Below are 72,089 nucleotides of genomic sequence, written 5' to 3'. Positions count from 1 at the left end.
TAATTCCTAACTATAACCGGTGTGAAACCTATGGTTTTTTCAGTGAATTTCATAGGTTTTTTAAATGCTAATTCCTAACTATAACTGGTGTGAAACCTATGGTTTTTTCAGTGAATTTCATAGGTTTTGTTAATGCTAATTCCTAACTATAAGTTTCACTTTATAAATAAGACTGTTAGCACTCTAGTTGTTCTTTTTAACACTCTGGTACATTCTGTCATTGGGCTACAGTTGGGCTACATCTAGTTGAAATTTGGGCTACATTTACAATTTTTGGTCTCTGGTGGCCATCTTTGGGCTACATTGGGCTACTTTGGGCTACATTTGGGCTACATTTTGGCTCTAACATATATTAAGCCCAATGTAGCACAATACATATTTTTATAAAGTTAATTTTTTTACAAACCACTTCAGAATAGGGCTACCTGTCCCTACAATTATCCCATTTTTTTTTTTAATTTTTGGGGGGAGCGCTCCCAGAGCGCGCCCCGGAGTGCGCCCCGAAAAGCGTATTTCTGAAAAGCGCCCCCGGGCGCGCTCCGGGGAGCGTCTCGTGAGCGCCAATATCGCAAACGAAAACATGATTGTGACGTATCGCGTAGCCGCGACCGCGTGATACGCACGGCGTAAGCGCACCCGGAAGTACTCGAGCGAATACAATCGCACAACGTAAACTTCCGACGCGCTTACGCTGCGCGCCCCCGTGCGCGTAGCGTAAGCGCGTCGGGTCATGTGAGCAGAAAATAACACTTTTCATTAGTTCATAACAGTTTTAGTTTCATAATGATGAAGCCCCTGGTCTTGTGACCTGAAAATAACACTTCTCATTGGTTCAGGACAGTTTTTTTTTCTAAATGATGAAAGACCCCACCTTTTTTCCTTATTCTGACTTTGTCCTTTGACTGAGGAAGACCTGTTTGTTGCTCTCTCTACTTTTTTGCTCCAAATAATGGCTTCAGTAGTAGCATCAGCTGGTGCATCTGCCCCACCACCACCACCACAACCACCAAGAGGACCAGCTCCAAATTATATTGGTGGTCAAGAACAGGAGGAGGAGGAAGAGGAAGAGGAGGAGGGGAGAAGAAGATGGCTGCCAGAAGAAAATACACCTTACAAACCCAAACCACACATTGTATGGCAGTTTTTTTCAATCCCAGAGGGGCAAAAAAAGGTGAATGCACCCAAGGTGACTTGCCTCATCTGCAATGATGAACTTTCACGGGGCAACCCAAACAAAAAATATTCTTTTGGTAACTATACCATGATTCGGCACATGACCAGAAAGCACCCAAACAACTACTCTCGAGCAGAGTTCAGGGAACTGGCCAGTAACCTCCCCCAGTCATCAAGGACCCCCTCCCAAAGAAACCAACCCACCTCATCAGAACCAGAAACATCCGAGGGGATGCCTTGCATTCAGCCGAGATTTGCTGATTTTAAAATCACTTGTTCTGCATGTGGCAAGCTTATCGCCTATGGCGAAAAAAGCGTTAAGCTCATCGTCCTTGCAGGTGATAATCACAAGTGCCCCAAAAAGAAGTAATTTTTTGGGTTTTTTGTTTTTTTGCTCCAGTTGAGCCAGTTTCAATTCCCTTTTTTTGTTTCTCCCCCTAAAAAAATACAAAAAAAATATAAAACTGTTTTGAAAAGCCAAAAAAAGTTCAAAAAGTTCAAAAAACACAAAAAAAATATAAAACAACAAAAAGAAGAAAAAAAAAAGTTCTTTTTAGAACTACCTCCAATTTCTAAATAAAAACTTCATTTTTTTAAAAACTCTGTCATCTTTTTCCCTCATTTTACGCTCCCCGGTGCGCTACCTGGTGCGCGCACCGGGCGCTTCCCCCGCGCAAAACGAAAAAAATAAAAATATTTTAAATGCCCCGCGGGGCCCTTTTATAGCCCTCACATCAAACCTAGGGGGTCAAAGGGGTCTATCCCTGACGCCTTATGGTCAGTTCCCCCTTTGTTTTAGCCACCTCTTATGTCTCGATTTTACCGAGACACAAGATGGCGGCCGCTCTGGACTGTTTTGAATGTTTGCAGACACCCGAGAGCCAATCAGCTTTCCATGCGCACCTCGCGTCACGCGCCCGGAGCGCTCCCTGGTGCGCGCACCGCTGCGCTGCTATAGATATATATATTTTTTGTAACCTAAATTACTCAAAATCCACTGCAGCACATATCTTGAGACATAGCAAAGGCACATCAGGCTACCAATCCCTACAATTTTGCCAAATTTGGTGGAAATCCATTCAGCCGTTCGGGTTAAAAGTGAAATCGACCGCCCTATGGAAATTAACATGGGGAAAACATGTTTTGGGACCCCCCTTTTATCTCGGCCCCCGCTTGACGTATCCCCCCCAAACTTTCAAGGAAGGACCGGAGCTCGACGAGGCCATTTTCAGGAAATTTTCAGGCAGATTCGTCAACCGGTGCCAAAGTTATTCCAAATAGAATTTTGAGATTTAACATTGAAAAAAATCCTAACTATAACTACCTACTGGCGACCGCCAGTAGGTAATATATATATATCGAAACAAAACCCTTTCAGGCATAGAGTGCGCAATAAATTATGCAAAAAAGAAGGAGAGAACTTTGGGTAGTTCTCAAGTTTAGATGGCAGCCGCTCCTGTTAGAGCACTCTCAACAGCAGCAACACTCTAGATCTGCTCACCTCAAATGTCTGTTTTTATACCAAAATCTTTAAACATAGGATTAGTGCAGTGCCATCCACGCCGAGATAGAAAAGGACAAAGTCTTTTGACATTTCTACAGCAAAGTCTTTAAGCTTGGGACTAGCACAGTGCTGTCCTTGCCGAGCTGTAAAATGACAAAAGCCATTCATCACTCCAGGCACAGTATTACAGCTTTGAATTTGTAAAATACCAACTCAAGCCATCTTGAAATGAGTAAAGCAACCCCTGACACAGTGTTTCGCTCTAATTAGAGCTCTTCAGAGAGGTATAGTTTTGTCCAGACACAAGGGAGCACCCAGTATAAGTCAAAACAAAACCCTTTCAGGCATAGAGTGACTTATAAATTATGCAAAAAAGAAGGAGAGAACTCTGGGTCGTTCTTAAGTTTAGGTGGAAAGCAGCTCCTGTTAGAGCACTCTTAACACCAGCAACACTCTAGATCTGCTCACCTCAAATGTCTGTTTTTCTATCAAAGTCTTTAAGCATAGGATTAGCGCAGTGCCATCCATGCCGAGATAGAAAAGGACAAAGGGGCATATTATCAAGGGGGTTTATCTCCGCTTTTTTGGCTTTAAAAGCCAAGAAAGCGGAGATAAAATGATCTCCCTATTACCTAGCTGTCGCTTACACCAGTTAGTGACAGCTAGTAGGAGATAGCGACCATCTTTGTGCCATCCATGCCGAGATAGAAAAGGACAAAGGGGCATATTATCAAGGGGGTTTATTTCCGCTTTTTTGGCTTTAAAAGCCAAGAAAGCGGAGATAAAATGATCTCCCTATTACCTAGCTGTCGCTAACACCAGTTAGCGACAGCTAGTAGGAGATAGCGACCATCTTGGGCCCCACTTTGCATGTCAGTGATATTTATCACTAATGACATGCAAAGTGGGCGTGCCAAGATGTTAGCGACTGGAAACAGTCGCTAACATCGCTATCTCCTATTACCAACTTTTGGAGATATTTGCGCTGAGCGCGAATATCTCCAAAAGCTAACACCTGCCCTGAGGAGTTCTTAGCCATGTTATCCAATGGTAGGAGGATAACATGGCTAAGAGCATTAGCTCGGTAATGCCTGAATATCGCAGACATTTCAGCGATATTCATGCATTGCGGCCGATTTTTATCGCATTTGCGATAAACCTTGGTAATACAAAGGTTTATCTGCGATAAAAATCGCCGCAGGTCGGCAATACATTTTTGTCTCTAACCAAGCAATAGCGATAATTATCGCTATTGCTTGGTAATATGCCCCAAAGTCTTTTGCCATTTCTACAGCAAAGTCTTTAAGCATAGGACTAGCACAGTCCTATATCGTGATCAAGGAATACACATTTTTTTTTATCCAGAAGTAGACAGTCCTTAGTAATGGATTTTGTCAAATTAGTTTCATCTTTGGCCCAAATGGACCTCCATAACAACAATGGTCGCAGGGCAAACAAATCTGCCAGGTACAGTAATCCAACTTTCTGATGTATTACTTCAGATAACGCTGAGGAGGGTAAAGTTGAAAGACTTTAAAAAAAATTATTTTCTTCTTGCTGCAATACCTGGCTATAATTATGGCCCCACAAGCCTGCACTATATAGGGCAGTTGCAACAGACCTGGCCTTGTACATTGCTAACATTTCCTTAATAGGGTGTTTGCCTAATTTTGACGCAAATCTAAAAACCCTGTATGCACTCTTAGTCATCTTAGATCAAACATTGATTAATTCATGTGACCAATTCCCACTACCTGAAAAAGTTACTCCCAGGTAGCAAAATGTGTTAACAGTTTCTACAGGGGTACTATCAATATAAAAGGTTTTGCCTTTCTTTAATTTAGGGTCGCATACCATAGTATATGTAATTGTTTTGCTGATTTTTTTGACTGAGTAGCAGTTTTTTTTGTTGTTGTCTTTTTTTATAGAGTTTTATATAGCACTAACTAGACCAGAGACATTGGTTATCAGAGCGCTTTTCTTGAGCACAAGTTTAGTTACAGATGGACACATTTATTTTTGTTAAGCACAGGGAGATTAAGTGATTTGCCCAGTATCACAGGATGTTGAGCTTGGTTGCCGAGACTCGAGACCCGGTTCCTCAGCTACGAGGTCGACAGCTCTGGCCGTAAGGCCACATCCTCTCCCCTTTTTTCCTTGGGACAATAAAATCGCTGATTTTGTCAATCAATTGCTGCAGGCCTACAGGTGTACTAGAGAGCAACACAGCATCATCTGCATTTATTGGGCTACCAGAAATGTGTGGGGTATCAGCTTGAAACAATTGCAAAACTTTGCCCACCTCATTAATAAACAGTGAAAAAAGGAGTACGGGGAGAACACAGCCCTGGCAAATGCCTCGTTTCACATACAAATTGGGTGTGCAATCGCCCCGCTGCCCATATCGCACCTTACTTGATAACATCTCACAAAGCATTGCAAGGAAAAAGATAATTGGTTTAGGTGCGCCAAGATTAAGCAGAGTTGGCCAAAGAATTGAATGGTCAGCAAGATCCAATGCGCGGCTAAGGTCTGAAAATCTACATCTGAATCGCTACAAAAATAGAAAAGGCCCTGATCCAGTTCATCATAGACTCCTCGACCCTGAATTCTGCCATTTTTGCCCGCCATACACTGGGGTGCCATAAATCCTTCTGAGTCTTGGCATATTCTAACTCTCGATGATCAGTCAACAATGAAAACATGTTTATATATTTATTAGCCCACACCATCTCCTTAGTAACCATGGGAATATGTTGCGCCAAGTTTTCCCGCCTTGAGGGTACCGCGCCTTCCCCCATCATTGAGAGTGGTCTCTTACCGGCTTCCGCCGCACCTCCAGCCATGTCCGTCGACTTATTCTGGTTTTCGACCGCAACCACCTTCGCCACCTGTGGGGAAATGGAAGGCACGTTCGCTGTCCCAGCATCCCTTGTCTGCCTTAGCTGTTCTATAATCAGTCTAGCTTCTTCGGCCGGGTCTTCCACAGCCGCGGATGCCCCCGCTCCCTTCTTCAACCAGGGTAACACAGCCGCCAACTGAAGTGCTAGTTCGGGAGGCATTTGGTTGTCATCCAGCGGTGTGATAACCACAGGGATTGGCAATCCCCCATCTGGTGTGGGTACCGGGCTGGACGCTGGTGCTACTGGGGCAAGTGGGACCTCCATCGGGACTGGGGCCTTGCTAGGACCCGCTTTCCCCTTTTTCTTTTTCCCCTTATCCCCCCCTGGGGTAATGTTTGGCAAAGCAGGCCCTACGATCCTCTTAGGTCGCCCTGAGGGCCCCGCTTAGGCCTCAACTTGTTTCCTGAGGGCCGCTAAGCCGCGACCCAGCTGGTCTACTTTACCGAACTTCCTGTCCATCGCCGACACTTGGTTCACCAGTGTGCGCAGCATTCGTTCCATCTCGGAACTCTTTCCAGTCTTCTTACCAGGCATGTCCGTGTTCTGTTTTATCTCTGCCTGTTCTCCCGTAGTGACTTGGACTCCAGCTACGTCTTGATGACTGAAACGGAAAAAACAACGATTACACGTTCAAAAAACTGCAGCTTGTTCCCTTGAGGGCTCACGAGCGACGAGTGGTGCAGCCTTCAGAGCGTCCGCATCGGACCCCCTGTGACCCGCAGCCTTACGACTCGGGCACAGGGGGAGACCCCTGGGTCTCCCCAACACAGGCATGTATGGTGCGGAAGGCACCAATGCGTACCCACTGTAGGGGGCGCACTTGTCTGCAACGTACCCATTCAGTCAATGGGAGCCCATGTATGCGTCGTACGATCGGCTCCCATTGACTTCTATGGGAGTCCAACCGAACCGAGTTCGAAAACATACGGCCACATCGTACTCGCTCGGTCGGACTGCAGGAGTCCTGATCGGTCAGAAAACACCCAGGATCCAGCTCAGTCGGAGTGCTTTCCATCCCAGACCGGAATCGGCCCCTTAGTGTCCTAGATACTTCGTAATCTGGTGGATTAAAAATACTTAGCAAATAGGATACCCAAGCTTCACATATAACATGGGATAGTAATTCTGGGAATACATCACACTTTAAAAATTGAGAATTCACAATTTCCCAAAACAGTTTAGCAGTTTAGCAGTATCCTATGCTGACTCCTGTAATTCCTTTTTCCTAACCTCAAGGACAGTTTTGTAATTAAACCATACCTATTTTTTTCTGGTAGGGAGAGGTCATTCTAGTGTTAATTTTAATCAAATTAGTTATCAAGCTAATCGCCTCACCATATTTTGTGACAGTTTCATGCAAATGTTTAGTGGGGTCTACTCCCTCACATTTAATACGAACCTCATTTGGTTTAAAAGGGGCAATATTAGTTATAGTACTTGGGTGGCTGCAACATTTCTGCCCCAAAGGAGGACTGGCATTATGATACAGTTGCTAGCTGGGCAACCCTTGGAGTAGAACACATATTGCTAGCACTAGAGGAAATTAGCACATGATTGATGGTAGATGCAGCATTTCTACCCATGAAAGTTGGTATTAGGTCACCATGAAATCGCAAGCGCTCTGTAGCAATTCTAAGTCATACTTAGCAAACATTGAGTTCAGGGCTCCACCATAGTCATTGTGTGGGAAATGTATATAATCATCCACCTCTTAATTTTTAACCTCACATACCTGTATAGCCGACAATGACCATATTTGAATATTAAAATCCTTGACCCAAATAAGTACAATATTGTTGTTAATAGGACTTAATAGGGTATCTAGCCCCTTTTCCAGCTCTAGAACAAATTTACTACAGGTTGTATCCAACACATTATTATAATAATTAACCACAACCACATCCCTGCCACCTTTAGAATGCAACCATATACTTTGAATATGCACTCCAATTGTGACAACTCTCTTTACAATTTTGGGTAAGTTATTTAAAACAAGAATCAAGAGCCCCCATTTCGCTCTTCCAGCTAGAGATGGTACTGCCTGTAACCAAAGTGAAGAAAATCCTGCTATATAAATAGGATCGGTACACCAAGTTTCTTGTAAACAAATTATTTCAAGTTCATTAATAAAATCATACCATCCTAGGGAGTCACATTCACTTGTTAGACCAGGTATATTCCAAGTTGCAATTTTATATCCATTATCTATTTAGAGCCCTAGGTTAACAGAGGTGCACACTCTCACAATCCTCATGTTCATTAATAGCGGCTACAATGGCACACTTGGCATATGGTGGGTCATTGCCATATCTTTATAGGGCATCAACATCTAAATACACCCCATGATGATCGACCTTTCCCATCTATAGGGATTATTGTCTTAGCTCTAAGAGAATGGTCAAATTCATGTCAATCATTTTCCTGCAGGGTGCTCAGAACTTGGTATCTATTTGAGATAGGCAATACGTATCTAGGCTGGGTGTCTAAATCTGGGGTCATACGTAAACTACTAGTCCCGCCCTTCACGTATTGTGTTCGCCTTAGGTGCCTATAAAAGAAGCCAAGAGGTTGTAGTGACACATTCTGATCCAACCTAATCAGTGGAATTGCCTTAACTGGGGTATCAATAATTATACATTCTCCTTTGAGATTTTTCTGTAAAGTGCCAATCCAGCTCACTCTTCGCGTCAATAGTATCTGGTCAGCTCCTGACACCGGATACCCACAGTTCTTATCCAGCCAATGTACCACTCTATTTCTTGGGTGTCATAGGTTTCCTTTTGACCCAGTTGCAAGGGGGGACATTATCTGAGACTACCACATAAGGGCAGCAGTCAGGTGGCAGATTTATAGAGACACCAGCACCTCCCCCATAAGCAACATTATCTCGCATCTTGGTATGCTTTACGGAGAGTTGATCCAGGCCAATTCTAGCCCTTCGTTCTAACTGGTCTTGGTTTATCGGGGTCTACTGTCTAAGGGAGTCCAAAAAAGTATATAGAGGCTACGATCTCCTATGAGTGTGCCCTACTGTTATAGAATTGTTAGTACCCCTAAATTGTTCTCTACTTGTCACATTCTTTATTGCCTCGTTGGAGGGAACAATTACCTGTGGCAGTATCTTGACTTGGCCTCCCCTTATTGCATACCCCTCTTCCCATTATTACTGATGGTGTTCCTATATCTGCCATTAATCTTATCCATTTCACAGGACAGTTTGTCAAATTTCTCATGGATCGGGTTTAACCAGTCATCTATTTTTAATATAATTGAGACTATTATTTGTTCTAATTGAATATTCAGGGAGGTGTCTAAATCAGTTATACTCTTACTAGCTAGTTCTTTGGGCCTCTGATTGCCTTTAATACCTCAAACAATAACTTGGGTCTTCTTACACCCTCTCTTCCTTTTTAGGGTCAGGGGTCCATCAGGTGTATGTGTATGTTGGGGGGTCGATTGTATATTGAGCTCTAATTCTGATGTATTTTGGGAGACCGCAGGGACCTCAATGTGATTTACTCCCACCACAGCACCTGGTCCCAATGAAAGGTGATATTCTATCCTGTCTATTTCTTCAATAAATGAGCTAACTGCTCGTACAAGGTATGAGTCAATAATTGTGCATGAGATGTCGATTACTGAAGTTTGAGCTGGCGCTTTACATCTAACCATTTTTACTTCTCAAAAAGTATTATATCCAACTATATTAAAAAGAAGATATCAAATATAGTAATGGATAGGATACACAAATACTAAGACCAGGGCACGCTGGAACCAACTCAACAATATTTGGACAGTCTAAAAGCAAAATATAATATGCAGTGTTTTTAGGGTAGTCAATAAAAAGTCAGATAAAAATGAATAGGTGTCCCGGAATAGGATTATGTACACAGTACATTTCAAGTGTTTATTCCTCAGTTGATATTGCAAGAAGATATCTGGCACAACCTTCTTCCTCTGGGGACACGAGCTATGGGAGCTGAATACATTTCAAGATGCTTCAAGGTGGCTTGTACCCTCTTTCTTATGGAGTCCAAACAATTATCAGACTGTTATAAGCAGGGAAAAAATATAATCTTTATAATTCGGCAGCCCACATGCAAAAGGGGTGGCAAAGCGCAGCCATTTCCGGGCTAAGACGGGCCTGTCTTGGCCCAGAGACGCGCCTGGGCGAGACCCAAGTGCGGTCCACGCAGTGGGAATCCGTGATGGCTGAAATACCCGCCCCCGGGTGCTCTGGCATGGCGTGTTGTAGCGCAGGTAGCGCTGGGACTTGTGGTTTCTGCCCCTCGCTCTCACAATACCTTTCAACAAAGTTAATAATTTTTATGCACTCCAAACTGCGGAGAATAGGATACTTTTTTCTACATACACAAACAGACACTGCATAACACTGATGTGGAATCTCTTTTACTAATCACATGTTTAAAGCCAGCTCTCGATGGTCCTGGTTCCATAGATTGCCTCGCTAAGCTCTTGTTGTGATAAACACACCCATAGTTCCATCTACACTAAAGTAAAAAACTTCTTCAAGGAACTTAAATCTCTAAATTTACATTATGGAATACTGCTTTTTATATGTAATTCATTCACTCACTCATTCATTATTCTGTCTTTGATGGCCAATAATATAGAAATATTTTTGTGCAGTAAGCAAATGTTGCAATATAATTGGAGCTTATGTGATGTGAAACGAACAAGTTCATTGAAAAATAAACCTCACAAACTTTTGAGCCTCCAAAAAAGCTTCAGAGTGAGTGGTTCTGGACAGTGTTTTTTTTATTAAAACTATTGGAGATGGAACATTTTATGGTAAGTGAGTAACTGTTTTGGGGTGGATAAGTCAATAAAAGAAAATGGGAAGCATTCTGAATTTTTGAAGGGTAAACATCTGTCCAAGGAGGGTAGCACAGTCCAAATGAGGGTCAGTTAGAAGATATGTGTTAAACAATGACTCACAAGTGTTTGATAACAGTAAGCTACTGGCACAGAATGGGATTATAAATTTGTGGAAAACGGAATAAAAAGATTGTATAGTATGCGATTGCGAATGTATGACAAAATATCGACGGACAGAAAATCGACCTACAAAAATATCGACACAGAAATATCAAAGGCAAAAATATCGAAGTCCAATCTACATAAAGGTAAGTACAAAAATATCGGGAAATAAATATTGTTGTCAAAAATATCGATGTTAAAAATATTGTTTTTTAAAATGTTTAAATAATAATGTAAAATTAAGTAAATAATACACATAATAAAAAAAAAAAAAAAAACATATTAAAAAAAAATAACTAATACATTTAGGGGTCGATTCCGATTCGGGAAAAACAGCTCCGAATAGCCGTTCAGAGCATTTTTCCCATACAAATCATACCCTGCAACGTCCCCCGCACATACGATGAAGTACGATTCGTATCAGGAGCTGGACTCCGTACAAATCGTACATAGACAGTACAAATCATATCCCAGTACGAATCTCCCTCTGAACTTGCTGTACGCAACATCTGTACGGTTCGCGGCTCGTTTTTCCAACCCTGCAAGTAATATTCGTGTCGGGTACGCACCGTACGACCCTTCTTCTACGGGAGCTGAAAACAGCTGTAAAAGCAGAGTTCGCCCCGAAGCCGGTACGGAACGGCCCCACCCGGGTACGGTACGTACATCCCATGATCGCAGGGGTATGGTGCGTACGCCTGCGATCATGGGGTCTACGCACCGTACCCCTGCGATCATGGGGTGTACAGACCGTACCCCATGTTCTCTGGGTGTACAGTGCGAACACTCTGCGATCGCAGGGGTACAGTGCGTACAGCCCATGATCGCAGGGGTAGGCACCGTACCCCGTGATCATGGGGTGTACAGACCGTACGGTGTGTATGTGATTGTGTGCTTTTCCGTACGAATCGCCCTTACCTGACGTGGACCGTACAAATCATGTCCTCATACCCCGGTCCGGATCGTACTAGTCGGGTCTTACGGCATGTTTACGATTCGTATGGAGAGGGCTCCGGATACGATTTGTACAGGCTTTTTTTTCAAAAATCGGAATCGACCCCATAATGTTAAATTAATTAAACATATACATACAAATTAATATATACTTACTCCACATATTGCAACATTAGGGAAAGCGTTGGATAGTGTCAGGGTAAAAAATACTATTCACACTCCAGAGAGTACAACAGTAGGGAAAGCGCAGGATAGCGTAGGGGTAAAAATTACTATTCCCACTCCAGTGAGTGCAACACTAGGGAAAGCCTTGGATAGCGTAGGGGTAAAAATTAGTATTCCCACTCCAGAGAGTGCAACAGTAGGGAAAGCACTGGATAGTGTAGGGGTAAAAATTACTATTCCCACTCCAGTGAGTGAAACAGTATGGCAAGCGCTGGATAGCATAGGGGTAAAAATTACTATTCCCACTGCAGCAAGGGCAACAGTAGAGAAAGCATTGGATAGCGGAGGGGTAAAAATGACTATTCCCACTACAGTGAGTGCAACAGTAGGGAAAGCATTGGATAGGGGAGGGGAAACAATTACTATTCCCTCTCCAGTGAGTGCAACAGTAGGGAATGTGTTGGATAGCGGAGGGGTAAAAATGACTATTCCCACTCCAGTGAGTGCAACAGTAGAGAAAACGTTGAATAGCGGAGGGGTAAAAATAACTATTCCCACCCCAGTGAGTGCAACAGTAGGTAAAGCGTTGGATAGCGGAGGGGAAAAAATTACTATTCCCATTCCAGTGAGTGCAACAGTAGCACGGAGTCAGCCTTATTGGCCGTCACAGAACATCTAAGGGTGGCACAAGACAGGGGTGACACCTCAGCTGTGGTGCTGCTAGATTTGAGTGCGGCGTTTGACACCGTCTCCCATGGGATCCCAGTTAGGAGGCTATGGGAGATAGGTGTCAGAGATGATGCTCTGGACTGGTTCGTGTCATTTATATCTGACCGTTCCTTCCAGGTTCATGCTCCCCCGTACTCATCTGGCAGTTTTCCATTAGGCTGTGGTGTTCCACAGGGCTCTGCCCTCAGCCCCACGCTGTTTAATGTGTATGTCCGCCCCCTGGCCACATTGGCCAGGGAACGTAACATCGAACTAATATCTTATGCGGACGATACACAGCTGATCTTCACCTTTTCTAATAACATCGTGGGTGATCAAGCCAAATTCCAAGAGGATATCATGGCCATTTCCAGCTGGCTTACGGAGAACTGTCTTCAGTTAAATTCATCTAAGACTGAAGTCCTCCTGGTTGGCCCGGACACCCAAAAGTGGGACGAGCGGTGGTGGCCCCCTACATTGGGCTCACCGCTCACCGCCAATGCCTAAGAAGGAAGTTAAGAATCTGGGTGTGATCTTAGATGATGCTCTCACCCTGGATTCCCATGCGAAGAGGATAGCTGGTACTTGCTATGGCCGCCTGCGCTCTCTGAAACCTATTCTTGGCTTCTTTGAACCTTCCATCCGTCAGACAATTGTCCAGGCTATGGTCTTATCCCATCTAGACTATTGCAATGTATTAATGCTTGGGTCCAATCTGACAGTCATCAATAGACTACAGAAAGCTCAGAACGCGGCAGCTCGTACCCTGTTCGGCTTACCAAAACGTTGCCATACCTCTCAGGTTTTGCGAAGGCTCCATTGGCTGCCCGTTAAACAACTCATTCAATTTAAAACCTTGTGTGTTATGCATAGAATGTTACATTGTCTAGGTCCTAAAATCTTGCAAGGAATCTGTTCCTTCTATGTTCCACAGCATGCACTCCGGTCTGTGGACCTCTTCCTTGCTTGTACCATCAAGATTCGGAGGTGCAGAGTTGGTGGCCGTTCTTTTAGGCTTCGGGCCCCAAAACTCTGGAACTCTATTACTTTAGGTGTACGTTCCATCACAAACCACCTACATTTTCGAAAACAAGTAAAAACTTGGATGTTTTCTTCTATTTAGGGTTCCGCGGTGAATAGATATCCTGCCGCATTCCTCCGGCTGTTATGTGATTGGACCTGTCTGCAAGCGCTGGGATGCCTCGTTGTTGGGGTAGCCATGCGCTATATAAGCGTTACGTAACATAACATAACAGTAGGGAAAGTGTTGAATAGCGTAGAGGTAAAAATTACTATTCCAACTCCAGTGAGTGCAACAGTAGGGAAAATGTAGGATAGCGTAGGGGTTAATTACCATACTTATTAATTAAATATTTATTTTAAAATAAATATAATATTAATAATTATTTAACAAAAAACAATTATTAAATACCTGTTAAATTAAAATTTACTTAAATAATATTACATTAAATCCCACCCTATTTCCCTATAAACTCACAACGCGCTACACATTAAAAAATAACACAATTAATGTAATGATCAATTAATCAGCCAATAAAAATTAATTACCATTTAATAATTAATTGACAATAAATTAATTACCAATAACAATAAATACAAAATAATAATAAATGAATTGTAATTAATATAATTTTAAATTAACCAATTAATACAAATTAATTACCAATAAATTAATTAACAATAACAATCAATAAAACTTATTAATACATTAATTATAATTTATATATTTTTTAAATTAACCATTTCATAAAAATTAATTACCAATTATTAATTAATTAACAATAAATTAATAATCAATTCCAATACATAAGAACATATTAACTAACTAATCATATTTAAAATACTTCCAACCCTTATCCCCTATAAACACACAACACGTTACACATTAAAAATTACATAATTAATTTAATGATCAATTAATCAATTAATAAAAACTAATTACCAATTAATTATTAATGTATTTACAATACATTAATACACAATAACAATAAATAAAAATGCATTATAATTAATATAATTATAAATTAACCAATTCATATAAATTAATCACCAATTAATGAATAATTAACAATAAATTAACAGGAACAGAGGTGGGAGCACACCGCTTCACCCCCCAGAAAGGTTTGCCCCTGGTATTATTGTAAATGCAGTCTCATGTTGCTTGCTTTGCTAAAAAATTCACGAGTGTTTCACCAGAGTTGGCGCAGACAGTGCTGATCTCTAGACACGTGTTTCTGGTTCTTTAACCATCATCAGCAGAGATTACAGGCTTCAAATTTGGTGTTTGCTGAGTAGGCTGACAAAAATCACATCAGGTCAAGTACCTCTCACAGGCCCGGGGGTGCTTCCTCCCACGAGCTACTCACCTCAAAGTCTCACGGGAATGCTTTTAAACAGGAACAGGTGTGGGAGCACACCGCTTCACCCACAGCAAGGTTAGCCCCTGGCATTATGGTAAATGTAGTCTCATGTTGCTTGCTTTTTAAAAATATTTATGAGTGTTTTGCCAGAGTTGGCGCAGATAGTGCTGATCTCTCCACATGTGTTTCTGGTTCTTTAACCATCATCAGAAGAGATTAAAGGCTTCAAATTTGGGGTTTGCGGAGTAGGCTGCCAAACATCACATCAGGTCAAGTACCTCTCACTAGAGAGCGGGTGCTTCTTCCCACGAGCTCGTCAGCTCAATGTCTCACAGGAGTGCTTTTAAACAGGATCAGGGGTGGGAGCACACCGCTTCACCCCCCAGCAAGGTTCGCCCCTGGCATTATGGTAAATGCAGTCTCATATTGCTTGCTTCGCTAAAATATTTACGAGTGTTTCGCCAGAGTTGGCTTCAAATTTAGGCTTTTCTGAGTAGGCTGCCAAACATCACAATGCTGCCAAACATCACATCAGGTCAAGTACCTCTCACTGGCGCTTGGTGCTTTTTCCACAAGCTTGCCAGCTCAATGACTCACGGGAGTGCTTTTAAACAGGAACAGGGATGAGAGTACAATAAATCAATCAATAACAATAAATAAAATGTTAGGGTTTGTGCGCAGCAAAGAGCATGTCCCCTCTCATTGCACTAGTGGTCTCTGTAATAGCTCTCTTTAAACATACTACTGAAAGCCTTTCTTGTTATCTCAGCCTCTCCCTAAGACTTCTGTGTATGTTGCTCAATGTATTCACAGGTGTGGACATTGCTGTCTTGTTTGCACATTGGACCTTGCTTTTACCAAGGCTTATTTAGAAAACATTGGACCTTGCTGTTACCAAGGCTTATTTAGAACACTCCTACCTAGGCCATGTGTTACTTCAACTCATTAGCATAATAACTGAAGCTCTGCACACCTGCTTGTGAGAACCACACCCAGTTCTTCGAACCACACCCAGCTCTTCGAACAACACCCAGCCCTGTCTACAAAAGGCAGCCCCTGAGCCTCACCCAGTGCTTGTGCTCGTCTACCTCCCACTAACCTAAGAACAGATCCGTCGGCGCTGGCACTCCTACTCTCTCCAGATCTTCATTGACTTCAACGGGTGCGGCTTCTGGCTCTTCCTTCTTCTGGTTTCCGGCTACTTCTTGCCTCAGCCCCTCTTCTGTCCACTGCAATCGACCTGCAAAAGAGAAAGAGGTCAAGGTTAGACTGATCAGTATCGCTTTTCAGCAACAAGTAAGTGCAAAACCTTTTATTACCTGAAAGAACTTTATCGGCGATTTCTGGATTCATGTAAAGACAATTTGGAACAAGGTATCTCCCACGAACTTTGTGGTTTAAACCCTTTGTTACAAGAATACTTTGTGGAACTTTTTGTAATAAACATTGTTTTACATGGAACTTTTTTAAGAATCGAACAGAGGAAACCATTGACAGCAAGGGAAACAGTAAATCAAGGACTTGCACAAATGACCTGCTGTATTTTGATGTAAAAGTACAGTATTTGTTTTTTAAAAAGTCTGGAAATGTGTGAAAAGTGAGTTTGCTATTAGGAATTTAGGCTTTAGATATATTAAGGTGAATGTTAGACGTTGGTAATTCTGATAATGGTATTCCTTTGATTTTACAGAAGTTTTACAGTAATAGAAAGCACATCCCAGAACAGTAACACATTCCAAACCTGGAAGCTTGAGAACAGGATCCAAGAGGTACTTTTAGAAGAGAATTTCTAATAAGATTAAGGGTTAGTCAGGAACACATTTAGGGATAGGTTGCACTTATCTGTTCTTTGTTTATGTTTCATTAGGCACCAGTTTCTACAGAAGTCAGAGAGGGCCGCAGATTTTAGCAGCTCTTCTACAGTGGAAACGCAAGAACGGTGTTGTCTCTCTTTTTTTATTTTATCCACTTCCCCTTTCCCTTGAGCTTCTGGTTCTTAGTGCACTGTTTTAAAACTAGTGAGCTGGAACAAGCAGTTTCAGGGTGGGGTCGGACTGTCTTCAACCTCCATCAGAACTGAACAGAAACTCAGGTGAGCTGGGCTGTGACATAAAAACATATTCATTATAATTAAATTACTTCCCACCCTATTCCCCTATACACCCACAACCCGCTCTGATACTAAAAAGGAATATGTACTTTAAAAAAATGTAAACATTTAATACATATATTTAAAAAAAAAAATTTAAACATATATATAAAACACATACTAAAATACATAACACTAAAAAAATCGATATTATTTGCAACAATATTTTTGCTAACGTATTATTTACTTTTTTGAAATGAAATGAAAATGAAATGAAAATAGGTTTTATAAAGCGCAGAATAGCTGCCCGGAGGCGTCCCAGCGCTGAAAACTAACAGGTGTTGCCCATAGGGCCGAGTACAGGAGAAGCAACAGGAAAACAGGAAAGTTTTTAAATTTTTCCTAAAAGAAGTAAGGTCTGAGTTGGACCTAAGATGATAAGGTAGGCTGTTCCACAACTTGGCCGCGTTCAAGGAGAAAGAACGACCTCCTGCTCTAGATCTCTTAACCTTTGGCACTACTGCCAGTAAGGCATTAGTGGATCAAAGTTGTCTATTGGGAAGATAGGGGGTGATTAAGGTGCGACTAATTAGTGGCCCAGTTTCCCAAAAAGATTGATGGGCCACACAGAGAGATTTGAAGCTGACCCTGTCTTTCACGGGAAGCCAGTGTAATTTTTTCAATCCTGCCTTCACAGAGGTCCTACGGGGGAGCTGGAGCAAAGTTCGGGCCGCACAGTTCTGAATTACCTGCAACTTTTTTAATGTGGAGTCAGGGGTACCAAGGTAGAGCGCATTTCCAAAATCCAACCTGGCCAATATCAGTCCCTGAACCACAATTTGTCTGGCCTCAAACGGGAGTAATGGAAGAATCTTCTTCAGCACTCTAATCAGGCCAAAACAGGTGGCAGATAATACAACGGCCTGATGGTTAAACGTCAGGGACTTATCCAACCAGACTCCCAGGCTCTTGATGGCATCCCTGGGGACTGGGGGGGTACCCAAGCAAGCCGGCCAGATGTGATTGATCGTGGATGGTGCTAGATGTCCCAGCATCATGACCTCTGTCTTGTCTCCATTGAGTTTGAGACAAGACATGGTCATCCATCGATCAATCTTGCTCAGACATTCGAGCAGGTCCACTGTACCTACAGGGTCTCCGGCCCGCGTGAGAGAGACTACCAGCTGGGTATCGTCCGCGTAGGTAACGATCTTAATACCATACGGACGGACGACCCCAGCCAGCGGTCTCATATAAACGTTAAACAACGTCGGGCTTAATGAGGAGCCCTGCGGAACTCCACAGTCTAAAGGCTTGCTTGTAGAGATGGTTGCTCCCTCAAAGACCTGAAATTGCCTGCTGGATAGGAATGAGCGGATCCACTCCAATGCTCCTCCTTGAATCCCAATTTCCCCGAGGCGCTGCAGCAAGATGGTGTGATTTACAGTGTCAAAAGCGGCACTGAGATCGAGGAGGACGACTGCCACCGATCCTCCCCGATCCAAGATGCCCCTAGTTTCCTCCAGGACCGCCAAAAGAGCCGACTCCGTCCCATGCTTGGGGCGGAAGCCGGTCTGCGAGGGATCAAGGAGATTATTTTCCTCAAGGAATTTGGTCAAAAGGCCATTGATGTATTTTTCCAGTAGCTTACTGGCCCAGGGGAGCAAGGAGATTGGACGATAATTACTGAGATTGGTGACACTCATATTTGGTTTCTTAGCAAGTGCTTTAACCCTGGCTTCTTTCCACTTAGGGGGAACTATATTGGTGGAGATTTATTACTTCGATATGCAAAAAATCGATATTACTTACTATAAAATCGATATTCTGGTCAACGATATTCTTGACTTCAATATTCTGTCCCTACGATATTAAAAATTCGATATTAGTGTAGGTAGATATTTAAAATTCAATATTTTGACTGCGCACCTGCAGTGACAGTTCTGGCTGTCTGTTTCTGTTCGAGGAGAACCAAGGCTGATTTGAATATAGCTGGTTCCTGTCTGAGCTGGCATGATGGGGAAAAGAATAGACAGGTATGTGACCCAAGCGATTACCAGTGTTTGAGATCATTTAAAGAATTCTGCCCATCACTTTTTGGTCTTCTTCTGTGCAATGCCTTAAAAGTGACTGGTATGCCCATGTGTGGGCTCGGTGCTGACAGCTTCATAGGACTCAAGCTGCATCTCACTGATGAGGCACAGCAAAGATGAAATCAGTATGGGGGTGCTTGTGATTGCTTTCAAAGGGGACCTTACCTGGCAGCTTGATTGCAACTGTTCCTATTGAAGCAGGGACAGGACTGATTTTCAAATGCGAGTTTCCTGTTGAAAATTGAGTGGTGGGCAAAAAAAGATGGGCCTGAATGCGGCCAGGGAAGTTAGCAGTGACTGAGATTAATTCAAGCATTCCATCCATCACTTTGTTGTAATCCTAAGCAGTGGCAACTGCCGCCAATCTATAGTGATGGTGCGACACAGGGTAAAAGGTATTTGTGGAGTAAGAATAAATAAATAAAAAGACTTACCTGTAACTGACACCATTGGCTGTCTCTGTGATCCTCTCCTCCCAGCAGTCCATGGGCCACAAAGCACAGGCTCCCCACCCAATCAAGACATTGTTCTCATGCTAAACCTAGCATGTGAGAAGCGTAGGGATTTGCCTGAGTGGATTGGTCTGACGCTCACTCTAGCCTGTGCCTTTTCTCCACCCGACTCTGCAACACAGCAGGGTTGGGGAAATATAAGTGCACATGTCAATTTGACCTCCTTAAGATGGCTGGCCAAATTGACATGTGCACTTACAGTGCCCACCCGTCCTCCTCCCTGCCATGGCCCTGCCCCAGCCCGCCTCAGTCGGACAGTAAAAATTAAAACTATAATACCATTGTTTTATTATCATTTTATTTATTGTCTGCTGGCTCTGAGCAGTGCGGGGCGATGCTTATTCTCCATTACAGAGAAGCTGTGCCTTTTCCTCAGTGCTTTCCTGTTGTAGTCATCTAGCTGTCCACCATGGCCGGTCATTCTTCGTAATCGGACTGGGCCCTGAATAATTACCAATGGCTGAGTGTAATTAAAACATTTCACCCATCACGTTTTTGTTTTCGTTAGAAAAAACAATGCATGGAATTTAGACAGAACAAAGAGTATATTAGCAAGAAGCTCGTTTAAATTATCGCAGTTTCCTGCCGCTAAAACAGCAATAATTTTAACAAGGTTCTTACTAATATGCCCCTCAGTTTTCCGCCCTACATAACTACATAACCCCTCTTTAAGTCAGTATATCTCAACAACTGAATAATAAGGTGAGAATTGCATGATTTCTTAATGTGTCCCGAGAATTCCCTGTCCTCTTGTATCAGCATTCATTAGATTTCTCTGTGTTGCTTGATCACTATTAGGAGTGACCAAAATAAGCCTTAATCTGTGAGTGAAGATGAGACTGTAAGAATATGTTCTGGTTTACTTTGAGTGGAGAAACAGCATAGAACATTATAAATGAAGGGTTCTAAATATAAGGATGATGTGAAATGCACTATCGAGAGGTAACTTAGTCCAGCCTACAAGGGACTTGTCACCACACAATGCCATTTAATGAGACACTTCACTTTTATATTTGATGTTGTTCTCCAGGAACATTAGAGTTATAATGTATATTGGGGTTTATATTAAGATGTGATTTGAGCTGCTTGATATTTTGCACTGTCTCTTTTAAGGATATGCAAGAATATGAGACACATCCTTTTCCCCTTTACACATGTGCAGTTTTAGAAATGACTTTCTTTGGTCAGAAATATTTAATATTCAAAGACTTTTCATGGAGGAAAGCTTTTCAGGGTTTTTTCTTTATTTTTCTATGAAGTTTCAGATTTAAACTGTAAATATAGAAGGCCAAATACACAATTCGTAAATGCTAGTATACCCTACCTCTCTGGCTAGTTTTGTCTACATTATGATGAGTAAAGCTTCTAATTTTCTGTACCTCCCAAAAATTCCCACACATATACTCCTAAATATAGAAGACATACGCGTATCACTAACCAAAACTGTATGTTATTCCACAGTTGGGAAATGTAGGTAGCATTGTTTATGATATACAAAGGTATCTTAAATTTAGTTGTTTCCATTTAAGGAGCATTTTATAACCCTTCCTAATATAGGGGTGTTTGGGGGTTATCCATACACCATTTAACAAACTTAAACAATTATTGTAGTAGATTAGGTATGTAAATAGCGTGGAAACATCCATGGTATATAGTTGTATATTCCAATACAATTATGTATGTATGTATGTATGTATGTATAGCATACTTATATAGCGCGTACTGTCATACAAAGGGTATCCTGGCGCTTTGACTCCATAATCGCAATACAAGCAGAGGAGGATCAGGCAACCCTAGGAGAAAGGTGAGACTTCAAACCCTTTTTAAAGTGGGTCAGCTCATTCAACTTCCTTAAAGAGAGTGGAAGGGTATTCCACAATTTAGCAGCAGTAAAGCTGAAGGAGCGACCGCCCATTCGCATCCTCTGAATGCGGGGGACCCCAACCAAAAAGGCAGAAGAGGAGCGTAGAGGCCTAGCTGCAGAATACCATTTGAATTTGTTCTGAAGAGCAATGGGTCCCAGACTATGAAGTCCTCTAAAGACAGTACAAGAAGCCTTGAAGCAGATCCGCTGATGTTTAGGCAGCCAATGAAGGTCTTTAAGACTTTGCCGTATTCTGTATAGTCAACCTGCTACTCGTCACCAGAAAATACAATGTAACTCCCAGTACCCCTAACTTTACAGTAGCAGTGCTATATAAATATTATGTTAAATACTCTTATAGTGCACATGGCTGCCCCAGAAATGGGGCGTCCCAGTGCAGTCAGACGTGAGGTAGAGAGAAGAGAGCTAGATGGTGGAAAAGAGCCAGGTTTTGATCCGTTTTCTGAAAGTCCAGTGATCCTGTGTACTCCGGGCGGTAAGAGGGGCAGAGTTCCTCAAGATCGGGGCACAAGCCCTGAAGGAGCGCCCCCCTGCTCTACGCCTACGCACTCGAGTAGTGCGGGCCAGATGTTGGTTAGCAGAGCAATGCAATTACAGTCCCATACCATAGTGGATCGTATTGCATTATAAGTGCACATTTATATGTGTTACATCCTGTTTTGAGTACTCTGTCGGGATGCGCCATTGTGTTTCAGTTGTGTTGTTCAGTGTATGTTCTGTTTTATTCAGCGATGTCAATAAATGCAGCCAAATTCGTGCTCAGACCTGTGGCATTACCCCACGCAAATTTCTCTCCACCTATTGCCTGGAAGGATTTTTGTACGCAATCAGGTCAGAAATTAATGAAATGTTCAATATGAACCTGTAATAACCCCCACAACCTCACATCATTCTGCATATTGACCTCCAAAACTCTGAATGAAGGACAAAACCTACCTATTGTGTTGTATTTATTTCCCAGTTGCATTTTTAAGTGTCAATGCTAAAAATGAGCACAAGGGGGCATATGTTCAAGGAAGTGGCGGAGAGAGGTGCTAGCCGTCATGGCTTAATGCGTCACTCCGCCACTTCAGAAACGCAAGGCTGCACCATATTTACAAGTTTATGGTGCAGCTTTACGTTTTCCCCTGCGCTGGCGCTGCAGTTAACAGTGTAGCGCCAACGCAGGCACCCTTGCAGAAAGATGGTGCAATTGGTTTTGTGTCTGCTTTTGTTATGGGTTTGTACTCAGAACTTAGTTCCAATATTCAGGAGAATGGAATGTGTTAGCAAATAAAAGGTATAGATGAGATCCTAAATATGTCAAGTACAGTAGTGATTGGTTTGATGTGCAGCAGAAAAGGATCAGGGAGATTGCCTAGACAATGAAGTTGCAGAGAAATGGTAAGAACCAGATGAAGTGTTTAGAGTTGCTTTTTGTACTGTCTGACAGTACAATCATGAATGGGATGAATAAGAGGCAAGGTCTAAGAATGGGAAAAGAGATGGTGCTGATGCAAGGTTGTTCAATATGAGTTCTGAAAAATACTATAATGAATGAAAATATTCCTGTGTTGAAGACACTGTTTCCCAATTCTGCAGTAAAACTGTCCATTGGTAGTGGGAATGTTGAAAGAATCCAAGTCAAACCCAGAATGTTTTTGCTGCCCAGGTGCAGTGGAAGGTGAATCAGGTGAAAGAACAGTGATTTGCTCCAGCCCAACCAGCTTCTGTGGAGAATGTGCAAAGTAAAGAACAGTTTTGTATGAATATGACCACAGTTCCGGTGTTGCAGACAAATATGAGAACCACAATGCCATGTAGTATATGGTATCAACAGAATTACATTGATTCTGAATAATGATTTTTTTCAGTTTTCCCAGGGATGAATTCTCAATGGTAGTGCCTGAGAAGAGAGGGGAGGTGGATTGCTTCCTTGGAGGAGTCCTGGAGATAGAACAAAGTTGCCCTTATGTAGATGCCATTGTAAATTGTCACACTGTGTCTTTCATGATAGATACAGGAGCAACCCACTCTACAGTTCTATCTATGGAAGTTCTAACCCTACTCCTCTCGAGAAGAGAAGTCCAAGTTGTAGACATTAGTAATAAACAGATTGTTAACCAGATATAGCAGATGTCACTGTTAAAATAGGATCAATGAACAATAATCATCAGTGCATATTGTTTGATTTGAGTCCTGTCAATGTATTAGGCAGAGACTTCCTTTGTAAGATGAACATCCTTGATTTTTTGAGTACCACATGGTGTTGAAATTGAAACCTAAGATGAAAACTCAGTGTATAAAGTTAAATCACATGACTCAAGAGTTCAGTTAATCCCAGTCCTTACCAAAGATGATTTGCCTCTGGATTCAAAATATACTGTTAAAGAAGGGACATGGGACTCTACAGGAAATTAAATAGGACTGATAAAAAAATGGAAAGCCTATCAAGATAAGTGTAAAACTAAATGCAGTTTTCCCTAGAATGAAACAGTAGAAACTTTCAAAAGAAGCAGAAGAAGAAATGAAGCCTGTCATTGAGAAAATCATTGAAAAAGGAATTCTGTGGGAAGTGTTTAGTAGTCTTTGCTAATCTCCCATGACGGACATTAAAAAATCAGTGATAAATGGAGAATAGTGCAGTTTCTTAGAAAAATAAATAAATTGTGATTCAATGTTGTCCAGTGGTACTGAATCTTGCAGTAATTGTGTTCCAGATTTCAACAGATACAGAATGATATGCAGTCATTGACTTATGCCAAGTATTCTTTTCCATTCCTCTGCATGAGAAAAAACTGTTTCTTTCTGTGCTCCAGGTCCACAATACATTTCTTGTTAAATTCCACAGGTGTAAACTGAAAGTCCTTCAATTTGAAGTCAGATCCTAAATAAAGATTTGGAAATTTTGCAGTAAGCCTGTAATTCAGCACTTGTTCACTAAATGACATAGTGACAAAGGAAGACTGTAAAGTTGACACAGTTCCACTACTGAATAATTTAGCTGATAATCTTTACAAGGTTTCCCCTACAAAGATGTAGTACTATAATAAAGAAGTGATTTGTTTTGGTTACCACACTGAGAAAGGAGCAAGGATAGTCTCAAAAGAATGTGTATCTACAATTCTGAAGGTAAATCCTCTTACCACCTAGACGGAATTGAGGAGGCTGGCTATTGTTGTTAATGGATTCTGAAGTTTTCCTTCATTGCAAAGCCTACAATTAGGCTGACACATAGTAATGTCAAAGATCTGGCACCATTTGATGATGAATGTTTAAAGGCCTTCTGGGATTTGAGGGAAACATTTTGTAATGCATGAGACCCTAGAATCCCTGATTACAATATGATTTTTTTTAACTGCCATGAGCGGCTGCAACTGGTTCAGAACTCAGGGGCCAGGTTTGTGATGAACCTACCTAAGTTTCATTCCATCTTCCCCTCTCTTGTGATGTTGCATTGGCTTCCTATTGACCACAGGATTCATTTAAAAAACTTATATCTAGTTCGCAAAGCTCTTTTTGGGTCTGGTCCAGAGGGTATCAAGACCCTCTTACATCGCAATACTCCCTCTAGGAATCTCAGGTCGGCGGTTTTGCACCTGCTTATAGTGCCACGGTTCAGTAAGGTCAAATGGGGAGGTCGAGCTTTTTCTTTAGCTGCCTCTAAACTCTGGAACTCTCTTCCTCATGATCTTACTGGCCTTTCTTCTCATTTACTCTTTCGTAAGGCCCTGAAGACTTGGCTCTTCCCTCAGTCTGCAGCCTAACTTTTTCTGTCCTCATCACGTACAGTCTGCTTTAGCTCCTTGATGCCCATGGGCTAAGTTTGCGCTTTATAAGATCCAATTTCATTCATTCATTCATGAGAGAGGTGGGTGTAATCTTTCAGTCCTTACTCAAAAGCATGGTAGAGTCATAAGTCCAGCGGTATATCAGTAGGCTGTTAGATCAAGTGGCTGTAGGTCTTCCTGTCTCTTTGTAAGTGGTTGCAGCTGTTTGCATTAAAACTGAGAAAAGTGAAGGATTTGTGATGGGATAACAAAATCTCAACAGAATGAGTTTGTTCCACATTTCATTGAGATTTTGCTGACCCGAACCGCGTCTCGGCACATTAAATTACTGATGACATTATCCATGATACTTTTATTCACATTGCTCCTTAAACCCTTATATCTTTAAAAAAAGAAAATTGGTAGTAAAGGGCCTGTAGTCATAAACAGCATAGTATTACTGTGCGTTCAAGTGTGGGTGCAAATATAGTTTAAAAGCATGTCGCACATTTAGAGTTAATAATAGAAAATCTACACCCACTGGGACAATTCTTTGCTCAGCCACGCAATAATAGTTGAAGCTCCGTTTTACAAGATGCACTCTGGATCTCATGCACAAAGCATTTTTTGTGTGCATAGATGTGTATTAATCCTGAAAATTTTGTAGTAAGCCACACCTATGTCAAGAGAAAGTCAAACTTATTCAGAGAAAATATTTTGTGAAATAATGCTTCAATAAAAACGTAAGCCTAACACTAGAGATAATATCATACTATTAATTTAGGACTGAGTCTAGAATCTTGCTCCTTGAAGTCAAGATACTTATTTGCATCTTGTGTATATAACATGAAGAAGGCATAGCACTAAGGAGCAGTGGAGCAGCTTCTCGATAATATTTTATTTTTGCAAAGCATCCTATAATCAGAGACCATACACAGTATAATATGGTGTGTGTGTATTTGTTTGTGACCAATTTGTACTATATCTCCAAATCCAAATGTTATGGTGATATGGGTACGTAAGAGGGATAATATTAGACATAGTACAGCTGGCTGTTACATTACACTTATACATTAATAATTCCAAGTGATTAGTGATTTGCTCAAGCTCACTTTTAAGTGGCAAGTGCTACATTTGGAATTAAATCCCGAATCTCAAGATTCCAACGGCATCAGCTTAGCCACTAGACCGCATATCACAGCAGCTAGCATTCTCCGATACCCACCATTAGCTGGTTCGTTGGGAGTTTGGGCTCAACATTTGCTCATACAATTACATATGTATAATTATATTATGTTAATTGTTTTTTATAAACCCAAAGAACATCTACTAACTGTAAATTAGGCTGCAGATAAGAACACAGTTATTATTCTATAGTGATGATCCATGTTTTCAGTTTTTTTTCTACCACTCAGCATTGAGGGCTCCTGGGGCTGTAATATAGAATGTGCCCTGGGAGCGCAAAGGGCATGTGCGGCCCCTTTGCTTGCCCATGGGGCACTTTGGTAATGCAGTAGGGGCCAGGGCCGGACTGGGAAACAAAACCGGCCATGGCAAAGTGCTCTGCCGGCCCCCGGGGGGGGTTGTGGGTGCGGCCGAGCTCTTTGCCAGGGCCAGTTTTCGGCCGATTTTGTTACAGGGTTGATTATGCTGCAAAAACGGCCCTGTAACAAAAACGGCCACCAGGGGCCCCAAACTGGCCCCCCACCCATGCGGTGCACTGGGGGACTGCCCGGTGCCTGCTACGGCCAGTCTGGCCCTGGTAAGGGCCTCAGATACTTGTGCATCCCTTTCTGTAATACGATAGTGCTGGCGCACATATAGCACTAGCTCTGTCACCAGAGGGTGTACCTCATTTATATGGCGGTGAGGCCCCTTGAAAATGAGGGAATCCCTTTGCCTTTGTGCCCATGCAGTATTACCAATGCGGGCACAGAGGCAAGGAAGCTGTCAGTGCACCGCTTAACAAGTTGTGCACTGTCTGTGGACCCCTGATAGGAGTCCTCTTGAAGGGGTAAAGGGGGCCCTTTGGACCCCCCAGACAGCCCTTTGCAGGCTGGTGCAGTAGCTCACTACCCACCTGCAAGGATATCTCTAATCCCCTAAAAAGTGCAGGCGGGTTGCCACCTGCACAGTAAAACACAGAGCAGCTGTTCAAAGCCGCTCCATATTTCCCTTGAATGTGCTTCCACCGAGACAGCACAAGTTCACCGCTGCCCTAGGACAGTACATTCAATGTAATATGGCACACTCTTCTTGTTTGCAAAAAGCACACTTTTTGAAAGGTGCTCCTGGCTCTAACAAGGAAAATGCGCTGCATTCCATAATACGGCTCCTGAACGAACTAGCAGGTAACAGGGTATTAGGGCGCACAGCTGAGTATGGCTATAAGTAAAGTACCCACGTATCTAAGTGAATTGCTACTAGGCCGGAAAAGGGAGGTTACCCAACCCCCTCTAAACCTCAAGGACACGTCCCAGAGAAAAGCTTATAAACACTCCTGCCGAGCAATTAAAAAATGTGATATTTATACACAGCACATGTAGTATTAATGAAATTTCAAAAACAAGTATAAGAGCAAAAAGTCCAAATGTTATCCAATAAGTTTTCCAGACTCCCGGGTCTTGTAATACATTGATCCGTATTTTAATTCAATTCTCAAAGTTCAATCCAGACGATGTTCAATTCCAAGTTCCAATCCAAAGTTCAAGATACAATATTCCAAATTATAGTCAAAAAAACTCCCAAAGAAAACAATCACTGCAGCCAACACGTGTTTCGTAGGGCATTAATCTCATGCCACATAACTTCCTCAGGGCTGCAAGCCAAAATAATAAAACAATAGTAAATATTACTAACATTGGTCTATAATGAAAGTGTACTCTTAATAAAGTCACCACCTAAGTGAAGAAAACATAGTACCCATATTCATGTGACAAAATCAAAATACAGTTTTGTGACAGTCCCGGTGTCAACAGTATAATAACAGCAAAACATTCCGAGATATTACCAAATCCAAAAGAATATATGAATATGTACCTAACTCACAAAAAATATGATGTTACCAACATTATTAGACTCTAACTAGAAAGTATATATATATGAAATTACACTTTGTGGAAAGACATGGAGAAACTCTCAGTTTTGTCACCTACGTCCATCTCATATTTTCTCTATAGCAAGGATACATTATCTCTCTCAAAAGCAAAATAGCAAAAATAGAATGACGCAAGCCCTTGTAATATCTAAATGTAGAATACACATGTATACTTTAATGAGGAGTCACTAGGCTGAGTATAACACATGCTTAATTAAGTGAGAAATCACTAAGCTGAAGATAACAGCAAATAGTAGTAATGTCCGCCAAAGGACAGTCTGTATTACCTTTTCTCTCTATTCTTTGTTCCTCACGTTTATCATTATCATTAATCGATTCCAGAATTTGCAGTAGCTAGAATAGAGAGTCATGTTATTAGACTCATGTTTCTAAGAGACATCGCGAACAGTATCTGTATTCGAAGAATTCCCTTACCAATATCTCGGCGCGAAGGGGTTTAATTGCAATTGACTTCCAATATCCAAAATATAACTTCTCTGCACCATATCTTCTTTGACAGGTTCTAAAATACAAGAACCCAAGTTTTAAGGACCTGCTGCCAGTTACTATCTCGTATATTCTCTATTGCCGTAAGTGTAACCCTTACCTGTATCCCCCTTCCGAGGACTCCAAGTATCCCGTGTCCGACTCTATCGAGTGTCGGCGTCTTCTGTGGGCGCCATGTTAAGTAAGTAAACACTACAAAAACGGAGCGTAAATCGCCGCCATATTGGAATAGGTTTCCGCGTTAATAAAGGATGTTAACTGTCTTACTAAAAGTCACTGATTCACGTTAAGCTCATGTGGTAAATGAATTAATCAGTAAGGGATAAATTATATCAAGAACTCCTCCTATTCAATATATAAATCAGCGTCTTCTCTAAGTATCATGTTATGGAAGTACCTGAACTCGTAATAGTGAAACTATGGTACCCGTGGTGTCGCCATATTTAAATGGTTAAAACCATCCGGAATTAGGGTTTATATGCCCAAACAATATATAATTAAACGTGAAGATTTCAGAAATAACATAATTTCTGTTATAAGGGTTACCACTAGGTATCACGAAAATGAAATGCAAGTATTAACAAATATACTATACAACTTAGTGGTGTCGCCATATTTAAATGGTGAAAACCATCCGGAATTAGGGTTTATATGCCCAAACAATATATAATTAAACGTGAAGATTTCAGAAATAACATAATTTCTGTTATAAGGGTTACTACTAGGTATCACGAAAATGAAATGCAAGTATTAACAAATATACTATACAACTTAACCACGTATGTGTATACTAAGTAATCTACTCATCCCAATTAATAAAGTAATTTACATACGTGGTGACATTGCTTTGAGTCTCCCATAACTTTCCTATGTACTTCACTGCATATAAAGCGAGGGTGTTATGGCATTAGCATTCAAGTTCCTCAGGTATCAACTTAAAACTATTTACAAAACAATATAATCTGAACAAGCAATTTTTCAGACTACAAGCCAGATCACAAACATCAACAGCATCTTTTAACTCATAGAATTACATTATAATTAATCTCCCAGAAAATACTGTAATTCTGTGTCAAAATTGAGCCCTTCTTCTACGGCCCGAAGGACCATAATCCACCGGGCCTCTCTTCGTCTCAATTTTAATAGTCTGTCTCCTCCACGTCTGTCAAGGATTACATGTTCTATCCCATGGAAGGAGAATTTATGGTTGTCAGAGTCATGTCTATTCTGAATTACATGTGAGGCTATGGGGTACCTAGTATCACCATTCTTGAGTGCCCGGTAATGCTCTACCATCCGGTCCTTAAGTCTTCTGACCGTACTTCCCACATATATCTTCCCACACATGCAAGCAATAACATAAATAACAAAGGTAGTTTCACAATTGATGAAAGAATCAATATAAAAGATACCTGTATTGTTGTATTCAAATTTCACAACCTTTCTTTTGGCCCACCAACATGAGCTACAGTTTCCACAGTAGTGGAATCCCTTCGGACGAATTCGCAACCATTCACTTTGTACAGGATGAGATATTGGTTTAGGATAACTCGGGCTAACAATATTGGCAATGGATAATCCCTTCCTGAACGTAATACTAGGTCTTTCCGTTAGGTAAGGTTTCAAATCTTTATCAGAATGTAATAAATGCCAATATTTCCTCATAATACCGTAGAGTTTGTTACTTCCAGTGCCAAAATACGTAATCATTCTGATCTTTTGGCTCTTGCCCAAAGTCTCATTCTTTTTCTTTGATACCAAGGTATCTTCTCGTTTAAGTGTCTGTACCTTTCTGACAGCCTTGGTCACAATTGTATTTTCATATCCTCTATTTTTGAATCTAATTGCCATATCTTTGACATTAGCATCGAAGTCCAAGTCTTTGGAGCAATTTCTTCTTGCTCTAATCATTTCCCCATATGGGATAGAATTGATCTGGCTCTTAGGATGGCAACTGTCAGCTCGTAGAAGTGAATTACAGCTTGTCTCTTTCCAAAACATACGGCTATACAGTTTATCCCCCTCAACAAACAGTTCAATATCAAGAAAGGTCAATCTTTCCTTATCATGCTGTGTTGTGAATGTCATATTTAAATCATTGGTATTAAGAAACTTAAAGAAAGACTCTAGTTCCTCTGTCGTACCTCTCCAAAATAGCAAGCAATCGTCAATGAATCTACCCTAGTAGTATATATGGTCTATCCATTGGCTGCCCTTGGCGCCCCAAATCCACTCCGCCTCCAGTCTCCCCATAAAGAGGTTCGCGAAGGACGGAGCAAATTTGGAACCCATCGCAGTCCCCGTCCTTTGTCTATACCAGGTAGATTCAAAGAGAAAGTAGTTGTTCTCTAGAACCAGTCTTGTCATCTCGAGCAACATAGATGAGTGGTCTAAATATGAAGCTGGTCGGTTATTCAAAAAGCTCTCAATAGCTGAGATACCTTTATCATGATCAATATTGGAATATAACGACACTACATCAAGGGTCGCTAAGATCATGTCATTATCCCAAGCCACATCATTCATAATATTGAGGACATGCTTAGTGTCCTCAATATGCGAGGGTAAATTCTGCACAAATGGTCTCAGATATGAGTCCACAAATTGAGACAACCTTTCCGTAGGCCCACCAATGCCCGAAATAATCGGTCTCCCCGGTGGTCTTTCCCTGTCCTTATGTACTTTGGGCAGGCAATACATACATGGGGCCTTGGGTGATTGAATTTTAAGAAAAAGATATTCATCATAATCAAGTAAGCATTTGTCATACCACTCTTTAAGTTTTTTGTTTATTCTGTCTTTAACCATCTCTAAAGGATTAGCAACCACTTTCTCATAATATTTGTCATTGCCCAATTGAGATAAAACTTCATTGTTATAATCACTGCGGTTCATAACGACAACGTTGCCACCCTTATCAGCACTACGTATTATCAGATTAGGATGATCAGTCAATTGTCGCAGTGCCTCCCTTTCTTCTATCTTTAAATTGTCTGGGAATGTATTTCTATGTTGTCGTTCTTTAGAAATCAAACTGTCAATCTCAAGAGTAACGGCTTTGTAAAATGCATCAATAACATTGCCAGTGGACAACTGTGGTGTCCATTTTGACTTATCCTTAAAACCACTTCCTTGAGCTGCACCTGGATTAATTTCAAGATCTCTTAATAAAGAATTCATAGTAACTGGGTCATCTTCAGATTCCGTGAGGGATAACAACAGTCTTGTATCATAAAGATCTTGGATAGTGATATCAGTGAGTATTGGTTTATTAGCAGTATCCACTCTAACATGTTCTTTCTGCGAAAAAAACTTTTTCAACTTGAGTAAACGAACAAATTTATACAAATCAATCTTTGCAACATACCAATCAATATTCTTGGTTGGACAATACCCAAGTCCTTTCTTAAGCACATTCTTCATACTCACAAACAATTCGATAGAAGATAGGTTGATCACATCAATCTCATTAGTTTCTGAATTTATTTCCTCCATGATCTGAGTCTCTCTCTCATCCCTGGGGCCACCTCTCCTGCGTCTGCCACGGCTCCCTCTCCTTGTCTTGTGGTTGGAATATTGCCAAATCTCCCTCCTGTGTCTCGACTCCCTCTTTTGAACCTCTGTACTTCCACTAAAAAATTATTGTTATTTGCAGCATCTCCACTAGGAACATTGGGAGCATCTATAGAGCCTCCATCTGTAGATATACTACTCGATGAGGTATTCACAGCTGAGCTAAGTGGTGTCAAATTCCTCCTATGTCCTTGTCCTGTTTGAAAAAGATAGTCAAATTTACGCGCAAAAGTAAAAACCCTGCCAGCTGTGTAGTCTTGCTCATCCCTTTTCAGTTTACGCGCTTTTCTTCTCTTAATATCTGCCTGAAGATTAGTCAAAATCTCGTCTAACATATTATAGTTTTTCATAGTTGCCTCAGGTAGATTTAGTAGTTTAATTTCATCCTCACATGTTTTAATCTCAACTAAAAGTTTTTCAATCTTGCGCTCAGCATTGTCAATAAGTATCCTAATTAGGTTACATGAACTAGTGGTTAATTCATGCTCCCATTTGTCCAGTAAATCAGGCTCTAAATCTTCATAGGTTGGCATTATGGTAGATCTCAGACCTCTTGGAATGCGGTTCAGATTCAGATATTGTTTTAGTGTTACCGCATCCCACCATTTATTAAGTTCAGCTCTCTTAAGTTTTTCTAATCTGATGAACTTGGCTCTAAGACCTTCCTGTTTTGCTGGTGTCGTAGAGGCTACTGCTACATTCACAGATGAGCCAGTACTCAAATTTTTGAATAGATCCAGTGCTTCTTGTTCCCTATTCATTGTTATTACAAAAGCCACTGCGGCAGCCCAACCCAAATAATAAATGAACGAACTAGCAGGTAACAGGGTATTAGGGCGCACAGCTGAGTATGGCTATAAGTAAAGTACCCACGTATCTAAGTGAATTGCTACTAGGCCGGAAAAGGGAGGTTACCCAACCCCCTCTAAACCTCAAGGACACGTCCCAGAGAAAAGCTTATAAACACTCCTGCCGAGCAATTAAAAAATGTGATATTTATACACAGCACATGTAGTATTAATGAAATTTCAAAAACAAGTATAAGAGCAAAAAGTCCAAATGTTATCCAATAAGTTTTCCAGACTCCCGGGTCTTGTAATACATTGATCCGTATTTTAATTCAATTCTCAAAGTTCAATCCAGACGATGTTCAATTCCAAGTTCCAATCCAAAGTTCAAGATACAATATTCCAAATTATAGTCAAAAAAACTCCCAAAGAAAACAATCACTGCAGCCAACACGTGTTTCGTAGGGCATTAATCTCATGCCACATAACTTCCTCAGGGCTGCAAGCCAAAATAATAAAACAATAGTAAATATTACTAACATTGGTCTATAATGAAAGTGTACTCTTAATAAAGTCACCACCTAAGTGAAGAAAACATAGTACCCATATTCATGTGACAAAATCAAAATACAGTTTTGTGACAGTCCCGGTGTCAACAGTATAATAACAGCAAAACATTCCGAGATATTACCAAATCCAAAAGAATATATGAATATGTACCTAACTCACAAAAAATATGATGTTACCAACATTATTAGACTCTAACTAGAAAGTATATATATATGAAATTACACTTTGTGGAAAGACATGGAGAAACTCTCAGTTTTGTCACCTACGTCCATCTCATATTTTCTCTATAGCAAGGATACATTATCTCTCTCAAAAGCAAAATAGCAAAAATAGAATGACGCAAGCCCTTGTAATATCTAAATGTAGAATACACATGTATACTTTAATGAGGAGTCACTAGGCTGAGTATAACACATGCTTAATTAAGTGAGAAATCACTAAGCTGAAGATAACAGCAAATAGTAGTAATGTCCGCCAAAGGACAGTCTGTATTACCTTTTCTCTCTATTCTTTGTTCCTCACGTTTATCATTATCATTAATCGATTCCAGAATTTGCAGTAGCTAGAATAGAGAGTCATGTTATTAGACTCATGTTTCTAAGAGACATCGCGAACAGTATCTGTATTCGAAGAATTCCCTTACCAATATCTCGGCGCAAAGGGGTTTAATTGCAATTGACTTCCAATATCCAAAATATAACTTCTCTGCACCATATCTTCTTTGACAGGTTCTAAAATACAAGAACCCAAGTTTTAAGGACCTGCTGCCAGTTACTATCTCGTATATTCTCTATTGCCGTAAGTGTAACCCTTACCTGTATCCCCCTTCCGAGGACTCCAAGTATCCCGTGTCCGACTCTATCGAGTGTCGGCGTCTTCTGTGGGCGCCATGTTAAGTAAGTAAACACTACAAAAACGGAGCGTAAATCGCCGCCATATTGGAATAGGTTTCCGCGTTAATAAAGGATGTTAACTGTCTTACTAAAAGTCACTGATTCACGTTAAGCTCATGTGGTAAATGAATTAATCAGTAAGGGATAAATTATATCAAGAACTCCTCCTATTCAATATATAAATCAGCGTCTTCTCTAAGTATCATGTTATGGAAGTACCTGAACTCGTAATAGTGAAACTATGGTACCCGTGGTGTCGCCATATTTAAATGGTTAAAACCATCCGGAATTAGGGTTTATATGCCCAAACAATATATAATTAAACGTGAAGATTTCAGAAATAACATAATTTCTGTTATAAGGGTTACCACTAGGTATCACGAAAAGGAAATGCAAGTATTAACAAATATACTATACAACTTAGTGGTGTCGCCATATTTAAATGGTGAAAACCATCCGGAATTAGGGTTTATATGCCCAAACAATATATAATTAAACGTGAAGATTTCAGAAATAACATAATTTCTGTTATAAGGGTTACTACTAGGTATCACGAAAATGAAATGCAAGTATTAACAAATATACTATACAACTTAACCACGTATGTGTATACTAAGTAATCTACTCATCCCAATTAATAAAGTAATTTACATACGTGGTGACATTGCTTTGAGTCTCCCATAACTTTCCTATGTACTTCACTGCATATAAAGCGAGGGTGTTATGGCATTAGCATTCAAGTTCCTCAGGTATCAACTTAAAACTATTTACAAAACAATATAATCTGAACAAGCAATTTTTCAGACTACAAGCCAGATCACAAACATCAACAGCATCTTTTAACTCATAGAATTACATTATAATTAATCTCCCAGAAAATACTGTAATTCTGTGTCAAAATTGAGCCCTTCTTCTACGGCCCGAAGCACCATAATCCACCGGGCCTCTCTTCGTCTCAATTTTAATAGTCTGTCTCCTCCACGTCTGTCAAGGATTACATGTTCTATCCCATGGAAGGAGAATTTATGGTTGTCAGAGTCATGTCTATTCTGAATTACATGTGAGGCTATGGGGTACCTAGTATCACCATTCTTGAGTGCCCGGTAATGCTCTACCATCCGGTCCTTAAGTCTTCTGACCGTACTTCCCACATATATCTTCCCACACATGCAAGCAATAACATAAATAACAAAGGTAGTTTCACAATTGATGAAAGAATCAATATAAAAGATACCTGTATTGTTGTATTCAAATTTCACAACCTTTCTTTTGGCCCACCAACATGAGCTACAGTTTCCACAGTAGTGGAATCCCTTCGGACGAATTCGCAACCATTCACTTTGTACAGGATGAGATATTGGTTTAGGATAACTCGGGCTAACAATATTGGCAATGGATAATCCCTTCCTGAACGTAATACTAGGTCTTTCCGTTAGGTAAGGTTTCAAATCTTTATCAGAATGTAATAAATGCCAATATTTCCTCATAATACCGTAGAGTTTGTTACTTCCAGTGCCAAAATACGTAATCATTCTGATCTTTTGGCTCTTGCCCAAAGTCTCATTCTTTTTCTTTGATACCAAGGTATCTTCTCGTTTAAGTGTCTGTACCTTTCTGACAGCCTTGGTCACAATTGTATTTTCATATCCTCTATTTTTGAATCTAATTGCCATATCTTTGACATTAGCATCGAAGTCCAAGTCTTTGGAGCAATTTCTTCTTGCTCTAATCATTTCCCCATATGGGATAGAATTGATCTGGCTCTTAGGATGGCAACTGTCAGCTCGTAGAAGTGAATTACAGCTTGTCTCTTTCCGAAACATACGGCTATACAGTTTATCCCCCTCAACAAACAGTTCAATATCAAGAAAGGTCAATCTTTCCTTATCATGCTGTGTTGTGAATGTCATATTTAAATCATTGGTATTAAGAAACTTAAAGAAAGACTCTAGTTCCTCTGTCGTACCTCTCCAAAATAGCAAGCAATCGTCAATGAATCTACCCCAGTAGTATATATGGTCTATCCATTGGCTGCCCTTGGCGCCCCAAATCCACTCCGCCTCCAGTCTCCCCATAAAGAGGTTCGCGAAGGACGGAGCAAATTTGGAACCCATCGCAGTCCCCGTCCTTTGTCTATACCAGGTAGATTCAAAGAGAAAGTAGTTGTTCTCTAGAACCAGTCTTGTCATCTCGAGCAACATAGATGAGTGGTCTAAATATGAAGCTGGTCGGTTATTCAAAAAGCTCTCAATAGCTGAGATACCTTTATCATGATCAATATTGGAATATAACGACACTACATCAAGGGTCGCTAAGATCATGTCATTATCCCAAGCCACATCATTCATAATATTGAGGACATGCTTAGTGTCCTCAATATGCGAGGGTAAATTCTGCACAAATGGTCTCAGATATGAGTCCACAAATTGAGACAACCTTTCCGTAGGCCCACCAATGCCCGAAATAATCGGTCTCCCCGGTGGTCTTTCCCTGTCCTTATGTACTTTGGGCAGGCAATACATACATGGGGCCTTGGGTGATTGAATTTTAAGAAAAAGATATTCATCATAATCAAGTAAGCATTTGTCATACCACTCTTTAAGTTTTTTGTTTATTCTGTCTTTAACCATCTCTAAAGGATTAGCAACCACTTTCTCATAATATTTGTCATTGCCCAATTGAGATAAAACTTCATTGTTATAATCACTGCGGTTCATAACGACAACGTTGCCACCCTTATCAGCACTACGTATTATCAGATTAGGATGATCAGTCAATTGTCGCAGTGCCTCCCTTTCTTCTATCTTTAAATTGTCTGGGAATGTATTTCTATGTTGTCGTTCTTTAGAAATCAAACTGTCAATCTCAAGAGTAACGGCTTTGTAAAATGCATCAATAACATTGCCAGTGGACAACTGTGGTGTCCATTTTGACTTATCCTTAAAACCACTTCCTTGAGCTGCACCTGGATTAATTTCAAGATCTCTTAATAAAGAATTCATAGTAACTGGGTCATCTTCAGATTCCGTGAGGGATAACAACAGTCTTGTATCATAAAGATCTTGGATAGTGATATCAGTGAGTATTGGTTTATTAGCAGTATCCACTCTAACATGTTCTTTCTGCGAAAAAAACTTTTTCAACTTGAGTAAACGAACAAATTTATACAAATCAATCTTTGCAACATACCAATCAATATTCTTGGTTGGACAATACCCAAGTCCTTTCTTAAGCACATTCTTCATACTCACAGACAATTCGATAGAAGATAGGTTGATCACATCAATCTCATTAGTTTCTGAATTTATTTCCTCCATGATCTGAGTCTCTCTCTCATCCCTGGGGCCACCTCTCCTGCGTCTGCGTCTACGGCTCCTGATGGACATTAAGAAGGTTTCTGTACTATAGGTTTGCTGCCTGTATTCTAAAAAGTCTTCCTCCTGTTATTTTGTTTTTTAATTTCAGGGTCCAAAATCGAGCAGGAAATGTGACCTAAGAGAAGGCATTGGCTTATATATTTTTTTCAAATGATCAAAAAAAAGCATCCTTTAAGTGGTCGAGGGAGCTTTAAGTTTAACTTATTTCTGGATTGGTAGTTAGTTTGGTTAGTTCAGAAAAAAAGAGACACCAACAGGATTCAGACAAGGCAGACCTTACTGAAAACCATGTACACCTAGTCGCATTCACGTAGGAGCGGTTACTCACATGTTACATCCAACAGAATCCGTTTCCATTTTCCTTAAGACTGGGAAGATCATGGAGACTATAAAGAACTGGGAGGTATTGCTTTGGAGGCAAACTAGACCACAACACAGGACCCAAAAGTAGGCAATTTCTAGGGTGATAAGGTTCACTTTCAGGTTATAAGATGAAGTTGTGCTACAAAGCACCCTGCTACTGTTTTTTCAGTACCAGTTAACACTTCAAATTGTTGTGGGTTTCACTCATGCGAGTTCAGCACCTGACTCTGTGTCCCTCCACTTTTTTATTTTTTCCCTTTTTTGTTCCAACTCAGTTTTCCATACTTTCCTGAGCTGCTTTTAATTGGTGGTTGTTCTGTTTGAGCTGAGCTTTCTCTTCCTACTTACAGAGAACTTTGTCTGGTTAGCTTTTGTTTTCCCTATGCAACTTGCAGTTCACCATCAGTATCCAGGTCGAGGAGTGGTCTAGTAACTGGTGCCTCTACCTTGGTGAACGGTAAGCCTGACACCTAGTTTTATCTTGCTAATGTAGTAGTTATATATGATACTGTTCTCTGCTAATGTATAATCTTTATGTGCAGTCTCTAACAGAACCCCAGAATGTTTACCACCAGTGATTAATTTGTGAAAGGAAAAGTGCTGGTGCCCGAAGCTCTGCTCAGATTCCCTCAGTCAGTTCAATTAAACGTCAGCATACTGAATGCCAGGCTGATAGTCTTAAACCCATGCAATGTCTCTTTAGTCCATTACCTGACACTCGTTTATCCTTTACCTAACCCTTGCAGGCTCCCTTTGTGTGACAGGTTTTCTGTTTTTGTCTACATCCGTCTTTCAGATTTGTATGTTTTTCCTTCTTTTGCGCTCATTAAGTTTCTGAAGGGGAAAATAAGTGCTGGTGCCCAGACGTACGGGCTGGTGCTTCCCACCGGTAACCACCAGCTCAAATTAATCACTGTTCACCACCACGCACTTTGACTAGACAGATTTGTGACAAACAGTGCTGGTGCCTTGACAAGATGACTGTGTTTTCCCTTGTACCCAATTTTCCCCCTTAGTGTGTGGTGGGACCCTCTGGTTTGGGGAGGATTGGGAATTTTTCCATGAACGTCTAAGTCTGATTGAATTGCAGAAATTTATTTGAGAGTGAATAAAAGCATTGGCAACCATGATTCTCTGATCGAAGGTGAGATATTTGATAATATTCTTCAAAGTGTGAAGGTTGAACAAGCATGAATTAACTACTGAGGAATTGTGGGAGGTGATATTCCCATTAGCGTGTAACAGGACCCCAAGACTCTAGACCTGTTAAAATGGGATAGGGAGATGTCCCATGGAAGAAGGCCAGAACCTTGTGTCCCAAAAATTACTTTTAGTTGCTGTTACAGGGATTTCAGATTTCAAGGGATTCATGTTTAGTACATTTCTTCGTACACATGCTTTCATTATCTCTAGAGCTTCCATAAGTCCTAAGTTTTCATCAAGTTGATTGGCTATGAGGTTGACCATATTTAGGGGTTTCGTTCATATACAAATAAATGGTTATTTGCTAAACTTTAAAAAAACATAGCTAGAAGCCGAAAATGAAGGTCAGAGGTAATAAGGAAGACCCCAGTGCCCCCACAGCCTAACTTCTTTGGTTTAGCTATGGTTCAGACCTATAAGGACCTTACTGAGTTATCCAAACTCGATTGTAGAGAAAGGAAAAAAACGAATTCCCTGCCATTGATGTCAATTTCAGATCATGTGTGGGCCAAGATTGTATGGTCCACTGTATCTAAAGGCACAGAAAGATTTCGTAGATATTGCCCACTTATTTCCCTTCTCTGGTATCCTTTTTAAATCGTCATTCAGAGGTCACCACATATTCCAGTCTGGTGTGGAACCGACCCTGAGGCTTGTTGAGACTATTACTATGCTCAGCATCATCTCATAGTGGAACTGTACCTGCTCTCTCGAACAATTTGGTTAAGTAAGGTAGGAGGGGAATGGATCTGAAATGTTCAATATGCTGTACGTCTAGTCCTATTTTTTTGGTTTCAATCTTTTTATTGATTTGAAAAGATAAGCAGTACAATAGTTGCCACCTACATCCACTAGCCGGTGGGGAACATTCGTTTAAATTTAAAGTAGAGAGAAAGAAAGGGAGAAAAAGAGAGAAAAGAGAGGTCTATCCCTATCATCTGTCCATGGGATCCCGGCGGGGTCTTCTCGGTGATCGAGCCAAGTCAATCAAGCATTCTTCTTAGGCCTTGGGAGGGGAGGGGTCAGTGAGGCGTAGCACTCTAAGGTACTATGGGCAGGTAAGCTAAATGAACTCATTGGACAAGAATTCTATAGTACTCCCCATGTTTTACCAAATTTAGGGAGGGATTGGGTGAGGCCCTCAGTATTCTTTGCCATCTCAAGTCGGTCCCATATTTTTAATAGCCAATGCAGGCAAAGGGAATCTCCGCAGTCCCCCACTGAGCCAATCGTGACTGTTTGGCTGCCCCCAAAGCCAATGTAATGGCTCTACCCTGGTTAGATTTAAGTGGGTACATGGGGTCATTTGGGAGTCCTAATATTGTAAATATGTGGAGTTTGGGCAGATTGGTGTGGTATATAACATCTATATCCCGCAAAATCATCTCTCAAAAATTCTGTATCTTTGGGCATGCCCACAGCATGTGAGTGAGCGTGCCTTGTAGCCCACACTGCTTCCAACATTGCCTATTCCCATCCGATTTCCACTTTAGAGTTTTCACCGGAGTGTAGTACCAATAATGTGCAATTTTCAACAACATCTCCTTGCCTGCAGTGCTGCATGAGGAAGCCCTAGCCCTGTGTATAATGTCCTGCCACTCCTTAGGGGAGAACTCGTATTTCTGTTCGGATTCCCACCTGCATTGTGCCGGGGATTCGTTGACCTGTCTGGGTGTGTTTAATAAGGCATAGATATCGGACAACAACCACTTCTCAGATGATCTAGTGATGTACCACTTCTCAAATTTAGTTAAAAAGTGGCTGGCATAGGGTCGTATCTGTTGTTGGGAGACCCAGTGATGAAGGGCCAAGTATTGCCAAAATGCTGAGCGGGAAATCCCATATCCTTCTACGAGGCCCAGGAAGTCTGTTACCCCATGTTCATCAAATAAGTCTCCAATACGTTTACAGTTGGTCTCTTGCCATTGGAGGTACCCCTCCCCTGTGTGAGTGGGTGGAAATTCGGGATTGCCAATGAAGAGAGTCAGAGGAGACACCGGGGTCGAGAGGCCATGAGGGACCTGAACCTGATCCAATACCCCCAGTGTGGCTCTCAAAACCGGTGACACATATACCCCATAGGGCCGGTGTTCCTTAGGGAGTCATGGGACCTTCCAAATATGCATGCCTGCTATTGAACAAATATTGAAGATGCGCAGCTTGAAAGTATCCCCCCCAAGCACGGGACCCATAAGCCTCTGTCGCTTTGTTTTAAATAGGTTAAGTTGCGGGCCAGTCTGGCTTACTTGCTGGACAACCTCGCCAACCTTGGACTCAAGCAACTAGTGAACACCCCCACCCAATACGCCGGCCACATGCTTGACCCCGTCTTCTCCTCCAGCAAGCACATCTCCTTCAGCCACTCCACCGGACTCCACTGGACAGACCACAGCTGCGTCCAATTCACCTTCAAGAAAACCACGACCCACCACCACCCACAACAGGCCCCCCGCAGAAGCTGGAGCAAGATCACCGCCGACCAGCTCACCACCGCCCTCAGCCAGAACACTCCCACCATCACGACGGACCCCAATGAAGCAGCCGCAACCTCGCACAATGGATCACCGGCTGCGCCACCGAACTCGCACCACTGAAGAAACCACCCAGCAGACCCCACAGCAAGAAAGCCTCGTGGTTCACGGACGACCTCATAAACTCAAAGAAAACCTGCCGCTCCCTGGAGAAAACCTGGTGCTAGAACCAGACAACAGAGAACATGACAGCCCTCAAGAACGCCACCCGCAAGCACCACCAACTGATCCGCACCACCAAGAGAACTACCTACAAACAGCTCCTGGACAACAACACCCACAACAGCAAGGAACTCTTCAGCATCGTTAAAGAGCTCTCCAACTCCAGCACCTGCAACAACGAATTCACACCCTCGCAAGACCTCTGTGACTCCCTCCCCCGTTCTTTCACCTCAAGATCGCCGGCATACACGACAGCTTCGGCGCACAGACCAACCACCCAACCAGCGCACCCAACCGCCACCCTCTGCACCTGGAACCCGGTCAGCACCGAAGACACCGCACGCACTATGAACACCATCCACTCCGGCTCCCCCACCGACCCATGCCCACACCACATCTTTAACAAAGTCGACTCCATCATCGCACCCCAACTCCGCGATGTCATCAACAGTTCCTTCACATCAGCCACCTTCCCAGAGAGCTGGAAGCATGCCGAACTCAGCGCCCTCCTGAAAAAACCCACCGCGGACCCCACGGACCTCAAGAACTTTCGACCCATCTCGCTCCTCCCGTTTCCTGCCAGAGTCATCGAGAAGACGGTCAACAAACAACTCTCCGCCTTCCTCAAGACAAACGGATACCTCGACCCGTCACAGTCCGGTTTCCGAGCTAACCACAGCACTGAGACCGCCCTCATCGCAGCCACCAACGACATCAGGTCTATGCTCGACAACGGGGAAACCACCGCACTCATCCCCCTGGATCTCTCAGCAGCCTTCGACACGGTATACCACCACACCCTGATACAACGCCTCAGCGACACCGGAATCCAAGGCGCGACTCCTCACCCACGCCCACAAGGCTCTCCACGATGCGGGCCCTGGTACCTCAACAACCGCCTCACATTCTACACGCCAACCCACCAGCCTCGCTCTTGCCACCATCCCACGTATTCGCAAAGCCACCGCCAGTGGAAGGGCCTTCTGCTACCTGGCAGCCGAGACATGGAACTCCCTCCCCACCCACCTCCGGTTGACACAGGAAGCAACTCAAGACCTGGCTGTTCGAGCAGTAGCGACGCCCGCCCCCCCCCAGCGCCTTGAAACCCTTACAGGTGAGTAGCGTGCTCTACAAATTCCCTGATTGATTGGTTGACTTACTTGTCTCCCCATATAAAGTTGTTAATAAGATGCTGCATCTGAGACAACACATTGGGTGGGGGTCTGAGCTGCAGCGTTTGCATCACATAGAGAATGCGTGGGAGGGTGGTCATTTTAACGGCCGCCAGTCTGCTCAGCCAGGACAGGAGATGTCGCTACCAAGTAGAGAGTTCTTTCCTCACTCCAGCCAGGAGAGCGGCATAGTTGACTTGGGCCATCCTGGTCAAGGTAGAGAACATTTGTAAACCCAGATATTGGATACCATCTGCGGCCCACTGAAATGGAAATTGTGCCATAAGAACCTGTTGGTCTTCATACGGAAGTGTCAGGCTTGGTGCTTAAGTCTTCTGAATATTAACCTTAAAGCCTGATGCCCGACTAAAGAGATCTAGATCCTCTTTTAGCGGGGGGGGTCGAGATTTCTGGATGTGTCAGGAATACTATTATGTTGTCTGCATACAATGAAATGTTATGCTCTCTATCCCCCATGCGTATCCCCGAAATCCCTGAATACTGGCGGATTTTCTATGCAAATGGTTCCATATACAGGGCAAAAATCAGAGGCGACAGGGGGCAACCCTGTTGCATGCCCCTTTGAATTCTGAACGGCTGAGATGGCACCCCATTAACCTGAATGTGTGCTTGGGGGTCAGAATCAGAATCAGAATCAGATTAGCTTTATTTGGTGCAACAGATACCACCATAAGAGCATACTAAACAAAATACATCTTACAATATATCATAAAAAGGTATGCAATTTTAACAATTTAAAAGCTCATTAATAATGTTTAAAAGTAAAGTTTGCTTGGGGGTCCTTATAAAGGCTATCCACCCATTGCATGAAGCGGTCACCAGCACCAAATTTATGGAGAGTCTGCTGCAGATATGGTCAGTGTACCCAGTCAAATGCCTTCTAGGCATCGATCGAGAGGAGCACTGTGGGCGTCTGGGAGCGTTGAATCTTGTCCAATAAGTGGCACATCCGTCGGGTACCGTCACTGCAATTCCATTCCGGGATGAAGCCCGATTGGTCGGGGTCTATCAAACCTTGCATATGTGGTGCCAGGCGGGCAGCCATAACAGTCATGAAGATCTACATTTAACAATGAAATGGGGCGGTAGGAAGCACAGTCCCTCGGGTCCTTCCCCGGCTTGGGGATCACTACCACGTCAGCCATAGTCATCATTGGGGTCACCTCCCCAGAAGTGCTACAGGTGTTGAATAGACGGACCAGGACGGGGGCCAGGTCGCCCGCGAAGGCCTTGTAAACTCAGATGGCAAGCCATCCTCTCCTGGGGCCTTACCTGTAGTAAGTCCTGCTATGGCTTTAAGGACCTCCTCCAATCTAATATTCGCATCCAAGCTTGCTGCATCTAAAGGGGGAAGAGGCATCACCGGTGCAGCTGTCTCGTATCGTTGGGCCGCGTCTAAGGCTAAATTGCCAGCCCCATATAGGTTCTTATAGAAGGATTTGAATCTGGTGGCAATAACTCCATCAGATTTTAAAATGCCACCCTGGATACCTCTAAGTTCCTCAGTTCGTCTGGCTGTCATCTGGGCCCGAAGCAAAGACGCTAAGAGTTTCACTGCCTTGTTACCACCCATACAATAGCGTTCTTTGGTTCACAGAAGTGAGTATTCCGCTATGTCATAGTCTAGGGCCTTCAACTGCTGTCTATCCAATGTCAGTGGCTGACGGACCTGAAAGGTGCCCTTCCGTTTATAAACCCTCTCTAATTCCTTCACTTGGGACTAAAACTGTTGCCTCTTCTCTTTCCTATTGATATCCGCCGCTATTGCTATGTGTTATAAGGTCAATTTCTCTCTTCTTTCTTTACACCTATATTCTCCTTTCTGTTCAGCTTGATTGATGGGAGAATGTTGAGTGATGTCATGGAATGTTGGTGTGAGGGCTTGGTGAGAGTGTCAGTTGGAAGATGAGAGGCTGAGCAGAGGGAGACTGCTCCTGGTGGGGTTACTTTACTATCTAACTTCCATCTTATTTACCATCCTACTACCATCTTTCTACATTATAATTGAAACTTAGTAAAGGAACTACTTGGAACCTACATCTTGTCTGCATATATATTTTCATACTGCAACACAATGCAACGCCCTCGAAAAACTGCCTTCAATGCATCCCATAAACTAGCTAAGAACTAGGATGGGACTTCCATATCATTGAGTTCCAGGTACGACTTAATGGCCTCTTTAATATTGTCCTCATATTCGAGCAACTTGTGTTTCAACCTCCATGTTCCGTGACCCCGGGGATCCCCCCCAATGCGCAGTTCAAGCTGTATTGGAGAATGGTCAGAAATTGCTGCAGTACCGATCTCGACTGTCGTCGTGGTGTTAGCGAGTCTTGGGGATGTTGAAAACCAATCAATACAGGCATATGTCTAGTGCGCTGCTGAACAAAAGGTGTACTCCCTGGATGTGGGGTGTCTGTCCCTCCATGTCAGAAAGACCCAGCGCCTTGAGACCCTCAATGGTGATTAGTTTGTGCTTTACAAATACTCGGTTTAGTTCTGTTATTATTTTCACCAGCCCAATGTCAGGGGCAATCAATGTGTGCTGCAAGCCTCTTGACAAAAGCCCTGGTATTTACATTTTTTTTTTACAAATTAAGCACTGCCCTTGAAGCGCTGGCGTTGCCAGGTCTCACTGAGATATCTGGGCGCACAGCTACCTCAAACACAGCTTCATTTGCAAGTTGGTTAGCTACGTAAAACAGGTTAAGAAGAGGGAGTCTGGTTAACACTTGGAACAATTTAGTGATGAAAATTGCCCTTCCGTTTGGGGACTTGAAGTGTGGGTGGAAGAAAGGTGCACTAGTGGAATTGAGATTCTGGACAACCCTTCTATTCAATCTCCCCATTAGCACCTGGGTGTGTGCCAGAAGATAAAATAGTGGACGGTGCTTTATATTTATTTTTATTTTAATTGTAAAACCGCGTGCATGCATTAAAATAGTCTAGAGTACACTTTTGATATTTTACATGTGCGTTTGATGGCTTTCACATCAACAGTACACTTTACTGGGCAGTTTATTGACAGCAGGGCTCTCAATGTAATGAAGCATGACAGACTGATTGACTGCTTTCAAAAATTGAAATTGTTTTTTTTTTTATTCCTGAAAGAGCAGTTTTAAAATGTGTCACCTCAAGGCACACGTGTGATATGCTTTCCTCTGTTGTTGCAACGTTTCTGCTTATGGGAGTTTCTAAAAAGAACCATGTCATTGCATTTAGAAGCATAAAACCTCGGACACAAAATCTACAGATGGGCTTTTTATTTGTAGGTTGATATATAACTGTGGAACTATCAGGTGCACCTTCTCGCTGGAGAGGTTGACATACATGGTTGAGCTCGTCCTCATGCCAAAACCATTAGCCGCACTGTAATGAATAGACAGTCACTCATAAATATTGCAGCCAATGCATTATAATTATAATTGTATTCCTGGTTGAAAGGCCACCTGATGACTCTTGTCGTAGCCATTGGCCATTCCTAGCTATTGGATGCACTTGGCTGGTTCTAGCATAAACACGAGAAAGACCTCTGCAAACAGGAACAAATGTGTTATTTACTTTCATTTATCACTGGTGTATTTGGGGAAAAATAATTGTGTATTGATGCAGCCACAAAACATGTTCCCAAGTTCTTTTAATATTGGATATATATATATATATATATCCTTTGAAATTCACTGAAAAAACCATAGGTTTCACACCAGTTATAGTTAGGAATTAGCATTTAAAAAACCTATTAAATTCACTGACAAAACCATAGGTTTCACACCAGTTATAGTTAGCTGGAAATTTTACTGACATAAAACCATTGAAATTCCCACGTTATAGTTAGTTGGACTCACTATAACTTGCGCGCCTGCAATGCACTGCTGATGACGTCACATATTACATCACTCATGACATGGTCAGTGACATCACTCATGACATCACTGATGACACCATCCTTGTGACAGAGTGACAGACCTAATTTCAGTGTAATGTAACGCTTGAAACACATATTCAAAAATAGAAACAAACATTTTCAAAAAAATGGAGATACCCAAACCAGTAACAACAACCAATTCAGTAATTCCACCATCTATATACACATCCACTCATTCACCAACAGTTCTATATAGTCACTCTTATATATACTCACTCATCATATGTAGTGATACACCTATACATCCTGTTACACATCAGCAGTCATCCAAAAGTTACTCACACACATACTCACACATGCAAATAAACTATTGAACATCCATTTATTTGCATATACATTTATACACACACTACCACCTTACTTCTAAGGAAACTTACACATACTTACTCTCTTAAACAATCACTTATAGAAACACATACTTATTTAAACAGGAACTCCTACAATCTCTCACTATATATACTATACTCACTTATATACATCAATACTCACATATACTAGATTAAAACATATGTCGTTACTAATGAAGACACTAGTGAGACAGGCATTCACTCACTAACACACACATATACACACTCATCCACCCATACAGTCCTGCACATATGCTGTCTTCAAAACACATACAAACAGTGAGTCAGTCACCAACCCCTGCAGCCACTTATACACAAAGAGAAACACTGATACAAACATTTAAATATTTAAACAATACTCGCTAATATATGTATTCACTAAGATACACTTAATAAGCCAGTTAACCAACCAATTTAAAAAAAAAAATCCATTTACACACTTATTTAAACATTTATTCTTCTATCGACCTTTACAAATACATATATAAAACAAATTTATTTTTCAGAAAGACACACATTCACTGGATGGTGTCATTGGTGATGTCATGAGTGATGTCACTGACCATGTCATGAGTGATGTAATATGTGACGTCATCAGCAGTGCATTGCAGGCGCGCAAGTTATAGTGAGTCCAACTAACAATAACGTGGGAATTTCAATGGTTTTATGTCAGTAAAATTTCCAGCTAACTATAACTGGTGTGAAACCTATGGTTTTGTCAGTGAATTTAATAGGTTTTTTTAAATGCTAATTCCTAACTATAACTGGTGTGAAACCTATGGTTTTTTCAGTGAATTTCAAAGATTTTTTAAATGCTAATTCCTAACTATAACTGGTGTGAAACCTATGGTTTTTTCAGTGAATTTCATAGGTTTTTTTAATGCTAATTCCTAACTATATAAGACCTGAAAGCCCACCAGGAATCTCCAGTATGCGCCAGGGGACTGCATTGCAGAGAGGTGTAATGAAGCCACAACCCTTTTTACACCTCTCTGCAACGCAGGCCACTGGCGCATTTGCAGAGGGGGGACTAATTCCCCTTGCATACTGGGGGTCACTGGATCATATCTGCCCAAACACCGATATTCCGAACGATTGTAAATGACTTTTCTTGAGAAACATTTGGATTTGGATTATCATGTCTTATACTTTGGAATTTTTGAAAGACTGACTTTGAGGATGCTATAAATTACTCAAGTCTGCCCGAATTGTGTGGGTAAAATTGATACCTAGTCACTTTGAATAAGAATATACTTATGTCTCGTCTAACATTTGGAAGAAATATCTAGTTATATGACAACTGGATACCGACATAACTTGAAGGAAATAAGAACGCCCTGAAGAAGTTCTGTTGTACAGAACGAAACGTTTCGGCTGGCTGTGGTACATAAACTTAAGGAAAATAAAAGCATTTGAATATGCACCAAGATTCAGCGCTTCAATAAGGACTCTAAGTGATATGATTTGATTGGACTCATTGTGAAAGTGGTGCTGTGCCAAACTTTGGAATATTCTCCACTACTCTCTACTACTTACTCTCTCCTACTCCACTACTCTCAAATACTCACTGTCTACTACTCATTCTCTACTACTCTACTACTCTATACTACTCTCTCTCTACTACTCACTCCCTACTACTCGCTACTCACTACTCCCTACTACTCACTATCTACTACTCTCTACTACTCACTCTACTACTCTCTCTCTACTACTCACTCTTTACTACTCACTACTACTCTCTACTACTCACTCTCTACTACTCTCCCTCTACTACACACTCTCTACTACTCTCTACTACTCACTCTCTACTACTCTCTCTCTACTAGTCTCTACTACTCACTCTACTACTCACTCTCTACTACTCACTACTATTCTCCCTGCTACTCATTCTCTACTACTCTCTACTACTCACTCTCTACTACTCACTCTTTACTACTCACTCTACTACTCTCTACTACTCACTCTCTGCTACTCTCTCTACTGCTCTCTACTACTCTCTACTACTCACTCTCTACTCTCTACCTCTCTACCTCTCTCTTCTTCTCTCTCTACTAATCTCTACCTCTCTACCGCTACCTCTCTACCTCTCTACCTCTACACCTCTACACCTCTACCTCTCTACCTCTCTCTACACGCACACATATACACATATATGCATATATATATATGCATATGCATTTATATATATGTATGTGTATGTATAAAAAAAACAACAAAACATTTTTTTTTAAACAGCTACTTTTAAAACTGTCATTCTTTTTCCCCATGGTACGCTCCCCGGTACGCGCACCGGTGCGCGTACCGGGCGCTCCCCCCGCGAAAATAAAATTTTTTTTTATTTTTTTGCCCCGCGGGGCCCTTGTATGGCCCCCACATCAAACCTAGGGGGTGAAGGGGGGGTCTACGCTGCCCCCTTATGGTCATTTCCCTCTTTGTTTTGGCCACCTCTCGTGTCTCGATCCTACCGAGACACAAGATGGCGGCCGCTCCGGACTGTTTAGAATGTTTACAGACACCCCAGAGCCAATCAGCTTTCTGCGCGCAAGTCGCGTGGCGCGCCCGGTGCGCGTACCGGTGCGCGTACCGGAGAGCGGCTATAGATATATATATTTTTTTGAACCTTAATTACTCAAAATCCACTGGAGCACATATCTTGAGACATAGCAAAGGCACATCGGGCTACCAGTCCCTACAATTTTGCCAAGTTTGGTGGAAATCCATTCAGCCGTTCGGGCTAAAAGTGAAATCGACCGCCCTATGGAAATTAACATGGGGAAAACGCGTTTTGGGACCCCCCTTTTATCTCGGCCCCCGCTTGACGAATCACCCCCAAACTTTCAGGGAAGGACCGGAACGCCGCGAGGCCATTTTGAGGAAATTTTGAGGCAGATTCGTCAACCGGCGCCAAAGTTATTCCAAATAGAATTTTGAGATTTAACATTGAAAAAAATCCTAACTATAACTACCTACTGGCGACCGCCAGTAGGTAATATATATATATATATATATATATATATATCTAGATGCGTCACTTTTTAAATATAGTGCAACGAGGCACATTTTTTTACACTGCTGTTGTGATGCGTCACTTTTCTGTGCGCACTCCTTATGACATTCCAGATGTGTCATATTTAATGTATGACGAATCATGTTGCAAGGAGTTACAGATACATCAGTATTTGTGACATATCTGTAAACATAAAAGTGATGCGAGGCAGGTGCAAGATTTTGACGCAACAGCATCCTAAAAGTGACGCAGAGAAATCTTATAGATTTCAGTACGTCGTTATTACCAAGCTTTTTGCGGGGGAATGCCCCCTTTGCATACATTATACCTGACGCAGATATAATGTGGTGCAAAGTTTTAAAAAGTGACCCATGTACCTAGATGCGTCACTTTTTAAAAATAGCGTCAGGTATAATGCATGCAGAGGGGGTGTTCTCCCGCAAAAAGCTTTGTAATAGCGATGCAGTGAAATCTTTGAGATTTCACTGCGTCACTTTTAGGATGCTGTTGCGTCAAAATCTTGTGCCTGCTTTACAGCAGGTGTTAGACTGACGCAAGCCCTTTCACATGGTGCTTTTTCCATGTGAAAGGACACATTACTGGAGTTGCGTCACTTTTGTGACGCACTCCAGCAATGCGTTACTTGGAATGTCATAAGGAGTGCGCACAGAAAAGTGACGCATCGCAGCAGTGGTGTAAAAAAATGTGCCTCGTTGCGTTATATTTAAAAAGTGACGTATCTAGGTAGATGGGTCACTTTTTAAAATCAAGTGCCACATTATATCTGCGTGAGGTATAATGCATGCAGAGGGGGTGTTCCCCCGCAAAAAGCTTTGTAATAGCGACGCAGTGAAATGTTTGAGATTTCACTGCGTCACTTTTAGGATGCTGTTGCATCCTTTAAATATAGTGCAACGAGGCACATTTTATTACACTGCTGGTGTGATGCGTCACTTTTCTGTGCGCACTCCTTATGACATTCCAGATGTGTCATATTTAATGTATGACGAATCATGTTGCAAGGAGTTACAGAAACGTCAGTATTTCTCACATATCTGTAAACATGAAAGTGACGCGAGGCAGGCGCAAGATTTTGACGCAACAGCATCCTAAAAGTGACGCAGAGAAATCTCATAGATTTCAGTACGTCGTTATTACCAAGCTTTTTGCGGGGGATTGCCCCCTCTGCATACATTATACCTGATGCAGATATAATGTGGCGCAGAGTTTTAAAAAGTGACCCATGTACCTAGATGCGTCACTTTTTAAAAATAGTGTCAGGTATAATGCATGCAGAGGGGGTGTTCCCCTGCAAAAAGCTTGGTAATAATGACGCAGTGCGTCACTTTTAGGATGCTGTTGCGCCAAAATCTTGCGCCTGCTTCACAGCAAACCTTTCACATGGTGCTTTTTCCATGTGAAAGGACACATTACTGGAGTTGCGTCACTTTTGTGACGCACTCCAGCAATGCAATACTTTTGTGTTTACAGATACGTCAGAAATACTGACATATCTGTAACTCCTTGCGAATTGATTAGTCATATATTAAATATGACATATCTGGAATGTCATAAGGAGTGCGTCCAGAAAAGTGACGCATCGCTGTTTTCACGTAGCGATGCGTCACTTTTCAGAAATGAGGCCTCCAGTTTATTCACTGTGTCATAACTTTCTTTTCTAACACTCACCTTCTTTCATTCCTCCTACTTCACTTCCTTTCACCTCTCATACCTTTCTGTTCTTTCTTACTCATTCTCCTTTCAATTATCAATGCACTATATTTCACTTACTCTTCATTTTTTTAAGAATATAGCTCTTTGATGAGAATTGGAGGTAGTTCTGAAAAGAACTTTTGGTTTTCTTCTTTTAACTGAACAGGAACAAAAACAGGGAATGGAAACTGCTCAACAGGAGCAAAAAGAAAAGAAAAAAATTAGGGGTGGGAAGGGCAGCGATGGTTCTCCAATGCTCGAACCATGAGCAGGACACTTTGCTCCCCATAGGTGAGGAGTTGATTGCAGTATCTGCATTTGACGACCCCATGGTTGAATGCAGGTTGTATGTTTGCCACCTGCTCCTGCGATTGCTCTCTCCCAGAAGAAGTTGCTCCTCCTGTTGATGTAGAGGCCCCATCTCTGGGAACCTCTTGTGCCAGAGCCCTGACACTTTCCCGGGCAAAATTCTGGGGGTGCCTCCTCTCCACATGGCGAATCATGGTGAAGTTGCCAAAAGAATACTTTTTTTGGGGGTTACCCCGTGACAGGACCTGTTTGCAGATCCTGCACTCTACTTTTGGTGCATTCACCTTTTTCTGGTCTGCTGGAAACTTAAAAAATTTCCAGATGAAATGTTCTTTGACCTTCGGCTGAGGAGGCTCTTCATCAATGAAATCATTGGAGTCATCTTCACTGCTGGATGGTCTGGCAGCCATGATTAATCAAGAAATATGCAACAGCAAAAAAGGCAGGTCTTTCAGTCACAAAAGTGAAAGAAGAAGTGAAGGAAATGGGTGGGGATTTCATTCATTGTAAAAAAAAACTGTTAGCAACCAATGAAAAGTGTTATTTTAGGGTCACATGACCCGACGCGTTTACGCTGCGCGCTCCGGAGCACTTCCGGTGCGTTTACGCAGCGCGATCGTAGGCGCTTCCGGGGCGCAAACGTGGCGCGATCGTAGGCGCTTTTGCGTGTGTTTATGCGCCGCGAACGTAGGCGCTTCCGAGGGCACTTACGTTGCGCGCCGAAGTGACGTCATCAAACTTTTACAGAAATGCATAATCATTTTCCTTATTAAAAAAAACTAATTTTATTTGTATGGTACGAAATGTTTTGCATTATTATTAACTTTTCATTCATATTTTTTTTCACGAACGACAGTTGCGCTCTGGGTGCGCTTTCAGATGAGCTCACGGAAAAGCTTACCGGAGAGCTTAGCTGAAAGCTTCCCGGAGCGCGCACCCAGAGCGCAAAAGAAAAAAATTATATAAAAAAACCATGAATACTTTAAAAAAAACAGCAAATTGTAAAAAAAAAAAAAAGGTTAGAAACTCGATATACAAAGTAATTAGCATTTAAAAAACCTATGAAATTCACTGAAAAAACCATAGGTTTCACACCAGTTATAGTTAGGAATTAGCATTTAAAAAACCTATTAAATTCACTGAAAAAACCATAGGTTTCACACCAGTTATAGTTAGCTGGAAATTTTACTGATATAAAACCATTGAAATTCCCACGTTATAGTTAGATGGACTCACTATAACTTGCGCGTGCAATGCACTGCTGATGATGTCTTATTAAGCCAGTTAACCAATCAATTTTTAAAAACCATCCATTTAGACACTTATTTAAACATTTATTCTTCCATCAACTTTTACATATACATATATAAAATATATTTATTTTTCAGAAAGACACACATTCACTGGATGGTGTCATCAGTGATGTCATGAGTGATGTCACTGACCATGTCATGAGTGATGTAATATGTGATGTCATCAGCAGTGCATTGCACGCGCAAGTTATAGTGAGTCCATCTAACTATAACGTGGGAATTTCAATGGTTTTATATCAGTAAAATTTCCAGCTAACTATAACTGGTGTGAAACCTATGGTTTTTTCAGTGAATATATATATATGTGTATACATACATATTCTAAAAACGCCACTATCGTCGGGCCCCTAACCCTGCAGGGCAGCCGTGGCTTACGAATGATGTGCCACAGCCCGGTTAAAGTGTGGTTATTTTAAATTGGCGCAGGCATCAGCAAAACGTGACGCGCTTCGGCGGTTTGCCTTTTTGAAAGGTTAAAAAATCCCATGTGCAAAGTCTCAGGTGCTTTATATTGTGCAAAAGTCACACGTCTGTTTGCTGCCACACTACAAATACAATAATCCACTTCAAATTGCAGTAAAATACATGTATTGTCCCAATGACGTTTACCACTGCAATGTTCTGGCAAGTTGTTCAGAGGTAAGTATGGTATTTCGAGGAAGGAGCTAGTGCACAAGAAATAGTCCTTGCTGTGCCCTAACAATCTCAAATATGCGCTGTGTCCGGATCCTGCCAAGCAGAGTAGTGTCCTAGGAAGGCCGGGGCCGGCATCAGACACACCACATGTATGGCTGTCGTGCCGGCCCCTGATAAAGACACAGGGGCGGGCCCGCCACGCATACTAGTGATGCGGCGGGCGCGCCCCCTTATGGGATTGGCTGATCCGGTTCGTGCACCGGAAGTGATATTAATCACTTCCAGGGCACACATCGCTAGAACGTCAAGGGCCGGTGTAATGGCTGCCTTTTTGCTAGCTCTTTGGAGAAGGAGAATGATGGAGAGTGACTCCAGCCTATCACCCCCATAGCATAGGGATTAGGCCGATAGACAGGGACCCTGTCTTATATATATTAGGGCATTTTCGTACCATTTTCCTTAAAGTAAGGATTATGAATTTAAGTTAGGGGATAGATATATAAGTATTAGTTATGATTTGCTCATTTACTAACATGCTGGGCTATTTTCTATGGAGCTATGCATATTGTGGGCTCCGTAGGCCTTAAACGAGACAGACTCCATTTTGCTTTCTGCCCGGTAGCCGAGAAGGCTTTCTAGGTCAAATGTAGTGTTTTAGTTTCAAGCTGTTGTTCGCTTGGAGAGAACCGGTTCAGGCTGACCCTTATCGAAGGAATGTATTTTTCTCCACTCCGAAGACACAACTTCAGGCCGGCCGGCTGGGAAAGTGTCCTTGGTACGGGGAGGTACAAGAATTTGGTGGGCGGCAGGTTACTGGCCGTGAATTTCCATGAAGGAACGGGCTTTGATATTAGCGAAGGTGTTAGTCAGTTTGTCAGTTAGTCCGTAGGCGGCATCTAGCCGTTAGCATCTCTGCCATTATTCATCTCATGGTGGACAAGTCGCCATCTTTGAAGTCTGAGAAAGATTTAAGACCGAAACTCTCTGAGAAAGACTGAATGAGAAGCAGCGCGGAGCGCATTGATACAGAGAGAGAGAGAGACGGTAGCTAATAATCAGCAGGGTTCCGGTGTCCTGGAGGGAAGCAGACGAGGTTGAGCCTAACGGTGCAGACGTGTACTTGTGACGGCTGAGGGTGACTGCAAGGCGAGCCAGGATACAGAGACGAGAAGGGAACCTAGATGACTGCCGAATTCAGATTTCCCACTAATAAGGTGACCTCTGCCTAACTCTAATAGAATGTGCACTCTAATCTTTACCTTTTTCTTGCAGGATTCATGTTGCATAGTAATGTGATTTGTGTCTATTGTTAATAAATACCCTAATTCTTATAGAATTATTGTGTACCTGGTGTTCGTGTTCAATCTTGGTAAACTTTATTCCTAGTTGAAAATTGCTTATGTGAACGGATGAGAAATCCCGGTCAGGTAAATGGTGATCAAATAAAGAGGGAGTGAGTGGACCTTTGATGCCAAGAGCAGGGAGTACACTATACAATTTGGAACTATATTCAAAATTATTATTGTAGTTTTATCCCGAGTAGACCACTGAGATATTATCCCAATAATGGTTCATAGGAATGTGGTCGTCGTTGATATGCGGCGTTAGTGAGAACGTTGGGGGGGAGACCAACGCTTATACCCACTGGATTGTGGCTTGAATAAGTGAGAACGCCAGGGAGGATACTGGCGTGTAGTTTCGCAGGATTGCGAACAGTTTGGAAAAGGGAGCATTGAGTTCTGCAGGCTCATGTGTAGACGCACCGGATTGTGTGTCAGATCTGCCCTAGGGTAGACCGGTCTGGGTCGGGGTGGCCGCGATTTGTATATATATCTGTACATCCATCCATTGTGAATACGATCTGAGGAGGGAAGGTGAGTACGTTTTGGCTGGGTCATAGGGGCCCCTGGGGGCTGATCCCATCTAAACAGAAAATCCAGCCATTACATCTGGCGTCACGAACTGTTTACGAAGCCTGTGTGCATTGTATTGTTTTAATCTTGTTGGTTTGCGCTCGGCTTGTACGTATAAAATTTTGTTTATAATTGTGTATATAATTTTTTTTTTTTTTTTTTTTTGTGTCATTATGTTTGCGAAAAAATCATCGTCGGTTTTCAAGTTACCGATTCAGATTCCCGGCTGGGAATGTACTCCCTACGAGGCTTTGGCCCGTGAGTGGGCCGATTCTACTGGTTTGAGTGAAAATTGGTCTTCATGCTTGGAGCAGGCGGAGCCTGCCGATGTTGTGTCGTGCTTGCAGAAAGCGCCAGTAGTGAAGGGTGATGAGCTTCCTATTTTAGGACGCAGGGGCTGGATTGTTCTTAATGCATACAGGATATTGCATGAGAGGTTAGTTCAGCTACAGAAACAGTTTAAGGACATGGAAGGTCAGTGTGTTGAGTTGCAAAATGCGCATACTTTGTTGCGTTGTCAAAATAAATTGCTTGCCGACAAACTTGAAACATATCAGACCATTGCCGAAAGGGCTGCGGTCCGTATTGCACGATATAAGTATAAACATCGTCGTGGACGTGTGTCTTCACGCAAAGTGCGTATGGTTGTAGCAAAAGCTGGAATGGATTGGAACCCCGATGAGTGGGACGGTAATATCTGGGATTCTCATACTTCTGACTCCTCGGCAGAGGAGGGTGACAAGCGCGAGTCTTCTCGCTCCGGACGTGATTGTAAATCTGCTTCATGTATCGATTTACGTTCTGATGGTGACCGTGCTCGTTCTTCCCGTGTGGATGACGTAGCTTGCCCTGATTGTACTGCTAAATCTAAGATGCGGGCTTCCTCGGAAGCTCTTCCTGCAGTCTCTGCTCACCCGATTTTTCGACGAAAGTTACAACAGGCCCCTGGTAACCCGGGTGGTATAGCTCTTGATTGTATTGAAGACTTTACTCAGCAGGAGGTTAGTGACATTTTGCAACGATTTCGACAACGGCCTGGTGAGGCCTTGCTTACCTGGATGGTGCGCCTTTATGAGCTTGGCGCTGCCGGTATTATGCTTGATGCTGTTGATTGTTTACGATTTTGCTCTTTGAGTTCTGATTCTACGATTCAGGATCATTTTCGGAATTATAATGGTGCTGGTCAAATTTCTTTGCACCAGCTTGCGTCGGACGGCTGTAATCATAAATATCCAACTGAATCTGATTGGCCTACTGATGAGAAACCGTGGTACACTCTGCGCGATGCGTCGCAACGTTTAAAAGAGGAAGTCATGAAAACTGCTATCTTCCTTAGTACTGCTGATAAATTATTGGATGGTCTTTTAACATCTTCTGTGCGTAATCGCATTATCCGTTCTTCTCCTGTTGCTTACAAGCAGGTCATGATGACATTATTGATTAACCAAACTGGCAATCCTTTGTCTGTTGTGATTGAGTCTGTTCGTCAGCTTGGTGAGCTGGGTGAATGGTTTAAACCTGAAAGACAATCTCGACCTGAGGGTCGTACTGGTGGTGACTATAAGTTCTCTAGACGTGACATGTTCCTTGCTCTCATTGCTGATGGTGTCAAAAGGGAAGACATTGATGGTGAGCCTAATAATCGCTTATGGGACATGTTTCGTAAGCGTGGTTTGGATCGAAAGGAGGGTGCCCGTCGTGTGCGAAAGAATGAGTATGATCGTGGTTCGGATGACAGTGGTGATGAGAGACGACGTGTGAATTCTGATCGCCGTGATGATCGGCGCTATGAACGTGATGGATCCCCTCGTCGTAATGATGGGAGGGGGAGAGAGGATGATCGTGAAAGGGGAAGAGATGATCGTGTTTCTAACAGACGACGAGATGCAAGGAGTTCTTCCCCTGACGTAAGAAAGAGGGAGGATCGTAATAGATTTTCTGACCGTAATTCACAACTTTTTGAGCCTGACACTAATCCGTTTCGTACTGGAGACGGATATGAACAAGACATTCTAATACCGAAGAAAACCGAGAATATTTACCCTGATTTGTCTTGGTTGACAGAGCGCAGGAATAAGGACTAGGAAATAGGTCAAGCTCCGGTACGCAAGTGGGCCCACAGAGATTATAGACCCTATGTAGATATTGAGATTTTTTGGAAACATCGTAATATCCAAAGGGCCCGAGCGTTAGTTGATACTGGGGCGGAGGCCACTTTAATTCATGGTAAGTCGAGAAAATTTCATGGACAGTCTTTTACGATTACTGGTCTGGGTGGTAAAGAGACACCCGCGGTTCAAACTGCACTCGAAATTAAAATTGGTAGGATTCCTCGTAGAGAATACTCTGTGTTGGTTGTGCCACTTTTGGAATACATTATTGGAATTGACATTTTGAAAGGTATGACTTTGCATTTGGATGATGGATGCTATCAATTTGGTACACGACAGTACATTTCGACCAGACCCGTACGGGTTGGCCGTTTACGCATGCCACCTATTAAAATACCTTTAGCAACGAAAGTGATTTCTCAAAAGCAATATCGCATCCCAGGTGGTCATGAAGAAATTACCGCTACGATTCAGGATTTGGTTGACGCAGGAGTCATTACTCCGGTCACATCTGCTTGGAATAATCCCGTTTGGCCTGTGCGCAAAAGTGACAACTCTTGGCGCATGACTGTTGATTATCGAGAATTAAATAAAAATACACCTAAATTGACTGTTGCAGTGCCTGACATTGTCACACTGATTCAGAGAATTCAAAAGCATCCAGGTACGTGGTATGCTTCTATTGATATTGCTAATGCGTTCTTTTCAATTCCGATTGCCCCCGAATGTCAGGAACAATTCAGTTTCACATGGAATGGACGTCAAATGACGTTCCGGAGTCTTCCTCAAGGCTATGTACATAGTCCTACGATCTGTCACCGGCTGGTGGCGGAACATTTGTCTGAAGTGCCCACGAATCCACAAGTTCAGGTTTGTCATTATATTGACGACATTTTGATTCAAGGTGAAACGCAGGACCAGGTGCAGTCCCATTTAGATCAAATCATTGACTGTTTGCGAGCGAAAGGTTGGGAAATCAATCCTGACAAATTACAAACTCCATCCCAAGCTGTAAAATTTTTAGGAATTAATTGGCATGAGGGTCACAGAGAGGTGATTCCACAGGTTAAACGAAAAATACTTGATTTTGCTGTTCCCAGAAACAGGAAAGAAGCTCAATGCTTTATTGGTTTGTTTGGATTTTGGCGTCAGCATATTCCCCATTTGAGTCAAATCTTAGCTCCACTGTATCGAGTCACTCGTAAAAAGAATGCGTTTGAATGGGGTGAACCTCAACAGACTGCTTTTAATTTGGCTAAAGAAGCTATTCAGTATGCTTTGGATTTGTGGCCTGTGAGTGAAGGTGATGTGGATTTGAATGTGTCCGTGGAAGGCCTGTATGCCAATTGGAGTTTGTGGCAAAAGCAGGGCAGACAAAAAGTGCCATTAGGTTTTTGGACCAAGAAGTTACCTGAGGCTGGTGAGCGTTATTCACCTTTTGAAAAACAGCTGCTTGCTTGTTATTGGGCTCTGGTGGATACCGAGCAATTGACCTTAGGCCATGCTGTGATTTTAAGGCCTGACATTCCCATTATGCAGTGGGTTTTGAGTTCACCAAAGTCCCATCGAATTGGACATGCTCAGGAGGCTAGTGTGATTAAATGGAAATGGTACATTCAGGACAGGGCACGTGTGGGTCCGAAAGGTGTGGCGGTTTTACATGAGCGAGTGGCGCAGGCGCCCTCCAATGAGACTGAAAGTGAGTGTTCGGTTCCCGTAGTGCAGGAGTCTCCAGTGAAGTGGGGTAAATCATTTGATGATCTGTCCGCGGAGGATAGAAAACATGTGTGGTTTACGGATGGTTCTGCGAAATTCATTGGTGACAAAAGACATTGGAAAGCTGTTTCGTATAACCCGATTACACAGAAATTGTTGAGCACAACTGGAGATGGTAAGAGTAGCCAATATGCTGAACTCTATGCAGTTTACCAAGTTTTGAAACAGGAACTACCTGGTACATGTCATATCTTCACTGATTCCTGGTCCACTGCAAATGGACTGGCGGTGTGGCTGCCAACATGGCATTCTCATAATTGGGAATTGCATTCAAAAGAGTTATGGGGCAAAGAGCTGTGGCAAGAAATTTGGGAATTGCTCCCGCAGAGTACTGTAACAATCTTTCACGTGGATGCTCATACTTCAATTGACTCCCTTGACAAATTTTTCCATAATATTGCAGATGAACAGTCTAAAATTTCTGAGGCAGTGGTTGACATGCAGGATTCTGATTTGGCGGGATTGGCGAAGTGGGCCCATCAGAAAGCAGGACATTTTGGAGAGAAAGCCACTAGCAGGTGGGCTGCCGATAGAGGAATTCATATTCCCTTTTCTTTAATTAAAGATGTCATTCTACATTGTCCCATTTGTCAGCATTCTAGGAAAAAAGAGGTGCCTCAGATTGTTCGAGGTCACTTACATCGAGGTAAATTGCCCGCCCAAATTTGGCAGATTGATTACATTGGTCCGCTCCCTATGAGCAGAAATTGCCAATATATTTGCACAGTGGTTGATACTTATAGTGGCCTTTTGGTCGCTTTCCCTTGCAAGAACGCTACCCAGGTGAATACAATTAAAACCCTGGAGCTAATTATTCTGTATTATGGTGTCCCATTCCAAATTCAATCAGATAATGCATCCCACTTTCGTGGAAGATTGGTGCAAGAATTCTGTACGGAAAATAATATTGATTGGGTGTTTCATATTCCATATTATCCACAAGCTTCAGGATTGATTGAGAGAATGAATGGCTTGTTGAAAGAACAGTTGCGCAAGTTGACTGATGACCGTTATAGCCAGTGGAGAGATGTCCTGCTTCAAGCTTTATTGGTTCTGAATAATCGCCCTTTGTTACATGCTGAATCTCCTTTAATGCGTTTGTTTCCTCCACATGTTGATGCGAAACCGAATTCTATATCAAATACTGTCGTGTATTGGGACATTACCCCCGGTGCTTTGGCTCCATGTAGAGCAACCCCTGGTTCCGCAGGCCTTGACCTGCATGCTTTGAATGATGCTAAATTCCCAGGAAAGGATCGAATCATTGTTGAAACTGGCATTGGTGTCTGTATACCTGCCGGTAGCTTTGGATTAATTGCCCCTAGATCTGGCCTGGCCCTGAAAGGTGTACAAGTGCTCGGAGGAGTAATTGACAGTGATTATCAGGGAGAGATTAAGGTTCTCCTGCTTAATAGCAGTGAGACGGATTTGTTCATCAAAAAGTCTGACCGTGTTGCTCAGTTACTGATTATGCCTGTCTTCAGTGGTGAGATCAAAAAAGGCTCTGGCCCAACGTTGCTAACTGTGCGAGGACAAAAAGGCTTTGGATCGTCTGATCTTCCTGGAGCTAAGATATGGGTGCAATCGCCTAAAAATCCTCCTGAACAGGCTGATGTTATTGCGACCGGTCATGACAACACCATTTTGGTGATGAAGCCAGGGAAAGATGGCTGGGAAGCTGTCCCAGCTGATAAATGTTATTTACGAGAATGATTAAGGCCTGTGTTTGTATTCTTCCAGATCATTCTTTGGATTGCTGCTGCAGGATGTGTCGGCGCTGGACTCCTTTTGGCCTGCTACGCCGGGAGAGGAGAGGATCTACCGACGCCGGTTGATGGGATAATACGAGCCCCGCGGTCGGCGTGGGCGACGTCGACTAACTTTTGGATTACACTCGCAAAGCGGGTGACGAACTCTCCACATTTCTGCCTTACCCCCATGAAGTCCGTCACTGACATTTTAGCTACCTGTTTGGTTGCTGTCCCTGCATCCACCGAAACTTTACGTCATATTTTTAATATATCTAATGCCCGACCTAATGTTATTCTGGGCGACTTCGCGGCCCATGAATTTTGTCCCTCATGTACTGCTCTTCCAGACCTTGATGTCCCTATTCATTCCCGCATTACTACTTTTAATATTACCCCTGGAGACCTATGCTTTATAATGACTTGCGACCCAAAAGCTATTACTGAGTGCTTGAAGCTTAAGCTCCAAGCCGCTACTTCCTTTTCAGCTCATCAACGTTTGTTATGTTCAAAGAGACTTCCGAATTCATGTCTTTCAGTTAAGAATAATATGACCTGTAAACGTTTATTAGTAGCCACTAGTCATTATCGTTCAATGCTATTGCCAGCTGGATGGCTCTTTTCCTGTGGGAATTCATCTTGGCCCTATATTCCTGCGAATATTTCTGGAGGCCCATGTGCCATCACTAGATTGAGTTTGCTAATGTTTTCCTCACATCCTACTTCACATTCCCGTATTGTACGTGATTCGATGTCATTGCATGAAGATTGTGATTCCTCTGTCCATCTCTATTCTAGATCAGAGTACCTTGGTTTAGCTTTTTCTATTATTGGAGTGCCTGCATTGGCCGTTTATAATGCCAAAACAATCGGCAAAATGGCCTGCTGGATGGTTAAGTCCATTAACCAAACATCTACTGTTTTATCTGATCTCTTATTAGACGCCCAAGGTGAACGTAGAGCTATTTTACAGAACAGGGCCGCCATTGATTATCTCTTGTTGAAACATGGACATGAATGTTCTGATTTTGAAGGTCTATGCTGTTTTAATTTGTCTGACCATTCTAAAGCTATCCAATCCCATATTGACAAACTCCATGACTTGACTGCAGAAATTAGACAACATATAGATCAGGGTTTCTTTGACTGGCTTTTTAATTGGCTCCCTGACATGCATTCCTTACGACAGATTTTAGGGGGGATTATTGTCGCTATTTGTGTCCTAATAGCTATTTGTTGCTTTATTCAGTGCATCCCTTCCCTGCTGCAATTCTTTAGACTTAGCAAGGGTCGTAGATCAGTTAGTTTTGTTTCCATATTATTCTTCTACCGATGTTAGTTCCATTTAGTTTGTGGTTAATAGACTGGAGTCAAGGGGTGTAATGTAATGGCTGCCTTTTTGCTAGCTCTTTGGAGAAGGAGAATGATGGAGAGTGACTCCAGCCTATCACCCCCATAGCATAGGGATTAGGCCGATAGACAGGGACCCTGTCTTATATATATTAGGGCATTTTCGTACCATTTTCCTTAAAGTAAGGCTTATGAATTTAAGTTAGGGGATAGATATATAAGTATTAGTTATGATTTGCTCATTTACTAACATGCTGGGCTATTTTCTATGGAGCTATGCATATTGTGGGCTCCGTAGGCCTTAAACGAGACAGACTCCATTTTGCTTTCTGCCCGGTAGCCGAGAAGGCTTTCTAGGTCAAATGTAGTGTTTTAGTTTCAAGCTGTTGTTCGCTTGGAGAGAACCGGTTCAGGCTGACCCTTATCGAAGGAATGTATTTTTCTCCACTCCGAAGACACAACTTCAGGCCGGCCGGCTGGGAAAGTGTCCTTGGTACGGGGAGGTACAAGAATTTGGTGGGCGGCAGGTTACTGGCCGTGAATTTCCATGAAGGAACGGGCTTTGATATTAGCGAAGGTGTTAGTCAGTTTGTCAGTTAGTCCGTAGGCGGCATCTAGCCGTTAGCATCTCTGCCATTATTCATCTCATGGTGGACAAGTCGCCATCTTTGAAGTCTGAGAAAGATTTAAGACCGAAACTCTCTGAGAAAGACTGAATGAGAAGCAGCGCGGAGCGCATTGATACAGAGAGAGAGAGAGACGGTAGCTAATAATCAGCAGGGTTCCGGTGTCCTGGAGGGAAGCAGACGAGGTTGAGCCTAGCGGTGCAGACGTGTACTTGTGACGGCTGAGGGTGACTGCAAGGCGAGCCAGGATACAGAGACGAGAAGGGAACCTAGATGACTGACGAATTCAGATTTCCCACTAATAAGGTGACCTCTGCCTAACTCTAATAGAATGTGCACTCTAATCTTTACCTTTTTCTTGCAGGATTCATGTTGCATAGTAATGTGATTTGTGTCTATTGTTAATAAATACCCTAATTCTTATAGAATTATTGTGTACCTGGTGTTCGTGTTCAATCTTGGTAAACTTTATTCCTAGTTGAAAATTGCTTATGTGAACGGATGAGAAATCCCGGTCAGGTAAATGGTGATCAAATACAGAGGGAGTGAGTGGACCTTTGATGCCAAGAGCAGGGAGTACACTATACAATTTGGAACTATATTCAAAATTATTATTGTATTTTTATCCCGAGTAGACCACTGAGATATTATCCCAATAATGGTTCATAGGAATGTGGTCGTCGTTGATATGCGGCGTTAGTGAGAACGTTGGGGGGGAGACCAACGCTTATACCCACTGGATTGTGGCTTGAATAAGTGAGAACGCCAGGGAGGATACTGGCGTGTAGTTTCGCAGGATTGCGAACAGTTTGGAAAAGGGAGCATTGAGTTCTGCAGGCTCATGTGTAGACGCACCGGATTGTGTGTCAGATCTGCCCTAGGGTAGACCGGTCTGGGTCGGGGTGGCCGCGAGACCAACTGATGTGATTAAGATATTGTAGAAAATCTATGTATATTCCCCATCCTTAGGTGCGATTTGTATATATATCTGTACATCCATCCATTGTGAATACGATCTGAGGAGGGAAGGTGAGTACGTTTTGGCTGGGTCATAGGGGCCCCTGGGGGCTGATCCCATCTAAACAGAAAATCCAGCCATTACAGCCGGTTAGAACCGGTCCCGTGGTTTGAAACAGCCCAATCAAAGGCTGGGGAGTGGCGAAGGCTGCCTCTGTGCTCGCTGCTCCCACAGCCTACTCGAGCATCGTCCTGGCTTCACTAGGAGGCTGTATCTAATTTTCTCTGTTGTTTTTTCAGGTTCTCCTTGACTGCAGCGGGTAACAGGAGACAGTAGGCGGCTCTGGAGGAGACCCGGATATGTTGTGACAAGCGGCGACATTTCAAGTCGGAGTGCTTCAGGAGGGTTTGCGGCCCCTGCTGCAGCTAATCCGAGTCTCTGCAAGAGTGTGAGCATTTTGCCATCTGACTTGTTTGGCAACTGAAGGGGTTTCGTGGTGCTTTGGAGCGCGTTAACAGGAGCGCTTTTGTTGTATGTTGGAGGCACTACTTCTGCCCATTTTTGTATACGCGCACCACTGGAATTCTGCTTGATTGGAGTACAGCACATCTCATTGTTCTACCAGCACATTCTAAGTGTGCATCGGGGACGTTGTAATTAGTTTGCAGCTGTATTCAGCAATTACGGGGCAGCGTGTCTGCAGGCGGCAGAGAGGGGCATTGTATAGGTGATTTTAAGGGATTTACCGGTGGCGCTTCCAACAAGGGTAATTCGGGTGTGTTAAAGAGCACTCATTGGTAATTGTGCCAGCAATATCTAGAGTAAAAAATTGTGGTATAGGCCCCAAACTTTAAGGCTAGGGCACAGCGGGCTAGAGGCTCAAGGCGGTTTATCTGGCGCTCACTGGCACAGCAGCTCCTTAGCCTCCCTTGGAGGCTTCTCTTGATCTAATTTTGTTTTATAGTAAGCACACAAAGAGCTGGATGGTGTGAAGCACGTGATCTGGTGCAGGAGAAGATCTACAGGAGAAGCAGTGAACTTGGTTAAGGATGGCCTTTTCAGGGAGCATCGGGACAAGGGAGCCTTAAGGGGATACAGACAGGCCTGCATTCCAGCGCTTCTGGGAGCCACGCGGGTTCGAGCATAGACTCACCTGACCCACCAGACTAGCTGGTGGGCGTGACTCTGGTTGCGTGGGTGATTGTGGCCAGTTGTGTACCTCCTTCGAATTATACGGTAAGGGTCTGGGCACGGTCCCAGGCCGCTGTGGATTGTTGGGTTGTGCAGTGTAGGCTGCGCCAAGAGTGCCTTGTTAGCTTGTTGAGGGCACATTTATTTTGGCGTGGCGGAGTACACATTGCCTCACAAGTGTTTTTAAGAAATTATTTGCTGCTTTTAAGTGTAATGGCCAGTAAATCTAAACGGGACGATCAGCAATCACTCATGGAGGCCATGAAGCGTAAAATGGTTGACATGGAGGATAGGGTAAAAAAAGTTCTTTTGGGCAGTTCCCACCGCTGCCTCCAGTAGTGGGGGAGGTAAGAAAGGGGTGTATTGGGACTTCAATAAGCGCACGTGCACTAGACCCCCAGGTACATGTAAGTACAAGCACACTTGTTCCATCTGTGCCAATACTTCCCACCCTGAATCAAAGTGTTTTAAAAAATCAAAAGATAGGGCAAAGAAGAAGCAGCATTTAGAATGTTGCCTTGGAAAAAGCACGCTCTCTCATTAAAACAACTGCATTGATCCCATGGTTGAATAGATACACTTGTCCTTCATCTGCCAGATTATTGCTAGACGGTTTCAGACATGGTTTTAGGATACACTCCAGATTATGTAGGGACACCTGAGTGCAGGAATCAGCAATCAGTAAGATCCAATCCTAATGTGGCCGCAGCAAAAATAGACAAGGACCGACTCCTGGGCAGAATAGCTGGGCCATTTGATACTATCCCGGTTAAGAATTTTGTCTGTTCACCTTTAATGGTGGCCCTAAAAAAGAATCTGTGGAGTTTAGGTTGATTCATAACTTGTCTGCACCCAGGGGGAGATCTCTGAATGATGCTATTGACGAGGAGCTGAGTACAGTGAAATATGCATCCTTTGACCAAGCTGCTGAAATACTCAGTGGTTTGGGCCCTGGCGTGCTGCTGGCGAAGTCAGACATTGATTCAGCTTTACGCCTGTTACCAGTTCACCCTTCAGAATTTCACCTACTGGGATTCCAGTTCCAGGAGAAGTTTTACATGGATGTGTGCATGCCGACGGGTTACTTGATCACCTGCTTCTACTTTGAAAAATTCAGTTCTTTTTTAGAATTGGTTTTTAGACAGGTGACTGGGCACCGTTATGTCTTGCACTACCTCGATAATTTCCTCTTCTTGGGGGCCACCAGGCTCCAAGGAGTGTGGAAGCGCACTGCAGCAATTTTGCTCACTCATGCAGAGTTTTGGGGTCCAGTTAGCACCAGGAAAGACAGTCGGGCCATCCACAACGATTGAGTTCTTGGGGATAGAGCTAGAATCAGCCCAGGGGTGTTTCCCCCTGCCCATAGACCAAGTCAATAGGTTCAGGTCAACCTTGCAGCTGTGCTTGAGCAAAGAGAAGGTTTCGCTACATTAGATCCAGCAAGCAGTGGGTCAGTTGAACTTTGCTTTACGTATCATCCCTATGGCACGGCCATTTTCAAGGTCCATCTCACAAGTCATGTGAGGTCTCAAAGAGAAGCACCACCACACCAGACTGTCTGCTGAGGTTAGGCAGGATATGCAGATTTGGATGGCCTTTCTGCATTACTTCAACAGAACAATAGTATGGCCTGGTCCGTTCACTTCCTCTGCTTTGTTGGGTTTAATGACAGATTCTGCGGGTAGTGAAGGACTTGGCGCTATACTGGGTACTGAGTGGGTGGCACAGCCGTGGGTGGTCGGATAATGGTTTGAAAGACAACATTGTTTTTTTGGAGCTTTTTCCTTTCTTCGTGGTGTTGTCGGTCTGGCCAGGACTTGCGGAATCGATCAGTGGTGTTTTGGTCTGACAATATGACTGTAGTGGAGTGCATCAACCAGCAGGCAGCCAGGTGCAAGATGATCCTCCGTCTGTTGAAAGAAATAGTATTGTTATGCATGCAATTGAATATGCAATTCAGAGCTAAACATATCCCTGGGGTGTTAATCCATGCTGCTGATGCTCTCTCTCGCTTCAAGATGCAGGTATTCAGGGTACATCTCCCGGCAGTGGCAGAAAGCCCGACACCCTTCCCAGAATGACTTTGGCAGATTCATGCCCCCAACTACCGGACCTCGTGGCAGCCAGTCCAGCACCCAAGACCAGGAGGTCCTATGAAGGGCGTTTTGGGCATATTGTACCGTCTTGGGAAAGGAGTGCGGGGAGAGGTGGCATGACAGTGGGGCTGTTCTCTTTTACCTGGGGGCCTTGAGAAATGAGGGATGCTCAGTGGCGGCAGCACGGAGGCATGTAGCAGCAATCTCCTTCTTTACACAGGCTAGGGGTAGGGGGGACACCACAAATAGTTTCACAGAGAAGAAAACCTTGAAGGGTTGGCAACGCTTACAAGGGGCACAACCGGACCCAAGACGGCATATAGGGGTGATAACCTGGCATCCATAATGGGGGCGCTTAGCCAGATTTGCAGGTTAAAAGTCACGTGTTGGCATGCTGCCACTGCATACCTCTTCCCTCTTTCTGCAATTCTCCTGCCTCTGTCTTCACCTCTGTTCCCTCTTTCTGCACCTCTATTGTCTGTTTCTGAAACTCTCTTGCCTTTTTGTGCAGTTCTCTTGCCTCCTCTGCACCTCTGTTGCCTCTTTCTGTAACTCTCCTACCTCTTTCTGTACCCCTCTTGCCTCTTTTTGCAGCTCTGTTGGTTCTTTCTGCTGTGCTCTTGCTTCTTTTTGCACCTCTTTTGCAAATTTCTGCATCCCTTTTGCCTGTTTCTGCACCATTCTTCTCTATTTCTCCACCTCCCTTGCATCTTTCTGCACTTCTCTTGCTTCTTTCTGCATTGCTCTTGCTTCTTTCTGCACCTCTCTTGCAAATTTACGTATCCCTCTTACCTCTTTCTGCCTCCCTGTTCTCTCTTGCTGTACCTTTCTTGCCTGTATCTACACCTCTCTTGCCTCTTTCGGCACCTCTGTTTTTCATTTTCTGTACTTCACTTGCCTCATTCTACACTTCTCTTGCCTCTTTCTGCACATCTTTTTTGCTTCTTTCTGCACTTTTCTTGCCTCTTTTTGTATCCCTCTTGCCTCTTTTTGCACCTCTGTTGGTACAGGGGAGGTCATGCCAATCATAGGGGTACCCCAAAGCATAGTTTACCCTAGTGTATATAAGTGTTGTCACTGTTTTCTAAGGGCCAGATGTAGGTAGGCAAATACCGGTCGGTAACGGCCAAAATTCGGTAATTTGGGCCGTTTCGGACCGGTATTTCGAATTGGAGATGTAGGTGCCAAAAATGTTCCGATTCGGTAAATAAGAGTCGGTAATTTTCCGAATCGGAATTCTCCGAATCCTTATTTACCGAGTTCTTATTTAACGAATCGGTAAATAAGAAATGGTAAAAAAGGCCCATTGAGATGTAGCAAAGGGAAAAAATACAGAATTCAATGAAATTCGATATTTAAGAGTCGGTATTTACCATGGATTGAAAGCAGGTGGTAACCAGGTGTAGCCTTCAAAAAGGGGCCCAAAATGCAACAGTTTTTCAAGAATGGTGGCATTCTATGTGATTGCGAGGCGGCAACAACTACGGGCAGCAGGAGAGAGGGCTTGGAGAAGGGAGGAGCAGGTCTACAGGCAGAGGATCACCCTATTCAAACTGACTGAGCCAGAGATACTGCAGAGGTACAGGCTACACCCCAGAACCATCCTGGACTTGATTAGGGACCTCCACCCATACCTGGATCACCCAACACCCAGGGCTCACGCCATCCCACCCCATGTGCAGGTGCTCTGTAGCCTACACCTGCTTGCCTCAGGGAGCTACCAGAGTGTGATTGCTGCAGTTGGTGGTGTGTCCCAGAGCTGTCTATCAAGATTCTTCCTGAAGTTCCTGGAGGCCATGACGCAGAGAATGGAGCATTACATCCAGTTCCCTGACTCACCTGTGGAACTTGCTAAAATAAAAACTGATTTCTATCAACTGGCACACTTCCCTCACGTGATAGGCTGCATAGATGGCACCCACATTCCACTCTGTCCACCTGCAGCCACTGAACACATCTGCAGAAACCGTATGTCAACGCACTCCATGAATGTGGAGGTGATATGCAATGCTGCTAACATCATCACAGACATAGTGGCCACATTTCCAGGTAGTACCCATGACTTCTACATCTTCCAGAATAGTGGGATATACACACAGCTTGTTGCTGGAGATTTTGGCGATGGATATCTGCTAGGTAAACAACAGTGACACACCCTGATAGTCATGGTAGATGTATGTGTGATGCATATGTAACTAATGGCGCTCTCTTTTTCCCCATAGGCGATACTGTAGTCGATAGTGCATATGCCCTGCGGTCCTTCGTGCTCACACCCTACCTCAATCCAACTACCAGGAGTGAGAGGCATTATAATGTGGCTCACAGGTCAACTCGCAACGTAGTGGAGCGCACATTATGACTACTCAAAAGCAGGTTCCGCTGCCTTCACAAGAGTGGAGGTGCACGGCAGTACACCCCCATCCTGTGTTGCAAGATAATAGTGACCTGTGCCATGTTGCACAATCTTGCCACCAAAGAAGGCACAGAGATGGAGGTGACACATCACAAGGACATTGATGATGACCAAGAACAGGCAGAGCCCCAAGCAACAGGAGCAGCAGCAACAGATGGTAGATTGAGACGGGCAGAGATCACACGTCGTTATTTCTAGTTAATTAATGAGACACAGACAGGTGTAGTGTTTGAAGAATGTGGTTTAAATTTCACTACAGCATGCAAATTAACAAACGCCATTGTCCTACAATGTCTGTGTCCATGACTGCGTGTGCACAGTTACCCTCACTGTGAGCAGTCCTGTTGGGTTAAGGCATTGTTTAATGTTTACGGCCACGCACTACATTGCGGGATTTACGAGGCTGGGTATCCATATCTTGGCTGGGGGCTGACTCAGCATTGCGGTGCCTGACGCTCCTGCGCATCTCTGGTACAGGTGTGCTGGAGCCACTCCTGCTGGTGGACCCTTCTGTCTCCTCCACACCTGTGTCACCAGCAGTGCCTGTTTGATTCGTGAGCATCTGCTCCATTGCAGAGGTGACTCCACCCATACCCCTTGTTAAGTCGGTGCAGCAGTGCACTATTGCATCCTGCATGGTTATGGAACGCCGGCACAGCAGTGATGTTGCTGTGGCAAAGCGGTTAAGGGCCTTGGACTGCTGCCGCATACACTGCTGCTCTCTGGGACACTCTAAGTGGTCCCTGTCCAACTTTTCAGACAGTGCAGCCATGTACTGAGTTATGTCTGACATCCCCTTGGCAATTGTCTCCATGCTCCCAGCAATGTTGCCTATTCCTTTGTCAATGTGTGACAGTTTGTAAGTGATGCTGCGCACCTGCCTGTGCATGCCAACATTGCCTTCGCCTGCAGGCACTGTACTTTAACCATTGTGGACTCCAGCCCACAGAAGACGTTCTCTCCTTCCTGCCCCTCCCCATTCTCACATGCCCTTCTGCCAAGGAAAATGGCCCGCACAGCGCCTGCTGATCTCTGCTGCCTGGCATTCTCAGCCACAGGTGGAATTCTTTGTATTTCGCCCTCCTCATCCTCCTCATCTGAGGTTTGCATAATCCTCAGAGGGGGCACATCAGCCCTCCTTGCCCTTCCCTGCATGGACGACTTGGTCGTTGGTGTTTCCGAAAGCGGTGGTGCTTCCAACTCAGGGGTTCCGAACAATAGAGGGGATTGCTGCAGAGGTGTTGTGGCTCGCTCAGGTGTTGAGGCTTCCTGGGATGTGTGTT

The sequence above is a fragment of the Lissotriton vulgaris genome, chromosome 3_1, assembly GCF_964263255.1.
Source record: "Lissotriton vulgaris chromosome 3_1, aLisVul1.2, whole genome shotgun sequence".
Classification (NCBI taxonomy): domain Eukaryota; kingdom Metazoa; phylum Chordata; class Amphibia; order Caudata; family Salamandridae; genus Lissotriton; species Lissotriton vulgaris.
This window is presented reverse-complemented; position numbering follows the sequence as displayed.